Source organism: Dasypus novemcinctus, chromosome 14 (assembly GCF_030445035.2).
Source record: "Dasypus novemcinctus isolate mDasNov1 chromosome 14, mDasNov1.1.hap2, whole genome shotgun sequence".
Taxonomy (NCBI): domain Eukaryota; kingdom Metazoa; phylum Chordata; class Mammalia; order Cingulata; family Dasypodidae; genus Dasypus; species Dasypus novemcinctus.
Genome location: NC_080686.1, coordinates 25,867,844 through 25,939,932, shown reverse-complemented (window position 1 = coordinate 25,939,932; position 72,089 = coordinate 25,867,844). Strand labels below are relative to the sequence as shown.

Here is a 72,089-nt window from a genome sequence, read left to right as displayed (position 1 = left end):
AATTAATGAGAATGGTTTTATTCTTACCTGTGAAAATCTTTTTTTTTTTTTAATGCATGGTATAGATAGGAAAACGTTCAGTCTTGCAAGTGTTCTGTAAGTGTTGAGAAGTCTGGAGGGACCATCTGAGAGAAAGTGAGAATGTGTAGAGCTGTGTGAAAAATAAAAATAAAATTGGTAAGGGTATGATGGGTAAGGGAAAAAAAAAAGACACCACAGTTTTCTGCTTCTTCCTTTCTACCCCCAGTCTTTCACTAATTTCCAAGTGAAACATTCTTCTGAAAGTTTAAACAAAATCCATATTTTCCTCCACGTCAAATACACAAAGGCAGAATTATTCTAGAAATCTATTTGTCATGGTGGAAATTATCAATATTTGAAGTTATGGGAAAAACATTTACTCATGGCCATGTTTTCAAATAAACAATTTGCTTTAAAAATAAGTTATTTTGTATATAAAAATTTTTATTCTTTCTCTTCTCTTGCTCTTAGTAGCAAAGAGAAAGAAAGGGGGGAGAGAAAAGCTGGTTCTACTTAGTTATTAACTACTGAGGGAGTTAACTACAGAGTTGAAATAAATTCTATTACTTAAGGAATGAGGAGGACTAGAAGAGTAGCTAACATCTGAAAGTCTCTGGATTTAGACTGTGAATATCCTTCAATGCCATTGGATCCTGTCAGCAAATGGTTTCACTATAATATCTCAAATGCAGTGGAAGTACTCTTGAAATCCTCTTCAGAAGTCCTTCACTTGTACACTTGAGGCTGTAGATATCTAACAAACTAGAAATTCAAGAGCCACTCAGATAACTTTTTCCCTTGATAGTAACCAATTACTGCTGTTTTTTTTTAACTTACCTCCTTTCCAAAACAATGTCACCCAGAGAGTTATGAAAATTCCAACATCAGGAATTTCATATTTGTGTGCATGTGTGCACAGCTTTTTTATTAGATATACAACATGCTAGTAATAACCAAGAAATTATAAAAAAGCTCACATGTAGGATACAAATTTTAAAGGAGTATTTACATATAATTTATAGGAGCATATCAAAAACAGTTCCATCTCACACCATAATAGAAAAAAGTTATCACCAAATATTTAGTAAGAATACTATGTAAATGGCATTGGGCCAGGCATTGTATCACTCATAGAACATGGAAGACCCAGTCCCCATCCTTAAGAAAATTACAGTTTTGTTAAGGGCATGGAACAATCGATGGCTAATTGCCAAAGATTGGTAACCAATAATTGCAGCGGCCCCTCAGACACAGTGATCTCTGTAATCTGAAGAAAATTCTACTCAGCGTGTGTCAGCACTAGTTGAAAACCACAATTTTTGAGTAGTTTATATACTGGGAAGGGTGCAAAAATAAAATTAGTTTCCCACTTGGGTGTGGTGTCGGTCTCTGTCATCTAGATTCAGTATCAGCATTAGTAAACTGGAAATAACAATACTTTCCCACTCATTAGTTGTGAGAATTAAATCAAACAACATAAAGGGAATCTCAAATACATCGAATATGACTTTCTAAGTTAGAGGCTATTGTAATTATCATTATTACTGGATCCCAAGTATTGATTGTGGGAATACTATCCCTCGGGAATCTGGTTATCCTAGAACCAAGTCCCAATTCCCTAACCATGTAGAACAGAATTCTCTGCCGGATTGCTGAGGATTCTTCCTCCTGCTTCTCACCACCATCCACCAGGGCATGGAAAACAACCCACTGCTCACACCATTCCCCCTCCTGGATTCTACACTAACATCCACTGACTTCAAAGAAGAGGCTCTGCCAAGGGATGGCTTGGGGGAGAGACTCATTGCATCAGCCCAGTGTATCCACCAATGTTCCTCCAAATAACAATACAACCAAAATAAAATGAATCGACTGGTTTAATAAATAGAGCTATGACACTAATACTCTCACCTAAGCTTTTTTTATTCTTTCCTCCATTCTCTTAATATATTGCACACTGCTAGCTACCAGGGGCAGGTTTGCAAGCGGTCTCAGCTCTTTTTTGTGTTGCCAGCCACCCCTCCACCCCCTTGCTAGAACCGTGAGTTTTTAGACATGGAGACCCATCTGAACAAACCTAAGGGACACCGCTCAGGCCTCACTCTGGGCCCCAGGGTCTAAGCCAGGGAATCAAGTCACAATCCTACTGCCCTGTCTTGCTCCCTGAGGGCCTAGTTGCCTCTTTCTTTGATTTGGGAGTTAGTTTCACTAACAGCAAAAATTTGAAGGTGCCAGTTAGCCTGAGTGTTACAGTTCAACTTCTGAAGGGCCCGAGTTGGTGAGGCCGCAAGATCAAAGAACACATCTGGCATTCAGTCGGGAAGAAGTTTCATTGGGACTTAATGGCAGGAGAGAACCTCTGAAGGCGGCAGTTCAGAGAATGAAGATAGTGCTCTGCAAAGAGATGAGGAAATGAGGGATGGTGTATCAGGGGGTTCAGAACAAGGACATCCCATAGGGTATGAGAACAGTTTCTGCTTAGGGTCACGTGAAGCTACACATGGGGTGTGGGGTGTTTTCATTAGGCTCATAGGAAGTATGTTTACCAAGGACGTTTACTGCTTTAGGAAGATTATCGTTTACTGTATCATCCATGCATTCTCTCCCCTCCGGGGAGGTTGTTAACCTTTAACTTACATCTAAGTCATGCAGGTGGGTGCGTGTTGAAGACTGGGGGAGGGGGGTCCACATGCTGAGCTTCTCTAGGAAATGTTGCTCTAAGTTTTTCACACTCACAACAGCATGTTCCAGTGGAGACTGACTTTTCCAAATGACATTCCATAGTAACTTTCTGTGCAGTTTTGTCCAACAGTCTCTCAACTGCATACATGTATGAAATCTTTTCTCTTAGAGTGTGATTAGCAACTGCTAGTTTAACAGATATTGATTTGAGTGTTGTCATTTTGGCATTTTGCTAAAGAGACTCTGGCAGACATGAGGCCATGTACAATCCCTATTATCAGACCCAGCAAGGTTTCTTTAATTGCTAATGCTTCTCCGCCCTTAAGGCCAGCCATGCTACATCATTTCAGTGGCATGTTTTAAAAACAACCCTGAATTACATTCTCCTAATTGAGGCACCAAAGTCCACTGAATGTCTCCAGTTTCTGGAAGAGGGTCTCAATTATTGCCTGATAACCAGCTCTTCATGAGAAGTCTGGTCTTCAGGAAATTGTTTCATCACTTGAAGCACCTAATAGTAAGAGCTTGCCATATACTAGGTGCAGTAGTTATACTTTACATGCGTTGTATCATTTTAACCTCATAATAACCTTGTTGGTATTTACTGGTATCATTTCCATTTCCAGGTGAGGAAACTGCGGCATGGAGAAGTTAAATAATTTTCTAAAGCAACAGAGCCTGAATTCATAGCCACCCACTGGAATGATACAACACAGGAGAATTACCAGAAGTTGAACCCAAGTACCCTGGCCCTGAATCAGCCAAAACATATCCACCCTGCCCTTTCTAAGACAGAATTTTTTAAATAAAATTGAGTGTCAGCTGAGGTTAAGTTAAACACCAGCATCCAGTATTGGTTTCTCTATAAGAAAATTTGGGGGATTTCAACAAGTGACATTTCAAAACATTGAGTATGCATGGGTCTCTATCAGAAGTATCCACAGTCCAACAGACCAGCCTATAAAAGTCCATAGAACTAAACTTATAACTTTCCCAAAAGTTTTAGTGGGACACCCATGTGGTAGACTGAATTATGCCCCCTAACAAAGGTCATGTTCTAAATATTTATCCACATCCCTGTGGGTATGAACCCATTATAGATAAGACCTTATGAATGTGTCATTTTTAGTTAAGGTGTGGCCCAACTGAAACAGAGTGGGCCTTAATCTGCATTATTGGAAGCTGTCATAAGTAGAAGAAACATGGATATAATCAGTCAGAGAAAGCCACTGGGAGGGTCCGGGTGCCAGAGATTGGTGGAACCTGAAAGAGCAGAACAAGGAGAGAGAGATCGCCATGTGATTGGAAGCAGAGATGCAAGCCAGTAAAACCCAAGGATTGCAGCAAGCTAGTGCCCAAATGCTTTGACTTAAGGGCGAAAGTATGTCTTGCCAGTGCCTTGATTTTGGACTTCTAGCCTCCACATTGTGAGCTAATAAATTCCTGTTGGTTAAGCCTATCAATTGTATGGTAAGATGTCCCAGAGCATCTTGTTGTGGGCATGGCAGATTACCTTGTATCATACATCCAGCAAGTGGCAGTCATTGTGAGGATGCATTCCTGTTTCTGTCTAGTGTGATGTTTAATTCACATCTCAGTTCAAAAATTCCAGGCAATGAAATGTACTCCAGATGACAGTCAAGATCTCCTACTCCTAAAACATCAAGAAAAGTTGACATAAGTCCTATTTCTATAGATATTTGAAGGCTAAGAGTGTATTCTTCTCTTATTCTTGTCTCTGTGTTCCTTAGGATTATTTTTAAAGCATCACTCTGCCTCTTTGTTCTCAAACACACATGGGTTGCCTTAGCTCTTCCCTAATTAAATCAGGTATAAAGTACAGCTATTCAACAATTTCCACTAAAAACACATACATAAAATAATGAAAAAACTACTGAAGTAATTTTACTGAAGATTTGGGAGTAGGGAATATTGCAAGAAGAAATATTTCATGCAAATTATTTATCTTTCTTGCTCCATTCATATTTTTCTAATTCTTCCTTTTGTACTAGATTTGGGTGTGTTGACAATGAAAATACAATAAATTAAACGTCATTCATTTTCTGTTATTTCTCAAAGGGACATAGAGATATATTTTAGTGTTAAATTTTCGAGACATGGAATTTCTGTGTATATAGCTAGTGTTTTGGTTTATAAATTTGCATGCATACACATCTATGGCTAATTAATACATGACAAGGGTTTCAAGTCTTTTCAAGCCTCTTCAATAAACGGGGCTTGGAAAACTGAGTATCACATTGAACAAGAATGAAAGTGGACCCCAACTACATACCATATAAAAAATTTAACTCAAAATGGATCAATGACCTAAACATAAGCACTGAAACTACAAAACTTCTAAAAGAAAAGATAGGAAAATATCTTCAGGACTTTGTATTAGACCTGTTTTGGGTCTTCAGGATCAAGATATTAGGATTCTTAGACTTTACACCAAAAGTACAAGCAACAAAAGAAAATAATAGATAAATGGAACCTCATCAAAACTTAAAACTTTTGTGCATCAAAGGACATTATCAAGAAAGTGAAATGATAGCCAATACAATGGTGGAAATTATTTAGAAACTATATATCTGATAAGGTATCCAGAATATATAAAGAACTCCTACAACTTAACAAAAAAGTCAATCCAAGTTTTTAAATGAGCAAAAGACTTGAATAGAGCATTCTCCGAAGTAAATGTACAAATAGCCAATAGCAACATGAAAAGCTGCTCAACATCATTAGCTATTATGGAAATGCAAACCAAAACCACAACAAGAGCCATTGGTTATACACTTCAGATGGATGGTAAGGTGTATGAGTAAAACTGTTTAAAAAAACAAAATGAGATACCATTTCACACTCACCAGAATGGCTCTTATTTAAAAAGATGGGAGGTCAGGGAAGATGGTGTCAGAGAAGGCAGGCAGGGCTCAACTCCCTCATAAAAACAATGGAGAAAGGGACAAGAGCTGTCCAAGGGACCTGCTTTGGGAGTCAGCAGACCAGGACAGTGCTGCACAATCCCCAGGAGGATGAGGGACAAAGAGACAAAGAGCCATGTGTTATTAAACCCCCTCAGCAGCTGGGAAGGGCACCCATCCATCACCTTCAAGACATTAAACTCTTGGCTCACTGCAGCTGACTTAGAGGGGAACAGACATCTTCCTTTCTGTCAATTGTTACAGGGAAACAAGGAGGGTGCATCAGAGGGTAAAGGGTGGTTTCTCTTCATTAAATTTGACCAGTAGAGACCACTTTGAATCTCAACTCTGGCCAGACTAGAAACACAAGCAAGTGGAGGTTGAAAGAAATACCTCCATGGCCATCCAAGAAACTGCTAGGAGAAAAGCTGCTTTCAGGTCTCTGTAGTTCCAACTCCTGGAAGAAAACCTGTGCCCCATTAGTGAGTCCCTGGCCCAATTTTGATAACTTCAGCTGGCCAATTTTAAAGACTCAGATAAGTTGAACCAAAAATCAAAGAAGAGCCATAAAAAAAAACCAAAAAACCACTAAGCAAGAGAGAGAAACTGGCCATCAGAGTATATTTTACCAACACATTCAGATGCAAAAACATCAGCAAAAATTATAAGCCATACCAGGAAACAAGAAGAAATGTCCAGGCAAAGGAATAAACCAAATATCCTGAAGAGATACAAGATTTAAGACAATTAATCAATGATAATCACAATCCAATTTCCTAAACCAATTCAAAGAATTGAAGAAAAATGGGACTAAGAAGATAAAGGATATTAAGAAGACACTGGGTGAACATAAAGAACACCTTGAAAGCCTTCAAAGGAAAGTAACAGGGCTTATGGTAATGAAAGTAACAAAGCTTATGGTAATGGGTGAGATTTAAAATACTTTAAAGGCACATAACAGCAGATTTAAATCGCTTGAAGACAGAATTAGTTATTTTGAGGACAGAACATCTGAACTAGAAAAGACAGGAGAACAGAAAAAGAAAAGAATGAAAAAATGGAATAGGATCTGAGGGAATTGAATGACAACACAAAACACACAAACATACATGATATCAGTGTCCCAGAAGAAGAAGAAAATGGAAAAGCAGCAGAATATTTGAGGAAATAAAGACCAAAAATTTCCCAACTCTTATGAAAGACATAAGTATTAATATCCAGGAAGGACAACACACCCCAAACAGAATAAATCCAAACAGATCTACTCTGAGACATCTGCTATTCAGAATGATAAAGAAATAGATAATTACAAGTGTTGGTGAGGATGTAGAGAAATAGGAATACTAATTCATTGGTCATAGTGTAAAATGGTACATCCGCTGTGTAAGACAGCTTGGCAGTTCCTCAGAAAATTAAGTATAGAATTATCACATGACCTGGCAACCCCACTTCTAGGTATATACATAAAAGAATTGAAAGCAGTAACTGAAACAGTTATTGCACAACAATGTTCATAGTGGCATTATTCACAATTACCAAAAGGTGGAAACAACCCAGGCATCCATCAGCCAAAGAATGGATAAACAAAATGTGGTACATACATACAATGAAATATTATGCAGCTGTAAAAAGGAATAACATGTGATAACATGGGTGAATGCTGAAGACACCATTTTGAGCAAACAAGCTACACACAAAAGGACCAATACTGCTTGATCTCACTGACTTGAAATAACTAGAATAAGCACATTCTTAGAAACTAGAATACAGGTTACCAGGGGCAAAGGTGGGGGGTTAGGGATGGGGAGTTAATGTTTAATTGCTACAGAGTGATGGAAAAGTTTTGGTTATGGATGGTGGGAATGGTGAAACAATTCATGAATATAACTAACACTGCTTAACTGCACATTTGAATGTGGTAGATTGTATATAGTCCACCAGAATATAAAAAATTTTAAGCCTATAAAACTGTACAACACAAAGAGTGAACACCAATGCAAACTATGGACTATAGTTAACAGTGTAATTATAATAATATTGTTTCATCAATTGTGGCAAAGATATCACACTAACACAAAATTTTAATAAATATGGGAATATTGTAATTTCTGCCTGATTTTTCTGTAAACCTACAACTGCTCTAATAAAAAAATTAAAAAATAAACCAGTGGATAACACCTTACAGCCACTAGAATGGCCATTATTTTAAAAAGCACATGCACACAAGAAACAAACAAATAGAAAATAGCAAGTGCTGGTGAGAATGTGGAGAAACAGGAACGCTAGCACATTGTTGGTGGGAATGAAAAATGGTGACCCAAAGCTTCAAGCATTCAATAACAGGCATTCACCATAAATCATACTGTTAGAATAAACTATCTGGCATGGCCAAAGATGTCAGGTATACAAAGACACTGTTACCAGGCAGGATACTCCAAGGACTCAGAGGTCATCTCTCAAGAGTCAGGCCAAAAGCCAGTTATAAAGACATTGTGAACGTGCAGCACATGAGCGGCGCAGGCCTGCTGAGTTAATCCTTCCTGAGTAATCCATCCCTCTGTCCTTCAGCCCAGGTGGACATATACCAAAGTTACTGCATTTAGTACAGGATTTAGATAGCAGATAAACCAACATAATCTGCATGAATATGCCTACCATTTGGAGGAGTCCATGTGGGGTAGTGATACATTTAAAGAAACACTAATCCAGCCTATAAAGCCATTACATATACTTTCTGTTTTTGTACAGCTTGATAAGTCATTTCCTCTTTTGATCAACCTGTGTTGCACCTTATCTTAAACTTTGGCTAGCCAAATCTAGTTCTTCCTCTGGCCAGTCATTTCCCGTCATTATTACAGTTTGAGGAAGCTTCAACAAAATTTCCCAAAACATTTAATCATATATATCAGAATTATCGTATGACTTATTTACATATGGTAATTGAATCAACAATAAGAGTGCTACACCTTATCATTAAATGGGCATTGCACAGTTTCAATTCATTACAGAATGGAGCAGTAAGAAGTATAGAAGTATTTGCTATGCCCTCCAACACAGTTTATGAACATACACAACCTATTATTATGAAGAGATGTTGTGGTGAATGAATTGTGTACCCCAATTTGGACATGTTCTTGGTCTTGACCTGCATTTGTGCGGGTGAAAACCCATTGTGAATTGCGTCTCCTGAAGATGATATTTTAGTTAAGGAGTAGCCAAAATGAATGAGGTTGGGCCTTAATCCAGTTGCTGAAGTCATGTTTAAACAGGCGGGATTCAGACAAAGAAGGAGAAAGCAACAGAGAGGAGCTAGAAGCCAGAAGTTAGAAGGAACCCAGAAGTAAAAGAGGACATTCACCCTGTGCTGTGCTGTACTGTGAAGCAGGAGATACAAGCCTAACGGGACCCCAACGACTGCCACAGCAAACCCAGAGTGCTACTGACCCCAGCAGGCAGCTAGCCGTCTAGCCTCTGAAACCTTGAGAAAATAAATTCCCACTGTTTCAGCGAACCCAAAGTGAGATATTTGTCATAGCAGCTCAGGCAAAACAGTAAGACAGATGCCATTAAAATTGCCCATGACTCAATTATTTCTGGGTTCTTTGCCAGTTGAGGACAAAGCCATTCACCTTGCCTCTAGTCACAGGTTTGAGCTTAGTCTGATGTTCATGGTATACTCTTGCACAGCAGAGTATGGGAAGGACCAAAATTGTTATTCAGAATTGTTTCTATCCCAGCTCACTGTACTATAAGATATATCTCATTCTGGTCTCCTCTTAGGGTAAAGGTGGTCGTAGTTCATCGATGTAAATTACAAGCATCCCCAGAGGACTTCCATAGGTTTAGCAGTCCAAAAGGGCCCCATAGCTGTGTCTCTTTAGCCTCAGTAGCTAAGATGGAGGGCGACTTCCTCTTGGCCACTTTGGCATCTAACTCTATTAAAACAGTCAAGAGTCCCCATTGGGGCGGCGGACTTGGCCCAGTGGTTAGGGCGTCCATCTACCACATGAGAGGTCCACGGTTCAAACCCCGGGCCTCCTTGACCCGTGTGGAGCTGGCCCAATGCGCAGTGCTGATGCATGCAAGGAGTGCCGTGCCACGCAGGGATGTCCCTGCATAGGGGAGCCCCACACGCAAGGAGTGCGCCCTGTGATGAGACCCGCCCAGCGTGAAAGAAAGTGCAGCCTGCCCAGGAATGGTGCTGCACACACAGAGAGCTGACGCAGCAAGATGACGCAGCAAAAAGAAACACAGATTCCCATGCCACTGACAACAGAGGCAGACAAAGAAGACGCAGCAAACAGACACAGAGAACAGACAACCGGGGTGGGGGGGAGGAGAGAGAAATAAATAAATAAATCTTTAAAAAAAAAAAAAAAAGAGTCCCCATTGGGTCAGGGTACAAGCATACCAGAAGACATAGTAAGTATTTCAGGTTCAGGACTGTTTTATATTCTTCACTCATTGAGGGCAGTTTCAATTATTTTCTGGTCTAAAATACCAGAGGTCACCACTGGATGGTATTCCTAGGCTTTTCCCATAAGCTCCTGTCTGCCTAAGTGCAAACTGAAACACTATCAAGTCTCCATAGTCTGCTAGTAATCTCTATGAGACATCTGTCCTTTTCAGGGTCCACATAGGACTATCGTACAGAGAATTTGATGGTTTCAGCACTCCTTCTTCTAACATGTCATTAATTAAAGTACTGATCTATTTTGCCCACCAAAATGGATGGTATATATCTATATACCATATCCTATACCATTTCAAATTAATAATCTATGTGGTCTGAAGTAATTTCAGAGGTTCCCATTTTCGTGCCCAATTAATACTGAACAAATTTACATGCTTTCTGTTTTACAATACCAGGTAAAGGAAGTGCTCCCCACTCAGACCTAATATCGATCCCAAAATATATTCAGGTAAAGAAGATGTAACGACTTCACATAAAGATCATTCAAATATTCCAAATTTTATCCAAACTTTCACCTTATGCTTATCAAATATTGCATCTCCATATCCTCCCAATCTGACAGTAGTCCCCATTAGAACTTCACCTAACAGATTTTAGGATCACAGCACAATAAGCAATCATGTCAGGGTTTCAGATAAGTTTCTTCTTCACCTCTGGGCATTTTATCCACACCTGGGCATATGGCCTTGGGTCCCTAGTGGGGTCCAGCCAGATGACCCTAGCCCCATCTTTAGTCCTCATCCTGATTAATATGCTGATCTGAGGTCAAGTTTCTCATTGTCATTTTTGTCTTTGTCTTGAAATTTTAAAATTTCTCCAAATGAAGGTAAAGAGAGTGGATTTGTTTAGGACTTTTCAATATTGGGGAATGAGCAGGGCTGCTATTGGTCCACCCAACCTCTGAAAGTACTACATTCAGACCTTTGTTTCAGTCCTGTTAGTGTCTGCTTTATTCATCCCTTTCTTAATAGCCATTTAAAGATTTCCACCTTGCTGGGATGAGTCTCTTGACTCTTATATTAATCTTTCCTCGTTCTCTTCCCATTCACTCTAATTTTCTTAGGACCTGTAAGATTCAAAGAGGAAATTGAGACAACAAATCCACTTGTTTCATTTTGCAACAGTAAGGTTACAAGGGGTGCCCATGTAAACAAGGCTCCCTTAATTGGATCATTTAACATGACCTGGGAAAGGGACACCCTGTCCCTGTGAATGAATGTCCCAGGCATCATAAAGCCAATCCACTGAGCATGCTTGCATACACAGCATCTCAACTGGTACATCTTGGGCGTTTCGCTTGACGTTTGAATGAAGGGAAGGACAATCACCCTCTTCAGGTAAACAAACTTTACAAGGCTCTTATGCAGTCCTACAGGCTAGCTGTCCCCTTGGGAACAACCTGCTGTATGTCTGCTTACTACACAACATCTGTGATTGTTTAACAGTGATCTGTAAGCTCTTTATCAACCCAATCCATTCCGCAGCATTCAAACCCAAGGAAGCTGTTCTTAAATTGGTCACTTTCACAACCCACTTTAGTAAAAGTTCTTCAGGAAGCAGACAATATCAATCCACAAAAAGAGACAACTAGTGCTATACTCTGCAAATTGATTTTCATAATATCCTATGCAAATTATACAAATAGTGACTTCTGAATCAAGGACAAATTGTGCATGGATTACTTTAGAATCTATCATAGTTTCTCAAATTGTCTGAAAATTGATGCACCATGTGTGGAATATATGCCAATAATTAATAATGTAGAATATCCATCTTTCCATAACATACATAGTAGTTGCAGGCATAAAAACATAATCTTTTCAGACAGATACTCCAAGGGCTCAGTGGTCATCTCTCAAGGGCTGGACTGAGGGCCAGTCATTAAATCCTTGGGAAAGGGCAGGATTTGAGCAACTCAGGTCTGCTGCATTAGCTTTTCCTATCTTGGCTGAATAATGGTCTCCAAAGATATCCAGGTTCTAATTCCCTGTGGATATCACCTTGTGCAGCAGAAGAGTCTTTGTAGATGTGATTAAGAATCGTCAGATGGGGGAATTATGCCGGATTATCCAAGTGGGCACTAAATATAATCACAAAGGTCCTCATAAATGGGAGCCAGGGGAACACTGTACTGCAGAAACAGCGGAGAACGTGAAGACTGCAGCAAGCTGCTAACGAGCTGGCTGTGAACAAGAAGGAAGAGGCCACAAGCCAAGGAACAGAGCTGGAAAAGGTAAGGAAAAGGCTTTTCTCCTAGAACACCCAGAGGGAGTAGAGTCCACTTGACACTTTTATTTCAGCCAGTGAAACTGATTTTGGATTTCTGACCTCCAGAACTGTAAGAGAATAAACGTGTATTGTTTTCAGCCAAGTTTGTGATAATTTGCTACAGCAGCCATAGTAAACTAATATACTTGGGAACAAAACTTTATAATGAGATCGCTTTGGCATTTCAATTACTAAATCTACTTGAAAGTCATTCTATCATTTCATTCAGCTCTAAAATAGAGAAACACTATAGCAAGATGTCAGTATATACATGAACACACATGCACACATTTAAAATGCAAATTCTCTTAACTACAAAACATTTCAAGAGTTTGAAAGCCTGAAGAAATCGCAGGCAAGCTACTCTATAAACCAGATGGCTAACTAATGGATTCAGCAGTTGTCTTATAAGGATATTAAATTCAAATATCAAAAGCTGTAATATCCTGAGTACTATGACCTGAATATAAAAAAATAAATAATAACATGGAAATAAAATCAGCAAACTAGCATCACATAAGGGGTAAGATAATCAAATGGCATGAGAAATAATGAACTTTACTGGGTCCCTGGTCTGAATTTCCGTATTCTATAATAAACCTTAAATTACTGAAAACATTTTTTTCTACTTTAAGATGCTGATATGATCACAGGTCTTTGATGATTTGCCCAGCTTCAATTGACATACATGTGTACTACTCTAGGAATCTAAACTAGATACTTCACAGTCCTAATGCAAATATACTCATTTTAATCATTAAATCAGAACAGATTTTTCCTCTAAGCATATAGGTAAAGTTTTAGAGTTTTCCTCTCATTAATCATATTTATCTATTAATATTAGCATACTCATGTTTATAATTCATAATTTATTTTCTCTTCCTAGTCCAAGCCAGTAGAAGAGTCAAATAATTGGAATGGTTTTCCTGAGCTGTTTCTGTGGTAAAGATAAAATCGTTAAATAGGGCCAGTGGTTGGGGCATCCGTCTACCACATGGGAGGTTCGCGGTTCAAGCCCCGGGCCTCCTTGACCCGTGTGGAGCTGGCCCATGCGCAGTGCTGATGCGCACAAGGAGTGCCGTGCTACACAGGGGTGTCCCCCCCGTAGGGGAGCCCCACGCGCAAGGAGTGCACCCATAAGGAGAGCTGCCCAGCAGGAGGGAGCAGCCTGCCGAGGAATGGCGCCGCCCACACTTCCCGTGCGGCTGATGACAACAGAAGCAGCAAAAAGACACAGAAAACAGGCCCCCGGGGGAGGGGGGGGGAGGGGAGGGGAATTAGATAAATAAAAATAAATCTTTAAAAAAAAAATCGTTAAATAATGACTAATAAGGGTTAGGAGGAATGCACTCCAACCCAGGCCATTTTTAATGTTTCTAGTGCTATACTGCTTGAATTGATTTTCATAATATCCTATGCACATTACACAGTCAAATAGTGAGCTCTGAATCATCAAGCACAAATTGTGCATGATATTACTTTAGAATCTATCATAGTATATCAAATTGTTTGAAGATTAATGAACCAGGTGTGGAATATACGCCAATAATTAATAATGCAGAATATCCATCTTTCCAAAACAGTCTGATTTGCGACCATTCATAGTAGATGCTCAATAAATATTAGTTACATTTACATGATAATATACATTAGTAAACATCCATACTCTACCAGGAACTTTATAACCATTTCTCAGTCTTCATTACTCACCTTTCATTGAAACTTTAATTAATAAATTAGGAGTTGGACTCAGATGTGACCTTTCTACACATGCCTCTTCTGTCACTTTTATTGAACCTGTGGTTGGCACTAGGGTTGGTGTGTACTCAGGAGACTTGAATCTCTGGACTGGCCATGTGCCAGCTGGGTCCTGAGCTTCAGTAGAGTTGCAACTCCTACTCTCCAGTTCATTGGACTTACCCGGGTCAGCTAACAGGGAGGTGAAGATGGTCAACCATGATACCAGGAAACTGAGAGTGCCTACAACTACAAGCAGGAGAATCATATCCATCAGCCATGTGGGATCTAAGCCCTCTCTCAGTTTAGAGGTGGAGTGGACATCACAATCCCAGAGTCCATAGGTTGGAGGAATAAAATATGGATTAGAATGGACTTACTGGTATTCTACTATGGAACTATTGTGACTCTAGCAATGGAAGAAATTGTATCATAGATGTGGAGACAGTGGCCACGGTAGTTGCTGAGGGCAGGGAGAGGGAAGAAGAGATGTGATGTGGGGGCATTGTCGGGACTTGGAGTTGTCCTAAATATTATTGCAGGGACAGATGCTGGACATTATATATCCTGCCATAATCCACTGAATGGACTGGGGTAGAGTGTAAACTACAATATAAACTATAATCCATATAGTACAGCAGTGCTCCAAAATGTATTCACCAAATGCAATGAATGTGCCACAATGATGAAAGAGGTTGATGATGTGAGAGGAGTGGGGTGGTTGGGGTGTGGAGTATATGGGAATCTCTTACATTTTTTAATGTATCATTTTTTGTGATCTATGTATTTTTTTAAAAAAGACAATTAAAATTTTTTTAAATAATAATAATAAATTAGGAAACAAAGTCAACAGGAGATTAGATAGCATGGCCAATTATCCTTGTAAGTTATTAGCAGGATCTAAATGTGGTAACAAAGTTTGATAAAAATACACATATTCCCAATTTATCATGAAATACTTGAAAACATGTTTCTCATTGAATATTCTCAAGATAAACAATATCCAAGTTTTCTTTTTCCCTAAATAAAAGATCGGAGAATCTTTAACCATCTGGACAAATTTACTTCCTATTTGTAAAAGGCATGCCTCAACTACTACATCAGATATATAAGTCCAAATTAAAGCCAAAAGCTAATATTTGGTTCCGTTAACTGGGGACCAAAGAAGATACCTACCTAAGTAATTTTGTTTCTGCAAAAGTTTTTCAATTAACTACCAGAAATGTTAGCCAAAATATCACATGTCTTCAATTATTTAAGTAACTGTAGCTCTGGACACCTGGCCAGAGGTTGTGGCATCCTGCGAGGTTTCCCACAGCTGATGATTGGCCCTGGGTATCATGGGAAAAGCAGCTTTCTCAGAGCTCAGCTGGCAGCTCTCACAACTCAGACACATTTCTACTGTATTTCCATGGAAACCACTGGTGAAACAGCTTAGAACCAAAAACCAGGTGAGAAGCTTCTCAGCTAACTGCTCCACAAGTTCAATCTTTGATGGACAAAATGCAGTTACTTAAAAACCTACACCCTACGTGGTGACCAAGACCCAGAAGAAGATTTTATAAAATTAAATTAGCAAGCAGGTGCCCAATTCTTTCCTTTCCCTACCAGGTAATAGCTGTCTATTTGGCTGTTATTGCTGTTGACCCCAGAGGCAAGGCTTTACAAGAGCTACGAAGAAAAGACCCCCGTTTTTGTGTAAATATAATATCTTGCCTTTACATACTAAGTTCTTCAAAGGAGACTAAGTGATAGTATGTGATCTTATTTCAGTTCTATGCATGGTATTACCCCTCACATTGTAAAACTATGCAGCATGTTTTTGTTATTTTTTCTTTTTCTTTTCTTTTCTTTTGAAAGAAGCTTTAGATTACGTAAATGTTACATCAAAAGTATAGGGGATCCCCATATACCCTACCCAGTCCCCTTCCCACACTTTCCCCCATTAACAACATCTTTCATTAGTGTGATACATTTGTGACAATTAACTAACACATATTAATTGTAGCATGACTATTAACCATGGGTTATAGTTTATACTTTGTACCCCACAATTTTATAAGTTTTGACAAAATGTATAATGGCTGTATCCATCATTGCAATGTCTTGCAGAACAATTCCAGTGTCTCAAAAAATGCCCCCATATTACAAATATTCTTCCTTCTCCCTCCCCTCAGAACCTTTATATCAATATTACAAGTTCTTCCATTGCTAGAATAATAGTGTCTACCTTAGGCCATAGTTGCATTCCCCTTCCCCCTTGTTTTTGTTCGTTCCTCAATCTTGAGGATTTGAGGGTGTTGATGCCCAATCTGTTTCTGATTGAGAGGGGACTTAGATCCCATGGGGCAGATGGATGGAACTGTCCTGCTTGCGGTTGCAGATACTTTCTGTTTTCTGGGATGGGTGAGTGAAATTCTGTTCTGAACACAGTGAGGAGCCAAGTGTAACCGGGAAAGAGAATCGGGATTGGGAACAGTGGAAGAGGGGAGGACAGAATACATACTGTGCATTTAGCATTGTGCAGAATGGTTTGTGGATAAGAAAGAACCAGAGGTCTATTATATCCTCTCAAGGAACTTTTATCTATTCTTGAGAAATAAAATATCTCTATATAAGAAATACATATATAATGCCTTTCATTATAATAATGCATATATATAAGAAATGCATAGTTTTTATCTATTCTTGAGAAATAAAATATCTATATATAAGATATGCGTTTAAGTAATCACTATTGAAAAATAAATGCAAGCAATGTTAATTAATGTGATACTAGAAAAAGTGTTCACTCCAGGAGGGCCTACAGACAGGAAAAATAGGTGTGGAGTATAATGCCACTGAGTTCAAACTTGATGAACGAATAGAGTGTAGATGAATAGAGAAAAAGAAAGGCATTTTTAGAGATGACACTGGAGGTAGAGAAAACCATGAGTGAAATTCTGTTCTGAACACAGTGAGGAGAGAGGTGTGACTGGGAAACAGAACTGGGATTGGGAAAGGTGGAAGCGAGGGGGACAGAATCATGGGAGACCCCACCGTGGGCTGTTCTGGAAACATCAGCTAGATAGCTTCAGAAGGGACTTGAACAGGCCATAGTATGCCCGTTCAAGTGTTTACAAAAGTGTTTAGGGAATAGTGCTCTGGTTCCAATGTGCAGAGTGGCCCAAGAGATGGGCTAGAGGCAGTGGGGGTAGCTCAGTGGTTGAGCACGTGCTTTGCATGTATGAGGTCCTGGGTTCAATCCCCAGTACCCCCTAAAAAGAAAAAAAAAACAACCAAGAAATGATTGCAATGAGAATTATAAGTGTGTGGCTTAAAAATGAATATTTTCTGATATAACTAATACCAGCAAGTTAAGGTCCACAGGCCAAACCAGCTACCTATATATTTTCATATGACCCATGAGGTAGTTTTGATAGCTATAAGTTCTTTAAAAGCATTGAAAGAAGAATGTTATTTTACGACATATGAAAATGATATGAAATGCAAATTTTCAGTGTCCATAAGTAAAGCTTTATGAAAAAAAAAAAAAAAAAAGAGATGGGCCAGAAAGGCCAATTCACTGGACATTTACAGACACTGAGAAACAAGAGGAGAAAGGACTAGACTAAGATAGCACAAGAAAAGTCTTACCAAGAAAGATTAAGGGTGTGGGGAGTGGGACATATGGGAATCCCATATATACTTTTAATGTAACATTGTGCATGATCTATGTCTGTTTTAAAAACAAATTAAAAATATATATTTTTTTAAAAAAAGATTAAATACAGAGAAGATGTCCCCTGCCCACAGAATCTGACATTTATGCAACAACATATATATAACTTTCAGATGCTACAGGATAAATACTAAAACCAGTAATTTAAAGTGGCCAGCTTCTAGCAAATCCGTCCATTCTTGTCCTGTTTACATTTTTACTGAGAGGGGAAATTATATAACCACCTAAATAAGATCCTGTGCTCGCCCTTCAAAACAATAATTTTTGGCAAAGATATTAAGTAGAGCCACAAGCCTACTAAGAAATGCAAGATTATACATATTATCTCTTACAAACAGGCAGCGATGTTTGTAACACACTGAGGAAATCTTTTCAAAAGAAACAGATGTTCCTAGTTGACAATAGAAATGTAAACAGAACCTTACAGAATTTTCCCATCATTTGGTGTACTTATTTATTTATATATTGCCTTTGTTTAAAAAAAATGAATTAGACAAGCTTTCAGAGATACAATAAAGCACGATAAAAATAAAAGTAAGAATAGGTGATGGAATCAGGGTAGAAGAAATAATAAAGGTAGAAAAATAAGACAGAGCCATGTGTAATATTGGTACATATTTAAATGTGGTGAATCCTTATCTACTGGTTAGGAGTGAATCCAAACTTTGGTCCTGAACTTTCTGCCTACTATCTCAAAAAGGAATGCAAAATCACGCAGATGATACACAATGTCCACTAAACAATCCATTTATTCAAAAGGGAAGAAAGCATGGTGCAATCTGAGACCAAAAAAAAATTTCTCTTGAGGACTCCCCACAAAAGGTATGTTATTAATAACTTTTATTGCACAGAACGGTCTCAGTTGCAAGCGATAGAAAACCCAACTCCAACTGGCTTAAGCATAAAAGGGAACTTATTTACTTGTGTAGTTAAACTTTTCAGGGGCCCATCTAAGATGTCAGATTCAGGAGGTCATCACTGCCACAAGGGCTTCCACCCATATCTCAGCTGTGCATCCTTTCGTGTGGCTTTATTTCAAAAAGACTCTCCCCTCCTAGAAACCAAGATGGCCTCCAGCTGTGCCAGATTTCTATTCTACCAGATTAGCAACCCTAAGAGAAGAGCGCCCCTTTCCAGCAAGAGTCGTGAGACGAATTCTGAACATCCCAACTTTGTTCTCATGCCCACTTCTGAGCCAGTCGTTGTGGTGGTCAAGGTGAAGTACACTCATCTCAGTGTGGGAGATACACAGTTCCTTAAAGCTATCCTGAGCAGGCAAAATCATGTCCCCTACACATCTCAACAACACACTTATAGAGAAACAGGTAATATTTATTTAATAAATGGCCCTTAATTGGGCTGGTTAATGGTCCCACGAGAAATTCTGCACTTCTGCAAGGGCCATTACACCAACCAGGTACACCTTAGTTAGGCAGTATATGTCAAGTTTCTGGAAAGAACTAGCATTCACTCAGATAGTTTAAATAAACAGACTTTAAGAAAGGAACTACTTAAAATACATGGGCAGTGTAAGAGTACATAGAAGTGATGTCAAGACAACCAGAATCTAGCAACATTAAGAAGCAGTTAAAACCTCTGGGCTTGAAGGTCCAGGAGAGGAAACTCCAGTGAGAGCTGGAGCTGTGAAGGGGGAGCCAGTAGAGGGAGCTGGGATTGTAGAAGAAAGCACCACTTCCCCAGAGGCAGCCCCAAACCCATGAGGATGTGGGAAAGAAATATCCTATTGTCTCTTCTCCTACTCTGTCATTTCCTGTAGACGCCAGAAGAAAGTCAATGAAGGTGAGTAGGCAATGGAGTCTGTGATGGTCAGCTTCCTGTGACAGAGAATGAGAAGGGAAAGATGGAAATGGGTCTGGAGGATCAAAGAAAGAATAACCAGCAAATGTATTGAACGCAAATTGGGTACCTGCCCACAATTTCACCACTGACCATGCTCATTTGCGTACAACTCTCCCTAGTCACTGGCCAAGGTTGATTCATCCAAGGGCAGAGACACTGAACTTAAACTAGTCAATCAAATTCTTCTCCCTGAATTTCAATCTCAAACAGATGCAGAATCTACTGCTTATAGGAACAGAATCATCATCCACCAGCCTCCTACAGCAATATTCCTGCTATTTCTGTTGCTGAAGTCCTGTGAGCTTTTCTGATTCCTGCCCTTACTGGATTTTGGATTTTCAGCTTCTTCAATTGTATGAGCTACCCCAGTATTATTTAAACAAAACCTTCCTCTAATTATGAGCCAGATGGTTTGCTGTTACTTGAAATTTAAAAGAAATTAGCTGAAACATTTAGGATGGTGCTTTTTTCAGTATATATATTAAAGAAAAATAGATGGCTACCTAAGTTCCAGGCAGTTTCTGTAAATATTGATTCTCTCAAAAGAGGATTTGACACAGGTGGTTCTGTGTTAAATTTGAGTGTGAACATTATGTTACTAGTTAAATCAAGACCTTAGTTCTTAACATTGGGTGCAGTGACATCATCGGGTCAAAGTTGAGTTGCTTAATGAAGATGAGCTCCTAAATATAAGAGCATTCCATTATAGGGAGACAGGGCAAGGAAGAATCATAGCCAAAGCTAAAACTTATCTCAAAGAAAGCAATTTGGGGTCAGTTCGAACAAAGGTGAAAGAGAAGCCAAGGCCACAATAATTTCAATCTGAAATATTACAAAGTTATATTTAACTTTCTTATACACCTGCAAAGAGTTCTAGACACTAACCTCAGTTCTTCATTTTTTTGCTTGTTTGTTTTGTCCTCAGGGAGCCAACCAGGCTGATGATTAACTCTTACCCACCTGCATCCTTTCTGCATGACTTTCACAAGTCCCCTCAACAGTAAGTACTGATTGAGGGTGGGGAGGCATCAGAGGGACAGGGAGCAGGCCTGGCTTCCTGAAGATTACAATCCAATGCATCCCTCCCCCCCCCACAATGGTTCCCTCATCTGCTTGTTGTTTTTGCTCATTGTTTTTTCTTTAGGAGGCACGAGGAACCAAACCAGGGACAACCCATGTGGAAGGTGGGCACTCAATTACTTGAGCCACATCTGCTTCCCAATCCAATGCTTATTAAAGCTGTCATGAGTGAGTATGAGGGTACATTTTAATGGGTGGCCTATCTTGTGGCCTTTTGGAAAGAGGGGAATAGATACAAATGTTTAAGAAAGCAGAAGTCTCCCAGGAATGATCTGAAATCAGTTTTATCCCATTACTGAATCCGGAAATATTCCAATTCAAGAGAAATGACTGGAACTAGGTATCAGATGGGCATACCTTCCCATCTCCCATATTATATCCACCCACCACTTGGCATCTTTCTCTTCCCATGACCCTCAGATGCAATGATGCATGATCAGCTGAAAGAGACCCTTGGAGAACCTCTAGAGAAGAATTCCTAATGCAGAATATTTTACAGTTGACCATGGCATTGTTCAGCTCTTTTAAAGCAAGAGCTCTTTGAGCAACTTGCTTAATGCCATCTGGGTTTACCCCAGGGAAGGAGCCTCTGTAATACTCGCAGCATCATACCTCAACCTAGCCCTCTCAGTTCACTGGAGTCAAGCACAGACCAGCAAATCCTCCAAGCAGCAAATCCTGCCAAGGGGGAAAATGCCTCACGCAACTCATCAAGGCAGGCTATGTATAGTGAAATCTTGAATGGAGACCAGATGGCTTTTGAGCAGTGACTCAGCTCTCACACAGCTCCCAGATGCCAGCTGTGGGCGGCACTCCCCAGTGGGGACAGGGTGATCTCGAGATGAGGACTCTAGCCATATTTGTGTGAGCCACCCAAATTCAGTCCTTCAGTTGGGCCTTGCCATCTTCTTTCATTTTTGACAGCTCTCTATCCCTTCCCCTTCCCCCAGCCAGGGTAATCCTTTCAAGTTCCAGAAGCTGAGGGTTTAGCTTTTACCCATTACCTTTTACAAGCTACTCAGCACTATCAAATTTCATCCATGGTAGAATTGATGTGTAATTCTGCACCCTCCAATTCTGTAGCCTAGCCTCATTAGGCTATTGAGCACTTGAAATGTAGCTAATGCAAAGGAAAAATGGACTTTTTCATTTTATTTCATTTTAACTGATTTATTTGTGACTAGCCACATGTGCTGTGGGCTAGTGGCTACCATATTGCACAGTGCGGGTCTAGTTCTTCATGCTCAAAAGCTAACCATTGGCCCCCTTTCCTTTTTCCTTCTGCTTCCTTCTGCTTTCTTTCTAATAATCCTAAAGCAACGAACTTGGAATGGTCTAGCTGAAGAACGGAGGAAGTAAGAACATTAAGCAGTATTCCAAAAATATCTTGCCATGTTTATCCTTCTGCATCCCAGAAAATAAACAAGACTTCTAATCTAGGGTGTGTTTGTTATTTGCCCCAAGCTGACTTAATGAGCCACAGCACTGGGACAACATTTTCACTTCTTATATGTCACTGCCTAGTCCTCCAAGAGGGATCTCTCATGTAATACTCTCAAATTCGAGGAGTGGGGGAACAGATGTAGCTCAGTGGTTGAGCACCTGCTTCCTAAATAGTGAGGTCCTGGGTTCAATCCCTGTACCTTCTTAAAAAAAAGAAAAGCACCAAGGACTGGTACTTGAGTAGAAATGAAGGACTTAGAGTCAAAGGAGGCAGAGAGAGATAAACAGCATCCCCATGACTGCATGCCGTTTTTGTTGTGTGTATTTCAGGTAAAGAGGTGTTTGAACCCCATATAAATTGTGGGGTCTAGGTGACTTGATCTTACCATCCATATGATGAAACTGTGTCCATGCAAACAATAGGACCTGTCCCCAGGATGACCAGCTGTATGGTCTTACCCATACAGTGCCTGGATGTGGCTTGGAAGTTGATGATTCCATGCCTTCGAGAATGGTGCTGAAGGAACAGTAACACTAGTCTGAACCTGAAGAGGCATATCAGACCTGAACAAACGATGACTCAGCAGTAACCTTCACAGACCAATGGACAAGGACCAGGGGGCTTGACAGATACCCCATTGGGTATGAATTTGGAGAGATGGACACTGAGGACCAGGCAATCTCCCTCTCCTCCCAGTTCCTGGGCATCATTTAAGTCCCTCAGAAATATGATGGAACTCAAAGGAGAAGTCCAAATTGTTGAAATTAAGAAGCATATAGCAATAAAATTTAGTTTGAGTTGTAGAAAAAAATGAAATTACTTTTATTCCTCACCTAAGTTTATAAACTATTGCATTATTATTCTGAGGATATTGTTATTGTTTATATATATGTATAGATGTGCATATATATATATATATATCCCAAAATATCCACTGAGAGTGGACTCAAAAGTTTAGGTAAGATTTACAATAATCCAATTCCTCTTTCTGAATACCTACTAGGTTATAATAGTATATCAAATTCCAACTGTGGTAATGGGTTTCTAAGGTTCTCCAAAGAAGAAAGGTAAATTAAACTAAAACTGGAAGCTTCTAATGCACAAAGATTTAGAATTTTACTTGCAGGAAGAGGAGTAAATGCTTCTTTAAAAAGAAAAATATCAAGTTTGAATTAGTGTTGATAAATTTAAAAGGAAATACATTCTATGTTTACTCTTGATATCTAATTATGTTTGTGTTGCTGCCTTTGTTTATGCATCCAGCAAGTTACTTCTAACATCCCTCATTTTCTTCTTTCCTACCTGCTTTTTCTTTCTTTTTTTTGACCTTTAGCATTAATGTAGTACCAACTTTGCTTTTGCTACAGAAACAGTACAATGTTGTTTTTCACTATAGTCCACAAATTATATTAGTTCTATTTTTCCCATGTATCATTATATTCTCCTGGTAGAACAACATTCCTGTATTTATATTATTAACCACAAGTCTCATCTACTGCCAAGTCATTGTTATACATTTCCGAGATGACCTTCCAGCTGTCCCTATCTGCTTTTAATATCATGACAACTAAACAGCTCAGAGGAAAAGTCAAGAAACTAGTGAAGTTAGTCTTCAAGGCTTCTCGAAAGAACCTCCACCAGCCAGGTGAGGGGCCTCTGCCCGCTCAGTCCACCCTCACACAGCTCACGTGCCCTCCCCATCCGAGGACCGCCTATATTGATTCTCTTCTGAGCCCAAACCGAGAGCAGGGAATACCTGGAGGTAAAAGCACCAGGGAGGCAAACGCAGATGCCCCAGGGGCTAGCCAGAAAGTACCCTATGGATGAATGGAGAGTGCAGTGTGCTGAGGCGAACTGCAGGGCCTCTGGCCAGCCAAAGCGGCAGTTGCTGCTGTGTCATAAGATATGGAACCCTGGGGGATGGAGGTCCCAGCTTCTGCAGGGGCATGAAACCAGAAATTTGGGGGAGAATGTCCAGCGTATGCAAAGAACCAATGTGTGAGCATCAGAGAAATACTCAGTAATGAGCCTCAGGGCATGACAAGCCTAGGCCACGTCTGGTTGGGTGCTACCCTCAGAAGATCATCATGACCAAAGATCTCATCATCGCCTAAGTGGTAGGATATCAAGGCACACGGATCCACACAAAGACAAAGCCAACTATGAGCACCTGACAGAATCCCATCCTCTGGGAAGGGAAATGGTAACTATCCTCCAAAAGTCTTTTTCAAAGCACCTTTGAGCAACCAGGACTGTCTTTTCTCTCTTGGGGGACCTGCAGAGTGCCCGTAAAGAACAACTGACATTCACTATCTCACCAAGCTGCATGAGTGGGGCAGATGGGGTGGAAGTGGAGGGCAGGAATCCACATTTTCTACAGGCTCCCCTAGAGACTGGTTTGGGAACCCTTGGACTAGGTGCTTGCTCACTCAAGTCCCTTATGGCTCCAAAACGTCTTGATCCTGAGAGTGCTTTCACATAAAATGGTGCCTACAGATGGGAAAAGGATGAAGGACGTGAAAACTTGAGTGCAGTGCATGATGCTTGGCAGGAGGATTGAAACAGGCTGCTAGGGCATAGCTTGAACTTTGGAATTCTAAGTTGCCAATTTATTAGTGCTGTCATAAGCAGTGTGATGGCATGAGCCATAGAGAATATTTGCCATTTTGACTGCTCAGCATGTATTCTTGGTGACATCATGATTTCCTTTTGGAGACTTGCCTTTCCCTCCAATGGTTGTAACCTCAGAATACAGACAACATTGCTTCAACAAGAGCTTGTTTAAATAATATAGGCATTTGTTTCTCTCACAATGAACACTTGAAATGGTGGACCAATATTGTGTGACAGTTTACAGGGTCCAGCACAGGCTCCTTCCCTAAGGAAATTTTTGCTTTGTCATCCTTAGTGATTTAGTTTGCTAAAAAGCTGATAGGAGCCATATACAGAAAATGGGTTGGTTTTTATAACAGGAATTTATTAGGTTAAAAGCTTACTATTCTGAGGCTGCAAAAATGTCCAAATCAAGGCATCAGCAGAGATGCTGTCTTACCAAACGTCAGCTGCCGGCGATCCTGGACTCCTGCCACATGACAAGGCCCAATGACAACTCTGCTGGTCTGGATCTCTGCCTTCTCCCCCAGGCTTACTTTCTCCCCAAGCTCAGCTATGGGTGAGCAGACATATGACTCTTCTCTCCCCTCTCTTCCAGGACTGGTTTCTTTCAGTTTCTAGGGAGCCTCATTCTGTGCCTCTGTGCTCTGTGATTCCAGCCTCTGGCCTCAGGACCTCTTTCTCAGCCTCTCAGGGTTTCTGTCTCTGATGGTTTTTCCTATATGTCTCTGAGTCTGCAGCTTTTTTCTCTCTCCCATTTATTAAGCACTCCAGCAAGAGGACCAAGACCCACCCTGGGTCAGGCTTCACTGAAGTAACCCAGCCAAAGGTTCCCAACTGAATCTAACCCAATCAAAGGCTCCCACACCCACAAATATTGATTCAAGAACATGACCTTTCCTGGGATCCACAGACAGCTTCAACCTATCATACCTAGGGTGTGACCCTTGTCCATGCGGTCAAAGATGACTCTCCACAATCTCTGCATTCAGCCATCAGGAGTGGGACTGAGGAAAGGGAGCATAAGCTCTTCTCCTGTGAGGGGTACAATCCAGAAATTGCACAAATCATTTTTGCTCTTGTGATCCTATTGGCCAAGAGAGACTAGATACATACTTTTTTGAGAAAGATGCTAAGAAAATATTGTTTTGAGTCTAGCTAATACTTTTATTACTGAAGAAAAAAACAGAAGCAGACAATGGAGAGGCAATAAAGTCTCTGCCACAAAGGGTGAATCCCTGGTACCTGCCCTCCACTATGAAAACCAAAGGGCCCCATCCTTCCTTTCCTGCTGCAAACACAGCTGGGTGTTGGGCATACAACTGAGTGTGGTCAATTAGATACCCTCCCCCAGGGCTTTGTTTCTTAAGTAAGGCATGATTGGAGAGTAACATCCGAGGTCAAAAATTGTAGTGGCCATGTGCTGAACCAATTTCCTGCTAGGAAAATGTTGCCATACTTCCTATTCCTGGCTGCTGGCTCTCTGAGTTCCTGCCCATTCCCCAGGCTAGTCTGAAAGTCTCCAATTGATTCTAAAGGCCCAGTCCATTCCATCCACCCCATCCTGGATATTCTTCCAATGAATTTCCTTTTGCTTTAGTTGGCCAGATTCTGTTTCCATTGCGGTCAGTGAAGATCCCTGTGATGGTCCATTTTATGAGTCAACTTATCACATCTGATTGTGCCTAGATGTCGCTGTGGGTATATTTTGAAGATGGGATTTTCATCTACAATCAGTTGACTTAAAGTAAAAGAGATTACCCTGTATAATATGGGTTGACCTCATTAAGAACAAAGAACCAAGGGTTCCAGAAAGAAGAAGAAATTTTGTCTCGAGAGTCTACCCTCTGTTTCCTCTGAGTCTCTAGCCTGTGGGCTTCCCCTAAGAAACTAGGACTCAAAACTTTAGTATCACTATTAGTAGAATGACCCTGCCCATCAGAGTTCAGACTTGCCAGCTCACCCCATCTTGTGAGCCAATTCCTTAAAACAAATACACACATACATACATCTATCCTGTTGGGTTCTTTGGAGAACCCTAATACGCACCCTAATTCAGCCTCAGTCTAGGGAAATGAAAAGAATCTCAAAATCTATGTGCTGGATAAACCTGGCACAGCTTTCACCACTGTTCCACAAATGGAGCCTAGGGTTCATATGATATGGCTTCCTGTTTTCAGAAACCTATGGCCCACTCCCAGAATTTATCATTCCCATCATACTCCCCACCTGTATTTGTTTTCTATTGCTGTGTAACAAATAACCCCAAATTTCAATGGCTTAAAACAAAAAGTATTTATTACCGCACAAGTTCTGTGAGTCAGAAATCTGAGTGTGGCTTAGCTGGGGGCCTCTGGCTCAAGATCTCACAGGAAATGACAGTCAAGCCATAAGCCAGGACTGTTGTCTTAGCTGAAGGTGCAGTTGAGTCTAGGAGGTAGATCTGCTTCCAAGTTCACTCAGGTGGTTTTCAGCAAGAACCCATATGGTATTTCAAAGACTCTTTTTTTCTTTAAAAAATGCATATTTAAATTAGGTGTGTTTAAGGTACACTAACCATTTAGACTAAGAGGGGGGTATTTTATTATAATACAGGAGTACCTAAACCTTACTGGTTATTTCACTTTGGCCCTCACACTACAATTTTTTTCTTTAGGAAGAGGGGATGTAGGTTGGGGGGTGAGGGGGGCGTGGAGAATGATTGCAGGATATTTAGCTTCATGTAAAAGTTATTTATTGTTTATTATGAGAATAAAGAAAACTTATGTGGGCCTCTCCACAGTGATGTCTCAAAGGTAGCTGATTTCCCCCAGAATGAGAGAACGAAGTCAGAGCAAGAGAGAGCACCCGTGATGGAAGTCACCATCTTTGATAACCTAATCGCGGAAGTGACATTCCCTTCTTCCTATCATATCCTATTCGTTACAAGTGAGTCACTAAATCCAGCCCTTACCTGGGTGGAAAGGATTATACAAGGGCTGGAATATCAGGAGACAAACCCTGGGCCTGCCTTAGAGACTGGACCTCACCATCATAGCCACCCACTACAAACATAAAATAAAATAAAATAAAATAATAAAATAAAATAAAATAGTAAAATAATCACAACCGGGGAAGGAGGTTAGGAGTAAAAGCTTACCTAAAAGGATGAGTCCATTTTTGTCATGAAATGGCATAAAAATATTTAAGTGACTATTTTGCTTTCAAAATATCAGGCAGCAATTGTCAGGCAGAACCCACCATTGCCAATTATTTTTTTTAACTGTACTATAATTTTCCCTGCACTGCTACAACTGCTATTTTAAATGACATTCCCAAGGATATTTTAAATAATGATAAAAAATGATGGTTATATCAATTTCTTGTATTTCATCATCATTATTATTAACAATAATAACAACCCGATGAGCAAAAAGAGGTAATATGTCTCTTTCGCCATTTATCTTATTTTAATCCTCTATTATGATTTCCTTAGCTGCCATTGTAGCTTTCAAAAAGCTAGTTCAATTACCGAAGCACTACCCATTAAATTAGAAATGATGGGCTTGCCAAAGAAATCAGCTATTATTTAGAAACGAAAACGCAGAGGCAAAGAGACCGCTAACCCTCAATGAATTTCCAGAAAGTCTTTACACCTTTTCAAAGCCATTGTGAACAGCAGAACCAAGTTGACGCTTTTGAAATCTAACAAACTGTTAAAGGCACGAACGTGGCAACACCTGTAAACAGCTAGGCTTTCCAATGATCTAATAAAAGGGCTCATGAGCAAACAAATGAATGGTTGGGCATCCGTATGCCAATTGTTCAAGCCCTGGAGTCCTTGTTCCTCTCCATACTTTTCTTCTGAGCACGAAGTTGCAGCCTCCACCCAAAAGAGGTGGGTGGCACACTGGAACCTACCTCTTAGGGCTGTCAAAAGCAGGCAGGGGCCACACAAGGGCAAGAAAATTTTTGCCAAAGTTTCATTTCAATATACAAGAGGAAAGAGAATGTTTCTTGGCACCATCCATTAACAATTCCATTATCTCACTGAATCCAAGCTTAAATGTAATCTTCCTCAGAGAAAAAACTTCCCTGACCACCTTCTCAGAAGAACATTCAACCTTCTATCGTTCTCCACCATTCACCCTATTCATTTCCTTCATAGTGCTTGCTTCCATTTTAAATTTTAATGTCTTTGTTTCCTTGACTGTGTGCACCCTAAATTAGAGGCTCCATGAGGAAAAGGTCTTTACTCCCCAAATGAGGCAACATATTAGCTCAGAGGTTAGCACAAAGGCCTTGGAGCTCAGGCTGCCTGCATTCATGTCCTGGATTTGTCAGTCACCAGCTGAGTGACCTATGCAACTTCCTTAACCTCTCTGTGCCTTAATCTTGCCATCCATTAAAAATAATACCAAGCAGAACTGGTGTAACTCAGTGGTTGAGCATGTCCTTTGCATGTGTGAGGTCCAGGGTCAACGCCTGTCTCCTAAAAATAAAAATAAAAACTAATATGAGCATCCTACTCCCTTTGTTGAGAGGATGAAGGGAGCTAATATATCTATTCTCTTAGAAGACTGGTGATCGCAAAATTTGTATACGTATCAGCTATTATTATTGAATGCCTAGCTTGGGGATCAATAATTGCTGGTTTAATGAATAAATTCAACTCTCACAATAGTGCTATGAAGTAGGTATTGTTTCTACATCTACAGAGGAGTAGCCCAAACCTCATAGGCCAGCCAGGATCACACACTTGGAGGTAGTCCTGAAAGTCCCAGAGCATGTCTGTGCAGTGCCAAGCAATCTAGAGCTCCTGGTCCAAATTATCTAGCTTTATGTTACCTTTGGTGTCAGTTTTATTCTATCTTTAGTGATGTCTTCCAGTCTTGGGATATTAAAGAAAAAAATCTCTTATCCATGCTTGAGCCCCAGTATAAATGAAGGAGAGAGAAACCCCTGCTGGAAGGCCACATGGGGCAGTGCAACCCAAAGCACAGGGAGGAGCTTCTGGGACCTGGGTTGGAGTTACAGGATCCAGTTCCCGTGTCAAGGCTCTTCTGTCTCCACGGCCAGCAGTTTCCTCACAGTATTTTTGCTAACTCTCACAAGAATGCTGCTAATAAGTATTATGATCCTCAGGTTATAGGAGAGATCGTATGGAGAGGCAGAGTAACTTCACCCCAATCACGACTGCAGAGCCAGGATGGGGCGTGAACTCAAGGCCCATTCATGTCCAAATGGTGCAGCCCCACGAAGGAGCACTAAAATCACATTCCCATGGCTCTGAATCTGGCCCACCCACTCACCAGGTGAGTTTTTTCCCCAATCTGGAAAAGATTAATAATAACAACCTCATTGGGATGCTGTGTAATTTAAACAAAGTCTATACACAATGCTTGGCATCCTCCCTGGTGCATAATAAATGCTCAACCTCAATAAGTGCTAATTGGTGGTAGCAGTGGTGCTGGTATGGTCATTTCCACCATGTGCACAATGATTTTTATTTATTTAATTTTTTACTTTTTATTTTTCCAAATACCCCCATCTCCTTTTGGGCTTTTGTCTACTTTACTTCTCTGGGGATTTGCTAATTCTAGACATCTCTTATAGGTGAGTTCATACAATATTTGTCCTTCTGTGCCTTGCTTATTTCATGAGCATGATGTTTTCAAGGTTCTTGCGTATAGCAGCATGACTTGTAACTTCATTCTTTCTTATGGCTGAATAATATTCCAATGTGTCTATGTACCACATTTTGTGTACCCATTAATTTGCTGATGGACACTTGGGTTGTTTCCACCTTTTGGCAACTGTGCATAATGCTGCTATTAGTGTACACGTATCTATTTGAGACTCTGTTTTCACTTCCTATGTGTATACACCTAGATTGCTGGATCATAAAGTAATTCTATATTTAAGATGTCAGTTCCACCTAAAGAAGTTTACAGATTCAACCCAATCCCAATCAAAATTCCAAAGTCTTCTTTGCAGAAATGGAAAAATCTATCATCAAATGTATATGGATGTTACAGCAAGGGGGCCCCAAGTAGTCAAAGCGATCTTGAAAAAGAACCAAGTTAGAGGACTCGCAATTTCTGATCTTAAAAAATCATTACAAAGTCACAGTAATCAAACAGCACGGTACTGGCACAAGGGTAGACATATAGACAAATGAATGCTCGAAATCAACCCTATGGCCACCTGACTTTTGTCAAAGGTGCTAACTCCACTCAAGTGGGAAAGTAGTGCTGGGAAAACTGGATGTCCGTATGCAAAAGGATGAAGATGGACCCTTACCTCACATCATATGCAAAAATCAACTCAAAATGGACCAAAGGCCTAAATATAAGAACTAGAACTATAAAACTCCTAGAAGAAAACATAGGGAGGCATCTTCAAGGACTCTCTATTGGGCAAAGATTTCCTTGGTTTTACACCCAAAATATAAGTAACAAAAGAAAAATTAGATAACTGGAACCTCATCTAAATTAAAATTTTTTGTGCATCATAGGACTTTTATCATGAACACAGAAAGTCAACTTATAGAATGGGAGCCAGTATTTGGAAACCAAATATCCAATAAGGTTTCACTATCCAGAATATAAAAAAAAACCTCTTGCAACTCAACAACAAAAAGGCAAACAATCCAATTTTAAAAATGGGCAAAGGACTTGAATAGAGAGTTCTCAAAAGAAAATATACAAATGGCCAATAAGCAACATGAAAAGATGTTTAATAACTTTAATATTGAGGATATGCAAAACAAAACCACAATGAAATACCATTTCACACCCACCAGAATGGTTACTATTTTTTGAAAATGTAAAATGACAAGTATTAGATAGGATGTGGAGAAAAGGGAACACTTGTTCATTGTTGGTAGGAATGTAAATTGGTGCAGCCACTGTGGAAAACAGTGTGTCATTTGCTCAGAAAGTTAAGTATAGAATTACCATATGGCCTGACAATCCCACTTCTTAAAATATACCCAAAAGAATTGAAAGCAGGGACTGGACAGATACTTGCACACCAATGTTCATGGTGACATTATTCATAATTGCCAAATGGTGGAAGCAACTCAAGTGTCCATCAGCCTATGAATGAAAAAAGAAAATGTGATACAGACATACAATGGGATTTTATGCAGTTGTAAAAGGGAAATAAATTTTGATACATGTGACAACATGAATGAATGTCGAAGATATCAAGTTGAATGAAATGAGCCAAACACAAAAGAACAAACAGTATGATCTCACTGATTTAAAAAATTCGAATATGCAAATTCAATTGTGTCAGGAACTAGTTATCAGAGACCAGGATGGGGGTTGGGAACAGGGAGTTAATGCTTAAATGATACATACTTTCTGTTTGGAGTGATGGAAAGCTTTGGTAATGGATGGTGGTGATGGGAGCACAGCATCATGAATGTAATTAACACCACTAGAGTATATATTTTAAATGTGGTTAAAAGGCAAAGTTAGGTTATATGTATGTTACTAGAATAAAAATTTTAAAAAAACAAAACCTTAGGACTGTCCAATATGAACAGTGAATTATAATGTAAACCATGGACTATACTGTAGTTAACAGTATAATTATAATAATATTCTTTCATCACATGTAACAACTATACCACTGTAATGCAAGGTGTTAATAATGGAAGGTGATTTCTGGGAACTCTGCATTTTCTGCATAATTTTTCTATAAACCTACAACTTCTCTAATATGTACATATACATATATATATATATCCTTTGTGCCAGTTATCAATGTACTGTCTCACAGCTCCAAAATCACCCTTCATTGCCTGCTCTGCAAAAAAGAAAAATGGATCTGGGTGCTTTCAATAGTTTTCCTTGGCCAGGTGGCATAATGCTAAACATTGTCAACAGGGGGTGCTGGAGAGACATTTCAAGAGGAAGGGATGTTCTTTTCCTGGTTCACGTGCTTCTCGGAAACCTCCTACAGTGCAGGTAGTTTCTCCCAGCTCCTGCAGTGCCTAGAGCTTCTTCAGGGCCTGGCTCTTGCAGCACTCACAGCTTTTCCAGCGCCCAGCCCCTGTGGTGCATGGCAATCAGCAGCACCCAACAGCCTGGCACCCCTCTCCAGAAGATTTTATGCAGAGTGCCTCTGGTGAGACATCTCCCCAGCAGCAGCTTTCTCTGGCATCCTAGAGGGTGCACTGGCAGCAAGTTACAGAAGGCAGAAGTTGGCAAGTTTTGCAAATGGGCACCACAGCGACTTCTCAGCCTTCCAGCAAGTCGCAGCTGCAGCCTCTCCAGCAACGTCTCCATCTCAGCCAGGGAGATGGGAGAAGGGAAGCTCTCCCTTGGAGGTATCTATCTCAGTCCTAGGGATGAGTGTCTGATCTTATACCCGCTAGTCCTGAATGCTTTAGAGTTCTCTTTACCTATTACTAGCCAATCCCCTGTAACTCCAATATCCTGTAATAGCCAGCCATTTTTTAAAACCTTCTCTATTCAACTTTCTGCATGGTTTCCCTCTCCTGGTTCGACCCTGATACAACCTTAAAACCAGATACTTCCAGGACTTTCCTCAGCTCAGCTAAAATAAATATGACTTTTTAAGGTTTATGTATTAGGAAAAAAAATGAAAGATGTTATAGTTTCTCTTCTCAACAGATCACATGGTCGAAGATAAATTAATAGTGTTTTTAGTATATTCCCTTGTTATTCAGGATGAGTGAGCCCAATCCATTTAGCCTTTCCTTGCCAGCTCTTATTTGAATCACTCAGCACTTTTCATTGGTCTTTTGGGATCTCCTAAATGTGACGAGGGACTGAGTGATCGAAGATAGACTTCCAGAATGCTGCCGTGCACTTCTGTTCTAACAGTTACGGTGTTCACAAATTACTAAACGTGGAAAAAATGCTGATGCAAAGGTAAAGTCATTTATTAGGTAAAAAGCCACTCTTTCTTTCTTCTTCCCTTTATTAAAAGTGTGGGAAGGGGGTCAGGGGGAGAGAAGAGGCCCCAAAATGTTAAGCAACTTAATTAAAAGTAGAAAAGAAGCTGGTACTGCCTAAATAATGAAATGGCATCATGGAAGTGATAATGAGGGGTCTATAGAGTTTAAAATCTAAATTCAGACTTTTAAAAAGTTGTGTAGGTTGCCCTTGAAAGGATATGGTGAACCTAAAATACTTACATATTAAAACATTTGAATTAATCCTGCTTTTGCTACCGTCTTCTGAAACAAGTCCAGAGAATTCTTCAATACTTCAAGGTCATTTTCTGTGACAAGGGCAATAGAGTTGTGCAGCCAATGTAAGTTGTTAGCAGCTGTAATAACACAAGGCCATCTGCAGCCCTGCATTTACTATGCAAATGAGAGAAAGCAAACATCTAGTCCACACTTCCTGCTTCTAGCTCTCTATTTGTTTACCTCTCCCATTCTCTCACATCCAATTCATTCATTCCTTCATCAGTTACTGAGTGGCTGGAGATACAGACAGCTTGACTGACAGAAGCAACTTGCTCTGAACACTTACCCCTTTCTTATTCCTCTAACCTACCAATCCCCTTTTGGATTTACTTGCCTCCCTAAAATGCCAGGACCTGCCAGTGGTTTACTTCCTCCATTCCCAGTACAGGCTGCTAAACACTGTGATTGTCAGAATTGTTTTTGAATGTGCTCTAGCACCAAGCCCATTCCTAAGCCAGCAGCTCTCAGCAAATGACCTCACCAGCTTTGGTGGAAACTGACACCAGAGAGCATTAAATTCTTCAATTTACTTCCTTTTCCTGTCAGCAGTTGCTTTATTCTGATTTGTTCCCCTCATTCCCTCTACCTCCTCCTTCATATCTAATCAATGACACCTGTAGGAGAGAACGTTCCTATTCTCTTTCAGGTCTATGTTCTGTATCCATCTATGTGCTGTCCCCCGAGTGCAAACCCTAATCAAGTCTCATCAGAACTGTGACGATCCATTCCCTGATATCACCTTGTATTGGTCAGTGTTTTTAGTTGCAAGCGACAGAATCTTCACACATCGGGTAGCTCACGGAATCTCCAGAGGGACTAGAGATCCAGCTCTGAAGCTTGGTGTATCTAGGAACAATGCTCAACCACTTCACTGGAGCTGCACTGGCAAGAGCTCCAGTGCCCCCACGCCCCGACGCTTGTGATACTGGAGGCAGAGCTCTTCCACCCTACTTCCAAAGAGCCAGAAACCACTGCCTCCCTCCTTGCCACAAGATCAGTTTCCCCATGATCAGCTACCTTCTCAGCTTGCTTGGTTCTAAACCTAAGCCTCTCAGAAGTGCATCTGAATGGTGAAGTGTTGGCCACACACCCATACTCAAGGGAAGCGAGTTTTCTGATTTGAGGTCTGGGAATGTAAAATTCACAATGTACAAAATTATCAAAATTCAGGAGTGCGTTCAACAAGGATGAGGAACCATGGAAGCAAATGATGACTAAATATACCCCCTTTAATCCATCTTCTAATATGAAATATATTTAATTCTTCTATTTAAAAATTAAATTCGTGGATTCCCCTGTCACCTACAGATTAAGTACAAGTTGCCAAAACAGTCTATAAAAGCTTTGCATGTTTTGTCTCCCCTCTATTCATTCCCCACTATTATTTTATACTCCTAGAAAATTAAACTACCACAAGATTTTTTTAAAAAAACAAGCATAGGCTGCTGGCTCATGACTCTGCCATTGCATGTGTTTTTCCTCTGTCCTAGAGTTCCTTTCCCCTTTCTGCCTTCCCATCCCTACTCAGAGTTTATATTACATGCCAATCCTTGAACTAGGCACCAGAAAAAACAAAAATTAGTAAAGGAGGGGAACGGATGTGGCTCAAGTGGTTGAGTGCCTACTTCCCACATGGGATGTCTCAGGTTCTGTTCCCAGTATCTCCTAAAAAAACAAACAAAAAACAGCAAACCAAGTCAGGGGAGCTGATGTGGCTCAGTGGTTGAATACCGGCTTCCTATATACAAGGTCCCGGTTCATTTTCCGGTCCCCCATACCTCAAAAAAACAGCAACAAAAAAATTAATAAAGGAGTCCTGTCCCAAGAGATTTAGCAAGGTGAGAGAGATGTGTATGCAAACAGGATGAAAACAAAAGGCTACTACTGGCACAAAGAAGTAATGCTGGGTGCTCTGGGAGATCTCTGCCCAGAGACCAGCATGGACCAAAAGGTGGGGGTTTATCACTGATCTGAGGTGGTAGTGGTGAAGACAGTCAGGTAAAGTGTAAACTAGATAGTACTTTGAAATATTAATGCTTGGGGAATTTTGCTCCCTGATAGTTCCCTCCTACTCTCTCTTCTAGTAAGCAGAGGTAACTTATATAGTCTTTATGGCTTTATACTCTAGAACCTACAAATAAGATCAATAAGAGCAAGACTGAGAGTGGAATAGCATAGTGGTCTGCAGATCTGAGAACAGCAGGAAAAGTCCAGATTTTGCTCATACTACTACTAGCAAGGATGAGGACCCCAGAAGAAGGATTGGTTAAGTCTATAGTCAGGAAGCACTGAGAACTGAACCAAATCTCTATGCCACAATTGAGGCATGGAAGTATCAGAGAGCTGCTGGATCTAATGGGGCTGTACGGGCAGAATCAATGTATCAGTAACTTGAGGAAATGAGGTCATACTCCAAAATGGTGAAATAACTCCAGAGAGGGAAGAGAACTCCAAGAAGGACTGTAATTAAGTTTTCCTCCAGCCTGGAGGAATAGAACATAAAGACAGAAATTGAATTAAAATGTAGAAAAAAATTTAAGTGACACACCTCTTGTTCATCATAATTTTTGGACAATTATGAAAACTTCACAGAGAATCTGATCCTTGAACTGAGAATTAAAAGATAAGTAGCATTTGCCTTAAAGCAGGAAGGGGAGTGGCAATGTGAGCAGAGCAGTGAAGCCTGAGCCTAATGTATTCAAAGGAGTGCAAGCAGCACATTTTGGTCAAGATGGTACCTGGCAAGAGAAAAGGCTGGAGTGGCAGGCATGAGCCCAATCATAGAAGATAGAAAAGAAAAGAGAATGACACAGAGTGCCCAGCGGTCCCACAGATCTGTCTCTTGCTTCAACAGTGTTTGAACGGAACAGACCCGGGGACTCTTCCCCACACCTCTTCAGCGTCAACTGCCTTCCAACTGCTTCTCCAACTGCAACCTCCAGACCAACTTCTGGGCCATCCCCTGCTTCCAGGACCAGCTAACACCATTTTTTGTGGTTAGTGTCTCATTATCCACCAACCACGAGCTCCCAGATCTGTCAGAATTATTCCACCCAATTGGAGGCCTCCATTAACCACCTGGTCAACCTGCATCTGCAGGCCTTCTACACCTTCCTCTGCCTGGGTTACTATTTTTACCACAACCATGTGACCCTGAAAGGCATGAATCACTTCTTCTGCGAGTTGGCGAAGGAAAAGTGTGAGGGTGCCCAGCATATCTTGAAGATGTGAAACCAGTGTGGCGGCCACACCCTCTTCCAGGACGTGCAGAAGTCATCCAAAGATGAGTGGGGTAAAACCCTGGATGCTATGGAAGCTGCCCTGGTGTTGGACAAAAGCCTGAGCCAGGCTGTTTTGGATCTATATGTCCTGGGATCTTCCAACATAGACCCCCATCTCTGTGACTTCCTGGAGAATTATTTCCTAGACGAGGAGGTGAAACTGATCAAGAAGATGGGTGACCACCTAACCAACCTCCACAGGCTGGCTGGCCCACGGGCCAGGCTGGGAGAGGAGCTCTTCAAAAGGCTCATCCTCAAGCATAACTAGGAGCCTCTGGAGCCCAGAGGGCATTGCAGGCGAGAACTTCCTCAGGTCCCCCAGCATCCAGGCTTCTGCCTGAGCCCCTCCAGCCAGGACACATCTTTATAACTGCCATCTTGTAGCCCTCTAACAACCCTGAACCAAGTATAAACAATAAAGCTTTTGCAGCACAAAGAGAAAAAAGGAAAAGAAAAACTTGAACTCTAAGTGCTGAGCAGGTTGGAGTATATGGAGAGGAAATGTTCAGTTTGGCTTTAGACATGCTGATTTTGAGATATCTCTGGGACATCCAAGTGGCAATTTCCAGGACTCAGGAGAGCTGTCTGGATGGTAATTATAGATGTAGACGTCACCATCCTATAAATGTTCGTCGAAGCAATGGCAGTGGATGGATGCAATCATTCTGGGAGTATGTCAAGTGGGAAGGAAAGAGGGAAAGAACCTTGAGAGAAGAACCTACATTTAAGTGATGAACAGAGAAAGAGATCCTTTCAAAGGAGACTGAGAAGGAACTTCTAGAGCAGGAGGAGAAAATAAGAGAAGACATCATCCTGAAGACAAGGGAAAAGAACTTTTAAAAAGTGACCAAATATCTCAAGAGCAAAGAAGAGATCAAATGATACCTGTATATTGAGTTTGGCACCCTGACGGCACTGATTTTCACGACAAGATCGATTTGAGTGGATGCTGAGGCAGAACCACACCGCTGAGCTTGAGTAAGCACGCAGTGAGGAAGTGGAGTCCCTAAGTCTTGATACCACCAAAGAAATCTAGCAGTGGAGGGAGGAAAGGAATGGAGCTATGGCTGGAAAGAGTTGGGGGGGGGGGAGTGGGTCAAGGGAAAGTGATTTTTAAGATAGGAGAGAATGGATGCTGTTAAAAGGACTCAATAAATGTCTGAAGATGAAGAGAAATGTTTAATTTAATTTTTTTAAATTACATAGTGCATTTATGATCTACCAACCCTCTTCTATTCACTTTACCAATAATAACATTTCATCTGCTTAACACATGGTGACATAAGTACTATTAATACCCCAATCTTCAGATGGGGAAACTGAGACATGCGCGAGTTAAGAGACGTGCCCCACTGCACAACTGGTAAGTGACAAGCTGGATCCAGGTCCAGGCAATGTCACAGGAGTTCCTGCTCTTCCCACCGCACTGGGCTTCCTCTTGAACAGGGCAGGAGAATCAGGCTCAGTCCTGCAAAGGCAGGTGGGGATGGAATCCAGGGTCAGGGAGAGGGGGGCACATTAGACCGCAAGGAGCTCACCTCCTCCCAGGTAATAAGAGGTAAGGAAGGGGTGGAGAAGCACGGGAAAGAATCATGAGGGCTGGTTCATCTGATGACTTCTACTTTTTTCTATAAACTAGGAAATAAAGTCATTGCCCAGATGAAGGTGGAGAGAGAAGGTGCATAAATGTGAGAAGAGTAGGAAACATTGAACCACTGTGAATGAGACAGAGGCAGAGACAGCTGGCTAGAGAAACAGGCAAGACTGGCCGTGTTGAGAAACCAGCTGAGGTTTTGCAACCATGAATTTATAGCACTTGCAATCGAGGTCAGTTATGTAATTTGCTGGGCCAAGTGCAAAACGAAAATGCAGGAGGCCTTATTCAAAAAGTAGAAAAGGGTGTGGCTGAAGATAGACAATGTTTTCTTTTTTCCATAGTCCCTCTCTCCACCTGTCAAGGTGTTCTCTATTGGCAACTTAACAACACACCCCTGTAGGCATGGGGATACTCGCTGAATAAGTGGGGGACCTCACAGGAACAGGGACCCACCAAGCCTGGGTTTCCCTTCCATACCCAGGAGAAACCCCAGGCTCCAGAAACAAATGAGCACTTAATAACACGTTTCTAAACAAGACCATGTTCACAGGTACATCAGAACCCAAATACAAGACGGTTTCATGTCTAACTTGGAAGAATGGAGATTGTGGAACTAGAGAAAGGAGGCCGTGTATGATGATAAGACCTGAACAGCTGCAGCGTCTCCAAGACCCTTATGCTGAGGCAGCATTTTCTAGCTCAACCCAAGCTGCTTCCTTCACACACCCAAGAAACTGCTTCTGTCTTTTTAAGCAGCTACCTCACTTCGAGGTCATTTTCTTACTTGCAAAACAAACACCCTGCTTCCAAAAACTAAGGTGGCAAATATGACTGTGATTCTCTTCAAGAATCTCAGGTGCTAACTGATCTATTCTAATGTATCAAGTTATCTACCTGGGGAGTCCTTAGCCAGTCCCACATGAATACTTCACATGTACTTTACTCCATTTTGACTTTATTCTCAGGCAAGTTTGACAAAACTAATCCACCCCTAGTTTCAACTGTGAAGAAAATTCCTTTAATGAGGCATGCTTCTGGAACATTCTCAAAATAGGCTGCAGTTTAAAATATACCCATAACAAAGGGTAGTTGTCGAGGAAGAATCTTCTGGTCTAAAATTTTCAGAGATTCTGCCCAATTTTAGAGGTTCTTTGAAACATTACAAAAGAATCTAAAAGTTAAAAGACCACTCTAACTTACATCATCTCATGCCTTCTTTGTAGAGTCTTACAATAGATGGAGAAGGATTTGGGTTATAGTATTTCTCTTTGAAACTGGCAGTGAAAAATTAGTAGGGTATGCAATTTTTTAAAAAATAGTTTTAAAAATTATAGGACCTCCCAAAATTGATTGAATGTGTAGAAAAAATTGTATCTTTTTAGTGCCTCTGAACTCAAGGAAACTAAACCAAATGAATTTCTATACTGAACCAAGGAGAGCAGTCTATTTAAACTGTATGAAATAGTGCTGATTTTCATAGCTTTTAACTAAAAATGCATTGCCCTCACTCTCAAGCCTAAATCACATTCAATTCTATTACTCTATAGAATGATCGTGACTTGAAGACTTATAATCTAACTTTTGCTGATGACCTAAATGCTCTAAAAAGCTGAGCTGCCTTTCCCCTAAGAAAAATGACAGTGGGGTTAATCCAGTTTATCTGAAGGACTGCCAAGTCCCCACCTCATCCAAATTGGCTTAATACAGAACATTGATATAAGCATTACTCTTAGACTTTCTGAACTGGTTTCATAGATCACCCATTAAAATATCCCATTTGCTTCATGAATTTCACACTTGCAAATGAATAATTCTTTTTCAGAATGTACAAGTTGTAAAAATAACCTCAGAAGACCAGAAGCACATTATTGGACATGTAGACATAGCAAACATATTCACCATCTATTGCTTAGGTTGGAAGATATCACTTGTATTTTTGTCAAATTTTGTCAAAGGATATGCTATTAATGCATTCTAAGTGTTGAATTATGTACCCCAAAGAGATGCACTGGTGTCTTAACATCCAGTCCCATGCATGTGATCTTATTTGAAAAAAAGATCTTTAAAATTAGTCATTAAATTGAGTCATTAAAATTAGAATACACTGGATTAGAGTGGGCCCTAATCCAATATTATGATTACTCTTATAAGAAGAGGAAAGTTGGACACATAGACAAACAAACATAGAGGGAAGAAGGCCACATGAAGATGGAGGAGGCAGAGAGCATAGGGATGCATCTGCTTCTCACCAAGGAAGACCAAGAATTGTCAGCAAACACCAGAGGGTAGGAAGAGGCAAAGACGGGTTCTCCCCTGCAAGTTTCAGATGGATCATGGTCTTCCTGACACTTTGATTTTGAGCATCTAGGCTCCAGGACTGTAAGACAACATATTTCTAATGTTTTAACTCTCCAGTTTGTGGTACTTTGTTATGGTAGCCTTAGGAAAATAAGACATAAAGTATTAAACTTTACTGCACTGTGACCCAAGTCAAATAAATCAGTATTACAGAAATACTATTTGGCCCAAACTGCTACCTCACATAGTCCACCATGTAAAAGGTCTAAACTAATGTAGATTCTCACTGATATTTTCCAAGAAGAATTATAAAAGAAAAATCATTATACACCCTTCTTAGAAGAAAAGTGTTTGTTTTAATTTACATTGTAATAATTTCTCCCTTTTTAATAGGTAAAATGCAAATACTGGAGAATCTAAACGCTCAAAATAGAAACTCAGTAGATCTATAACAATCAGCCTTCGGCACAGATAATCACTTTCCTCCTTGAAACAACATCTTCATTTGGTTTCAGGACATCACACTCACTTGGTTTTCCTCCTACTCACTGGTAGCTTCTTCTCAGTGCCCTTTACTGTTTCTGCTTCATTTCCCAACTTACTCAAAGTGAGGGTCCCCAGGACTCTTTCAAGGGCTACTTTTCTTCTCCATTCACTTCCTTGCTTATCCCATCCAAGTTTGTGGCTTTAAATACCATCTATTTGCTTCAGGAGATATAAACTACCAACTTGACATTTCTCTTTGAATGTCTAATAAGCATCTCAACCTTAAAACAAACAAAATGAGCCTCTTTCTTTTGGAGTCATTCCCATCTCAGTTTTTGGCAATCCCGTTTTTCCAGATGCAAGGAAAAGTCCTTGGAATTGTCTGTAACTCCTCTCATTCTCTAATACCCCATATCCAATCCATCAGAAAATTCTGTTTTCTCTACCTTCTAAATAAATACAGAACTCAACCACACCTCACCATGTCCATCATTCTCGCCCTGGTCCTAGCCACCACCCCACCAATTGTGCCTTGTTACTACAACATCTTCCAAACTGGTCTTTCTGTTTCTACCTATTCTCAAATCTGAAGCCAAAATGATTCTTCTAAAACATATGTCAGATTCTATTACACCTCTGTTTAAACCTCCAGTGGTTTCCCAGCTCACTCAGAGTAAGCCACATCCTTTAAAAATTTTAAAAACTGTCCATGATGTCCTACCTGATCTGTGCATGCACACACACACAAATGCACACTTTTATTTCTCTGAGCTTATCTCTTACTGCTCTATTTCTTTTTTTTTTTTTTTGCTCTTAGCTATAGTGGCCTTTAGCTATAGTGGCCTTCTGGCTGAGCCTCAAACCTTCAAGATATCTTCCTGCTTCAGGGCCTTATCACAAGCCACAAATAGACTGTGAACTTTTACCACAAGAAGAAAATATTTAACTCCATTTTTTTAGGCCAGAAAATAAATTATACATTCAAATTCATAAAGGTAATTAGAAGCAGAATGGGACACATGTGACTTTCCATCTAATACTCAGTTCATGGCTAGACAAAGTACTATTCTTTCAGGAACAATATAAAGAATGGACAATGTCAATTTTGCCAAAGAGAATGCAACGCCTCTACCACTGTTTGCCATTTGTCCATAGCCCTCCCCCTATAGTGGTCATAAAATCATAAAACAGTTAAATTCTGGGTAGTTGCAATAGAGGAGGATATTTGGAGAGCTCAAAAGTGGGACTCACAATGAGTTGATATTTTGTTCACAGTAGAAGAAAATTTTTTAGGTAATGTTTAATCTAGAAGTTGATCTCTACTACCTCTATAAAAAGAAAAGATTTACATAAAACAACCTTTTTCCCCACAGAACAGAGAGAGTAATGATTCTTAGGGAGCAGACAATTGTAGGGATGTCAGCAAAAAAAAGGACAAGGACATTAAAGGAGAACAAATGTACTTATTTTTCTGTATCATTCATGAGCTCTCCCAAAGGATCAGGTTGTCAAGTCACTCACACAAATCAAATTTCTTACCTAGTGTCCAGCTTTACAAATAATTTTAAGAATATAAGAAATAAAGAAGCATAGGTACAGCAGGCAGCAGTCTGAAATCTCGAGGGCAGCTTTTCAGGTCCTTCCTTTTTTTTATCACTTGCACCCTCTGGCTCAGTGCAATAGATGAGTTCTCCAGGGGAAGTACAGTTTTCTCCCATACCCAGGAAGTTATGTCAGTGACATCTTCTATGAAGCTCTGCCTCATTAATCCATAGATTCTAGGTTTGTTTGCCCTAAGTGTCCTAAACTAGGGACATCCTGCTAATATATTCTGCAAATAAGGACCCTGCTAGAAAATACCAGTAGTTAGGTTGGTAATTAGCATGTTTACAAGTATATTATTCTGGGTCATCTGTCTCCTCTCCTTCCTGAGGGTGCATCCCTATGTTCCCATAAAGGGACAGAAATAGATCAAAGGCATCTGTTTAACTTCTTCTTCCCTGTGTCACTCTATGAAATGCAGGTTAGAATAACAGTCACGATTATTATGGAAATATTGTTAACAGTGACGTAGTACTTTGAGTTTGAACTTTACACAGATGTAGACAAAGTATCTGGAAAGCCTTTGCAATTAGTACAAATGTTTTGCTATATGGGAGTTGCTTACCTAAGCCAAATAGGACAAACTTGAAATAGCATGACAGAGAGCAAACAACATCCAAAAAGACAGCCAAAGAGTCTCAATAGGACCAACACAGAGCTAAAATCCTCAGCCTGATCGCTATACATTATTTGACTACAAAATTATGCCTGGATTAACTGGTTATTAAATTGCACCTATGGTGGGGGTTCTTTTTTCCTCATTGTCATTAAAGTGGCTCAAATTTAATAACTCCCTTCTGGAATTGTCAACTTGAACCAGGTCATTCCCCATAGCACTTGCAGTGTTTAAGATTATTGTACCCAAAGTTAGTCTTAAAAATCATTTTGTGATCCTGCTGGAGTGTGGCGCACATTATACGTTCTCATTATTTTTGATAAAGTTCTCCTAGGTACCATAAGAAGCAAATCAAGCACCAAGGCCTCTGTCCTCAAGGAAATTATAGTTTAAAGAGGTCAACAAACTGAGAACTCAGCAAAACCACTGTTCTAACTCTGACCCCACTGAACTGGCAGATGTCATTAAAATGAATGATTGGACTCCAGAAGGAAGTGTGCTCTGCGAATACTGGAGACCTAGACCCTGGCTCTGCCATCAACTCTCTGTTGGACCCTAGCATACCACTCGCTTCTTCTAACTCTTAGTTTTATCATCTATGAAAGAAACAAAATTTGGATTAGATGATGCATCAACTCCTTTGAAGTGTAAGTTCATGGAGGAAATGCGTAAAACAATACGTAAGAAGAAAATTAGCATTCACGATGTTGGGATGTGCCAGCAGGTGCCAAGAACTGAGTGCTGCCCGATGTGTACAGTGTTTGAAAAAGAAACTCTTCTCTTTCATTTTGAAAGTCACCTGAATCACAACAAGGAGGGGGGCTTGAATTGTCCTGGCATTGGTGCTGGTATAAAAAGAATATGATCCTGGCCTGTATTTGGTCCTCAGTTACTTGAATGCCATGATCCCTAACCCTGTGTAGATAAAATGTCTTAGTAAGCTTTATTCCTTTAGTTAGGTCATACGAAAAGGGCTTGTTTTCAAGAAAAAAAAAAATCCAAACTCTTAAAAGGGTCATTTCGAAATCCCAGGGATTTCATGTTTTCTGGTCAAGATACTCCTATGAGAAGCTGAACTATTTCATAAATGTTTGGAGGTTCACTCTTAGTGTACCCTACATGATATGGTCAACTGATGAGCAGGAATTTACAAGCTCTAATCATGAAGGCTTCTTTCCAATCCTGACCAGAATGAAAGAGAATTCTACTGATGGGCTAGGATGCTAAATCTTGAAACTGGCAAGGCCTATGCTGATTGGAGAAATTATGTAATTTTTTTCTTAGTCTTCTATAACTCTAAAAATAAAGAGGAGGGAAAAAAATCTAGTTTGAGGTGTTTTTTTTTTTTTTGAAACATCTCATAATGGCAGAAACATTTGAATTTCTTAACTGGTGCACAAGAGAGAGGAAGAAAACGAGATGGGGAGAGATTTAAATTCAATTCTTTTCTTCTATTGTGTGAGACTACAGCATCAAAAACTGGCAATTGAGGGAAGAGATACATCATTATACTTATTTATAGCATTAACTACTTTACATTCATCCACACAAGTGAAACTGTAAAAAAAAAATTATAAAGGGAGTGTGTGGTTCTTTCATTAGCTTGTCTGTAATACTGGATTGGTCCATAAATTAATGTGTATAAGAGGACGGGGAGAAAAAAAGAATTCAAAGCTCTGCCATTGTAATTACAGCTCTTTAAATATCAAAAGACACAAAGAAAGATTCCTTTTGAAAAGCCTACCGACTCTCTTGGCAAGACACTATTAATTACTTGCATAAATCTGCAGTTTGTACACCCAGAGCTATGGGTGACATTATTACATCATCCAAGCTTTTATCAGTCCCCATTGGCCTCAGTGTGTGTTTCCTTAAATTCTTGTTTACCAAGCAATCCCTATGTAAACTTCAGTTTCCTGCTCAGAGAGAAGGAGAGGAGAGCTCTGGAATAACAGGTAGCTTTGAGTCCCTCATCACTGTCTACAACTCACACAATTCAATTAGAAAAACTGTACCATGTGAAGTATTAAATTAGGCTGGAGATTGCCATGAGCAGTAATAATATAACAATCTTATTTAAAAACAAGACATATAGCTTCCATAAACAAATTGTTTATAAACAAACCATTTGGGCAAGTGGAAAATTGAAAGTGGGCTTCTGATCTAAATTAATAGTTAAAGCCCTAGAGGAAGGACATCTAGTGTAGATCTAGCTGTATCTTGAAAAGCATTTGTCCCCAGATTTCTGGCTTTTATATATAAATTTAATGAATGTTTCTCTTTTGGACACCCACTGCATAGGAAAGGTAATAGAATTAAAATCTGGCCCATGGTTTTATATTTTCTTGCAATAAATACAGACTCTAGGGAACATCCTCCAAGCTGCTGTAGAGGAGAGAGGGGGAGTGTGTTACTTGATAAAATGAAAACCCAAATTCCAAGCAACAAATGAATCCCCTGCTGTGCCCAAGTGCCAATTGTCTGGTTTAACCACACACACAAACACCTTGCAAAATATAAAAACAGGAAATGGATTTAGGATCAAGCTGAATTGGTCCACATCATCTATTTGGGGAACAGTTGGTGAGAGAAAGCAAGCAAATCAGGCAGCAGGTCAAAACCTAAACTACCCAAAGAACCTCTCCCCAAGGAGAAAGGAATCCTTGCTCTTCCTCACGGCCGAGCCGATGCAAAGGCGATGGGCAGGGGATTAGGCTCAAGTAAGTCAGAGCATTTGTGATGACTGCGAATAGCAAAGATTCAAGGATTGAGGCGAGAGGTGACCCCAGTCTCACAGCCATTAAACCTGACACAACACCATTTAATAATATAAGTTGTTGTATTCCTCCTAAGTAGCCAACTCACCAATTAATCATAACTTGACTAAGAGCCAAATTTTATTGATCTCATGAAGCTTGATCATGTAACAAAATGGAATAGTCCCTTTATATCTTCTCAACCTATTATGCTTTTAATCACATAAATGAGCACAAGGATAATTTGAAGTTTGGAGCTATGGGGGAGATCCAAGAGTATGAAGATATACATATCAGTAGATAACTCCATGAGACTACAGATTGACCCAACAATGTAGACCGTAGGGTAAAAATTGGTTGTCATCTTTGGTAGAAAGCTATATAATTGTTAAGCACGTATTGAGAATATCTCAGTGCCTCCTCGGGAAAGAATGAAAAACCTTCAAGCTGAAAGATATTCTGTAGATACTCTGTAGTTCTGACACAACTCTTTTTATTTTACAGTTGAGGAAATAAAGAAATAGGAAGGTACATCATTTATTCACCTTTTCACAAATAATTAATAGTAGAGTTAGGATCCAAACCCAGACTTGTCTCTTACTTGAGGATTCTTTTTGCTATTTATGCTGAGAACAGAAAGGGTGAATTGATGAATGTATATTTTCCTTAAATCTTGCAATGGCTTTTTGCCATGGTAGCCATAGTGTAGCCAAATAAACACAAAAAGAAAAGAATTCTAACACCAAACATAAAAATAAACATATTGTATGGGAGATGTTTTAAAGTATACTTTTCTGGAAGGAGGAGAAAGAGTCACAAATTGGATTATGTCACTCTCTTAGAACATTTCAATGACTTCCTTTTATTACTCTTACAATGAAATACAAACCATGGCCTTCAAGGCTCTTCCCCAGCCTCTCCCTCCAGCTTCTGCCATGCCCTTCTCCACTCAACCAGTGCATTCCTTTGTCATTGGACTCCTTTCTGCTGGTGGGAATAGTTTATTCCTGTCTCCTTCCCTAGACCGTAAGCCCCATACTTGTCTTTTCTACCATTTTTATTCCTGGTGCCTAGCAGAGGGTCCAGTCTATACTGAATATATACTGTAATTCATGCTCAATAAATATGTGTTGAACCCATGAATGATGTCATGTATGGAAAAACCCTTGGAAAATTTCCAGAATGTAAATAATTATTTAAATGTTAGGTGTTTATTTATTTATTACTGAATTTGGAATCTGATTTTTATACACAACTTCTAGGGGACAGGTTTATTGCCTAAAGCAATGATACCTACACCAACATACAAGTGCCACACACAATGTATGTACTGTATAATGACCTGTAGATAAGCCAGAGTCATTAAACACAAACTACTTTAACCATTTCTCAGCCAGCTCCTTGTATTGTCCAAACAGCATTTGCAACTCCAACTCTTATTAGAGAAAAACAAGGCTAGCTGTTGTCCAATGGAACAAATTGTTCAACTCCTCTATTCTCCCATCCCTGCTTGGAGGGCAGAATACACTCACGTCAGACACAGTCTTCCTCTGGGACTGATGTATGGTGGGTAAATATGGTTTCATTGGCCCTTCTCTGACCATAATTAGATTGATTGAGTTCAATTTCTGCCAAGGGTCTTCTCCAGGGAAAATAAAAAGGTTTTTAGGGCATTGTCTAAACAGAAAACATGGAACAAGCTACTTTTGAATTCTGACTGGAGCTCAGTCCCCACTTCCAGTGGAGGAGCCCACTTGTTTCTTGCCATCAGAGCAGAGCAAACCCTCCATTAGCTCATCTCCCCAAATGCTGCTCTATGGAGAGCTTGGGATTATTTCTCTTTTGTACGTGTGTTTAGGGGAGTGTGATGTCTCTTGCTTAAGATGCCATGCAAAAGAAAATACTTTAATGGCCATGCCATGCTGCCTAGTGTAATATTATTTCTCATCCATTTACTCAAACTGAAAACACAAAATGAAAAGCATTTTGTTCTCTCACTTATTCAGGTCCTGGGATGGAAATAAAGTCTCTCTGCTCATAAAGTTTACATTCTAATAAGGGAGAGGGAACAGGCCATAAATAGATAAGTAAACCTACCTTATCTATTTTGATAAGAGGACAAAAAACAGGGCAGGGGAAAGGAGATGCTGGGGCTCAAATGAGGGAGGGCAGGGTTAATATTTTATATGGGTGGTCAAGGAAAGTCTCTGTAACAGTGTGCTATTGAGTAATGACTCAATGAGGGAGTAATCTGTAACTGTCTATGGAAATGACATTCTATAGACAGGGTCAGCAAGTACACTTATGCTTATATGGGAGTATGTCAAGTGTGTTCAAGGAACAGCAAGGAGGCCAAGATGATTGGAGCAGAGAGAATGAGGAGATGAATAGGAAGAGAAGAGATGAGAGCAAATATTTTAGACAATTATAAGGATGTTAGCTCTTACTCTGAGTGAAATGAAGCACTATAGAAGAATTCTGAGCAAAAGAAGGACATGATTGAAGCTGCATACCTATAGAATCAACCTGGCTTGGCTGCCATTTTGATAAACTGAAGTGAAGAGTAGCAATGGCAGAAACAGAGAAATAACTAATGCAAGCAAGAGATGAGAGTGCCCTGCATGGTACAAGCGAAGGTAGCAAGAAATTGTTGAGTTCTGAATATAAAGTCTTTTGAAGGCAGAACCTGTAGGAGTTAGGGACAGATTGATGTGGAACTTGAGAGATAGAAGGCATAGATCACTGCAGGCTTTTTTTGTATGTTGAGACTATAAAAACATAGTTAGCATTACTAAAATGGTTAAAAACTGAAAAAGGAACAAATTTGAGGTGGGGGAGTGGACAAAAGTAATGCTGGAGAGAGGGTAGGTGGTCCAGGAAGATGGAGAAACAGCCCAGGAACCAGTGTGGTCATCCCAGAGGTGAGAAAGCTTGGGCTTAAAGTATTTCTCAGGACTCAGATACTAAGGAACTCACTTTGAAAAAGTTACCTAGTTTGGACACTGTGGGAAATCAATGTGAAATAGGGAACTGGTTCGTGAAGGGAAGGGATAATACTCTTGGGCAGGCAGCTGGTATGCAGAGATGGCAGTCCAAGAGCGGTCAGGCCTGGGACTGTAGATTTGGGTCTCTCTGACTCCTGGGTGATGTCTGAAGACGTGCAAGTAGATGAGGATTACATTCTCCAGGAAATGATGTCATGCGAGGGGCTCCCAGAGCCCAGAGTGTAGCTGTTCAGAGGGAAAGGGGTTTGGAAAGGCAGCAAATAAAGAGGAGTCACAGGATAATAGGGTTTCAGTTTGGATAAAGCTGACCCAAGAGAAAAGTGTTTCTCCTTCTCCTAGAGGTTCAATTCTTTCCCATCGTCAGCCTTTTTCTCAAAGCTCAGACCAGCAGGCAGATCTCAGAGCTCCGTCAATACCTTTAGAGGTTTCTATTTTAAGAGACCAGTTTTTACAGGATTCTTAACTTATTAAGAAAAGAAGCTTCGTCCCCAAAATACAGGATACACTTTTTTGAGAAGTTAACAAATTTTGAACAAAAGCATGGTTTAAAATAAAATCACTCTTGAATGGGACTGTGGTCTGTTCACATTTTTTTGTCGGAAAAGACAAAGAAATTTCATTTGAATTCAACGTTTCACATGTCAAATACTACTTTAGAAATAATAAGTATACCAATAGTTAATACCCTTGGCTTTCATTATTAGCAAGATTTGCATGCAGAGTAGGGTACAGCAAAGATAGACTTAGATATAAAGTCAAAAATCAGGCAGATGTGGCTCAGTGGTTGAGCATCTTCTTTCCACGTACAAGGTCCCTGCTTCAATCTCCAATACTTTCTCAAAATAAATAAATAAATAAAACATAAAAAGAAAACTAGTGAAGAAGAGGCAGCAGTGAGGTAGAAAAAACTTTGCTAATATTTTATGAAAAATTTAGGAACAGCAAAATTTTGTAATACTAAAGAGACAACCAATAAAGATCTTGTTTCTTCCATCTGACTAATCTGGGAGCAACAGAGAATGTCATTCATTTTAACCATCTTAAAAAAAATGAACTTATAATATTGCCATCTGTTGGCATATGACAATATAGCATTCCAATGATGTAGATAATGAAGCAAAAATACAGAAAATTAAAGGGACAGATGTGAAAAACTCACACACTCATTTGGCTTAGCATTTCACATCTGTTCTCTCCAAAGGTTTTCCAGTAACACAAATCTAATTCCTGGATTCAATATCTTGAAATGTTATGCTGTGAAGCAAGCAACATGCTTAGGACTTACTAAAGATTCTATTCCTTCCAACACATCATGTGTTTTCTCATCAATATTGGGAGTCTTCTATCCAAAAAATCAGTTTCTATTATCTAGGGAGAATCCACCTTGGTATGCATAGGTGTATACTCTACTGTATTTATTTATCCACGTTTCTAAAATGTTGTCTCACTGGCATCTGAAATAAGCTGTGCAAGAAACACAAAAAGATTGTCGTCCATATGTTCTACACACCATTCTAAGATCATTCCCATTTTTGATTGGCAGAGAGAAGAAAAACAGCAAAAATATTAACCAATTCCTGTATAGCATGTAAACCTGTTCATTTAAACATGGAACTTCCATTTTATACTTAACCAATTTTGGACCATGTGAATATACTGTTGTCTCAGTTTCTCAGTCGCTATGGCAAATAACATACGATGGGTTGGCTTAACAACAGGAATTTCTTGGCTCATGGTCTCAGAGGCTAGAAGGCTGGCTTCCTCCCAGGTCAGTAGCATTCTGGTTGACCAGCAATCCATGGGTTCCTTGGCTTTCATGCAACGTTCCCTCCTTTCTCTTCTGGGTACCTGTGGACTTACTGCTTCTGACTCCTCCTTCTGGCTTTCTCTTTACAAGGTTTGCAGTAATAGGACTAAGACCCATCCTGATTCAGTTGGCCACACCTTCACTAAAAATAACGTCTTCAAAGGTCCTATTGACAATGGGTTCACACCTGTGGAAATGGGTTTAAGCTTAAGAACGTGTTTTTTTTTTTTTTCAGGAGTACATTCCTCAATCTGTCACAATTGCTTATTCAAAAATTTTAGTTTATATAGAAATAAAATAAAAATGCAACTGTTTTGAACCCCTCACCAGAGTCAAACCCTCTCCATGCACCTTCCATGTCAGGCAATGCTATATGGATCAAAGTCCCCAAGATCAGTGTTTCCCAAAATGAGGCCCACAGACCACTGGGGTCCTCAGCTGTGTTCTTTGTAGCACGAGGATCCCTAGCAGAATATTTGGATTTTGTGTTTTCATTAAACTAATAGGCTCTTTAACAGTAACGGGGGAGTGCGTGTAGCTCAGTGGTTGAGTTTCTGCTTTCATGTACGAGGTCCTGCGTTCAATCCATGCTACCACATAATTTTTTTTAAAAAAAAGAGCAATTAAAACATATTTCCAATCATCCCAATAAGAAACTTATGACTCAATAGGGCCAAGAAACACTTTTTTCTCTAAAAGGGTCTATCCATTCCTTCAGTTTGTGACCAATGGTAAAATGCCCAGCATGGCATTTGTTTTTATGACCATGTTAGTGCCAAGTTGCTCCTTATCTAATAGTTAGCAAACCAATGTGAAATCAACTGAAGTGAACTTAGTATAGAAATCCTGCTTTTTAGCCAAATGAAGGCCAAAGGACATCATGATCTGCAAGAGAAAAGGCTTTACTGGAGTTCATATGGACAAAATGTAGTGGGAGATTTGAGCTGTTATGGGGCTTGTTGAGAAAACGTATGCTGAGCACAGAAGTCTTGACCTTTAGTGGTGAGTACCATATTTGCATGGTAAAAAGCAAAGCCACAACATCTCAAGAGCTCAACATATGCTAGATATTTTTATTATTTTTTATTCCTCACAATAAAGCTTCAAGGTAGAAATTATGGTATCCATTTTACAGGTAAGAAAGTTGAGACTTGGGAATTTCTAGTAACTACTGTCTAGCCAGAAGCCGACAGAGGTAAAAAACAGGGCAGGGCAGTCTGGTTTTGAGCCAGCACTCTTTCTACTACCCCAGCTGTTTCTCAGAAGCCCAAGGATTCTCTTTCTCTGTAGCTAAAGATAAACCTGCCTGGCCACCGGTCAGCACCACCAGCTAGAGCTTCTTCTCCTTTGTTACTAGAATCTGGGGGAATCAGGCCAGCATCTATTGGCTATGTGATGAAAGTTTACCAAGGCAAGCAAAATTCTAGTGATAATCCTAGTTATAGTAGCTTCCCTGGACAAGGCAGAGGTGAGTGTTTTCTAGTGAGGTCAAAACAATCCTACCCCACGTCCTCCTCAGCCTTCTTGAGGCTGGAACAGTATCAAGGCCAGATCTTCCTTCATTTGGATGGTCTACAAAAGGGGTGAGATAAGCAGTCATGGACATTCAATATATGTTTCCTTTCTTCTGCCAGAGACGTTTCCCTGTTATCTAGTACAATTAAGAGGATTTATAGTTTCCATAACCAGAGTAAAACTAAATCGTTATGGGTTGTTGTTTGTTTTTATCTAGAGAAGCCACTTCTATAGCTTGACGGACCGGACCTTCAAAGATCAACTGGGGAAACAAGTGGAGAAGAGTTGGGGATGTAGACAATATATAGGTGACTCGCATTTCAGACATTCCACTGTGTTCACCACACGACAGGGAAATAAAATTCTCTAGACTATCAAATGTGACAAGTCTGCAGTAACAGTCAATCCTTTTTTATTTCTTGTCATTAAATGTGCTGTGCATCAGTATAATGTGTAATAATTGTCCATGAAATGGATGCCTGTCGACTGACTAACTTGCAGTGAAGAGGAAAGAATAGAGATGTGCAGTGTGGAGTTATTCGTGGTGGTGATGAGGAGAAAGCAGTGTGTCTGAAACATCTTCTTTTAAAGAGCTAAATGTCTTGACCATAATCGGTGAGTAGGGATTCTATGGCTTTTTTTTTTTAAATAAACCTTTGCAATATGATCATTTATCTTAATCCAATTTCTCAAGGGTTCCTGTGAGTGGCACGAGTCATGACAGGGTTAGAGGAACCTACACCACAGACACTCACCACTGTCTCCACTGACATTAGAGACATCAAGGCACCCCAAGGTGATAAAACTTGTGCAGTAACACCTTATTCCAAAGGTGTCCTGCTCTCCCCTCCCCAGTGCTGTGTTCAGCTTCCTAGAAGTGAAGTTGCCGCTTTCTAATGCATTCAATCTGTACTTTTCTGAGTCGATTTCATGCCAGGTGCTGGAAAAGGAGTGTGAAGGATACAAGTCCCAAGGAGCTCATGGTCAGTTGAACATTTGATACTCGCAGTCGAGTGTAAATCAGTGTGGCAATAGGATTAAGTATGGGGTTCTGTGGGAACACATGAAAGAGTACCTTAATCCAGTCCTAGAAAGTCGAGAGAAGACTTCCCAGAAAAAGTGTTATCTAATCTGAGACCTGATGATTGAGTAGGAGATATCCAGGTGGAGAAGGAGGAGAAAGGAAGAGTGTCCCCGGCAGATGGAGCATCATGCCCTCAGGCGTGGAGGAGAGAGAGAGAGAGAGAGAGAGAGAGAGAGAGAGAGAGGGCTTGGTGCATTTGACAATCAAGAGCTGATTCAGGGTGCCTGGAGTGAGGAAGCAGGGGGCAATGGGGAGAGGTGATGCCCCAGAAGTGAGAAGACAGAAAAAGACAAGTTGGCCTTGTGAGCCTAACAAGGAGCTTGGTCTTTAGTCTAAGGGCAACAGTAAGTGCTTTGCTTCTATCACCTTGTGTGAGGTATGATAAGGTCAGACGCTGATCAAGAGAGAAAGACCAGAGTACTTGAAAGATTTATTACAGGCGCCACTCCCTGAGGAGAGAGCCACACGCCTCACAGGACCACGCGGGGAAAACAAGATGGAGAGAGCAAGTGGAACGGAGCGAGTGTCTTCACTGAGGTTTTTGCAAGAAGCAGGCAAGGCTGGGCCGGGGCCAGCCGGCATGGGGTTGGCTGGCTGTACCTGAAAGCGGCATCCCTGCAACTAGGGTGAGAATTATCTAGGCGTCACCGAGGTACAGGTGGAGCTTGGCCACTGGGGAAGCCATAAATTTACAGGAGCGGGAAAACGTGGCCAATGCAGTGAGCCACCAGAAGGATATGAGCCTGGAAGACACATAAGCAGACTAGCTATTTAGAAATATCATCCTGCGAGTGAGAAGAGCATAAAGGGAAGTGAAAAGGAGTGCGGACGGCAGTTAGGAGACTAGTGCAAAACCTGTGTGAAGTGAGAGGATGGGCTGAACTGAGTTAAAACGCCGCGCACAATGATGGCCGGCAGGAAAAGCTCAATACATGGTATATGCTGCTCCTTGTGCTACTGATGTTGTGATAGAGAAGGATGGGTTGAGATGTATTTTCCATGAAAAGAATCTACAGCATCTATGGATGTTTAGCTGCAGGAGAGGAAAAAGTCAAGGACAGTATGAGTTTTCCAACTAGTGCAAGTCTTCACCTGTAGTGGATACTGTGGTGTACATACTACCCAGAGACCCCTCATGCTCAAAGCTGAGCGCTCTGGCACCAGACAGCTCTCAGCCAAGTCCCTTTCCAGGAAATGTCGTCAGTCAAGGAGCGTTACCTTCCCAGGTGACACCCACCCTGGGCCAGCCCTGCTCCAGAGCGCCCCCTAGAGCTGGCCAGGGCCTTTGCCAAGACTCCATCACAGTTCAAGGCTCCCTCCGCCCAGTCCTGCTGTTTTACCTGGCCCCCAGATGTTGCTCCTGAGGGCATTCCCCAGGAAACCTCCTGAATCCAAATCCCATCCCAAAGCCCATTTCTTAGGAGGTCCTAAGATTCTGTCATGCATTGAGTTGTGACCGCAAAATAGATGGGCTTCGACAGAGTCCTAAGCCCCGCTACCTGGGGATGCGACCTTATTTGGAAGTAGGGTCTTTGCAGATGTAATCAAGTTAGATGAAGTCATATTGGATTAGGATGAGCCCCAAACTCAATGACTGGTGTCTCTTAAAGAAGAGGGAGTTTTAGAGGCTTTCGCATGGAAGACAGCTATGTGACAGTGGAGGCAGACAGGACTGAGGCATCTGGGAGCCAAAGAAAGTCAAGGGCTGCTGCCTCCAGTGGAAGCTAGGAAGAGGCGAGGCAGCTCTGCTCCCTAAAGCTTTCAGACAGAGCGTAGCCCTGCCAACACCTTGATCCCAGACTTCCAGCCTGCAGAATAATAAATAAACAGAATACATTTCTGTTGCACCCAGTTTGTGGCACTTTGTTACGGCATCCCTGGGAAACTCATACCAACATTTGCTACCAACATTTGAGAGGTTTGTCCTAGTGAAAACATCTAAGTGGTGTTTTTCAAGGGTTCTCTGCAGACCTAAACACTGAAAAACCCAGTTGCACTTTAGGAAACGTAACATGAAATTTGTGAAGTGAAGGAGAGTCTTCCCCTAGTGTGGATTTGGTTAGAGCCACAGATCTGTGGACTCGAGGCTGGCACAGGTGGGGACAGTAGAGACATTCTACCAGGCGCAAAAACAAGAGAGGCACAAAGAATCTGCCTGGGAGAGCGGGAAGAGCAGGCAAGTCCTGGCCCTTAGGGGCCACTGGTGGTGCACCCACTGGTGGTGAATCTAAGGCAGTTCAGACTTTACTCCAGAGCCGTGATCTAGCTATTCTGAATGAGAAAAATAAGGGTAATAAAACATTTACATTAAACAAATGTAACCTGCACAAAACCAAGGCAGTTTGCTTCCCTTTTGATTATTTTTTTTTTAAATCAGTTCATTATCCTAACTCTACCCAAATGTCCGTCTCTCAGACTCAGCCCACTCCCTTTATTCTCCTGCCCGACACCCTCTATGTGTCTTTTCTTCCCGCCAGTGGCTCACTAATCTCTCAAATATACCTCCCAGTACCTTCCTGAGCATCTCCAGTTTGTGGGTTGGGGGGAGGAGCTTTGCCTGAGGCCCCCAGGCAGACGCAAGGCTCCTTCTCTGTGGAATTGGGACAGCACTTTTGCTTTCATTCTTGGAGGACAAAATTTACTTCCTTGAAAGACTGTCCTTTCTTTCGCAATTACATGTTCCCTACATTTTGAGTGTTAAGGTATCATGTCTTTTATGAAATGATGGTGATAATAAAAGGCAGGTTCTTTTGGTTTGTTTTAACCTACTTGGCTAAAAATTTTGCAGGCTTGGGTCAGCCTTCAAAATGTTCTGTAAATTTTACTAGTCTGATAAGTGCAAGTCTGGGAATCATCGTATTAAGAGGACATACAGAGAAGAGACACAAATCAGGAAGCAGGAGGCATTTAAGTTGAGCAGTCAACAAAACACTGACTGTTATCCCACTTGGAAAAAGAATTTGAGGAGAGGGTAAAAAGAAAAGAAAGCCACAGTGGGGGTTAGTAACGAGCCGGGCAATATGTGAAAAGTCTTTACAGACACAATGGTTTAATCCCTGCACTTGCCTTCTAAGATAGGCTTTCTCGCCTGGGTAGTGGAGGCAGCCCCCACAGCGGCTGGAGTCTACAGAGACATCCCTACTTAGTGGCTTGTATTTCTAGACTCTGCGATTAATGGCTGAGTCCTAAGGCACAATGTATAGTACCACCAAATCAAGTGAGGGTAAGGTCTGCCCTATCATTTAAGGATAGATAGGGACAATCTCTTGAGATAGAAGTAAGTTGCAGAGCCTTGAGAAAGGATCCAAGCAAATAGAGGATTATTGTCATTCACCTCGTTAAATCACCAATCACTACCTGTCTGCATATATCATACAAAGGGTTGTGAAGTTTAATTCCCTGTTTACCAGGTATTTCTCCTGTAATCTCAACCTCAGAACTTTGCCTCCAGTTATTGATCGTTTTTTAATTCTTTCTTGCTTTTTGATTGAGCTAACTCTACCACTGCATCCTGACAGCATAATTAACATTAGCCTGGGGAGAGGAATTGCTCTGCATTAAAAAAAAATAGATATTGTAGACAGATACTTTTAGATCTTCTAGCATGGCTAAGGAAGAATTAGTACACAGAGTGTGAAGTCAAGAGAAATCAAGGAACAAAAGAAAAGTAACATTAACGAATTCTCAGATGTGTTGGAAACATGTTCAGTCCTAGATTTGACATTAGACGTGAAGTTAAGTGATTTTTAATTATTTTAAGATTGGAATTTTTAAAATTGAATATAACCCAAGAATGCTGTCATTCTACAAAACTTCACTCATGTAATACATGAAGGACATGTTAACGTCTCCCCAAGAGATCCCCCAAGGAATCAGTCTTGTGAGAGTTCTGGATAAAGATGATCTTCCATGAAATTATGCACCTATTTTCCTGTATATCTTTGTAACTGAGATACTCATATATGTCAGAAGGGCCACAAGGTTGCTAGGTCATAAGGCTTGGGGGCTAGAAAAGGAGATTATCTAGTCTACTGTCTTTGTTTAAAAGGCAAGGAGATATGCATGTTAAGGTTCAAGCAGTAGCCCGTAACAGTCATAGGATGGAAACCCAAGCCTCTTGGATCTGGATTCAGAACCCATTCTCTCTCATCACTGCATATTTCTGGGATTCAAAGTTCCCCTTGAAACAATCTATCATCATTCAGGTTGCCCTCATCTCTCCTCTCCATAGTTTGGTGAAATAAAATTCTATCCTGATAAATCATCAATCCTTAATAGGCTACAACGATGCCCTCCTCCACCCAGATACTATCTAGGAAAATAAGTAGGAGTTAGGGAAGTATTTCCCGAACTAATATTCTAATATCTTTCTGAGTTTAATGTAAATTAGTCTAACAGCTTTTAATCATAAAATGAAACAGCATATAGGAAAATCTTGGTTAACTATTCAGAACTCTTTTAATATGATATATTGTCATTATCATCATTATCATCACTTCTACCATTACCATACTTGAATTTGTTGTTGAAAAATATATGAAAATAAACAGTAATTCAGACTTGGAGATAAAAATCTAAGTCATTGCTCTGTTACAAAAATGTAGCATTATTACTGTCAAGTCCATAGTCAAATTTACTGCTAACAGAGTACAACCAAATATGGCTTCTGTCTGTCTTACCTCAGGAAACAAGCATGTATACTTAGAATATACATTTACATGGTATAATTAATGTGCTAGATCCCTTAAAAAACAATTTACCCTGTTAATTATTGTAAATATTCCTGTATCTTAAACCTTCTTAAAGCCTGGATCTTCCAATAATTGAGTGTTTAAACTTCATTTTGGCATAGGTAAATTCCTCCCAGAATTTTATTCTTCCCACATAATGGAAAGGTATATTTCAGTAGGGCACAAGCTGAATTAATGAAATTTAAGTATGTAGTCTCTGGGAAAAGATTCTATTTGAAAGACTTTCAAAGTCCTGCATTGCTGCCACCTGGTGGTCAATTGTGGTTCTTCAACATTATTTTAAAAAGAAACTTAATATACTACCTTTGTAGATATATAACAATTTGAACTCCACCAATATGTGTATGCTGTTGCAAATTTAAATGTAAGCACAATCAGAGAATTAGACAATTACTTATAAAAGTGTACATTTATACTCTTTATTTGTACATGTTCTATAGTGTATTATTATTGTATGGAGCAAGGACCCTGCCTAGTAAACACAATCCCAAAACAATCAGGAATAGTCTTTGCTCTGCCCACTTGATGTTATTTTCTTAGGTAAATACAGAGTTTAACAGTGCATGTGTTTTAGAGTCCCACTGCTACAGGTCCAAGTCACATAAAATATTATCACTTATTAGTAGCCTTTGGCAAATAACCTAAGTGCTCCATGCCTTGTTTTGTCATCTGTAAAATGGGCATAATTACATTTAATGTTCAGGTTTGTTGTGAGGACTAACCGTGGATATATGAAAAATGTCTGACTCATAGTAAGAATAGAATAAATGGTAGCAAGTAGTATTCTTTCTGTCTTAAATTGCAACATAGACTAGAGTCAAGAAGAGGGTATAGTTTTTCTCTGGACTCTAACCCTGAATTTTCAGTCACCCTCTTCCTAAAATGCAAACAATCACGCACTTCCCACCCTTCCTGTGTAAACATTTAAGGGGGGGTGGTGTGTTTCCTTGTAACTACTCCGACTGTAGGTTTTTCCTCTTGAAGGCAAAAAATATTTCTTGGTACTCTCAAAATAACCAAGAATATAAAGAACCCACGTTCAAATATGAGGAGAAGGGGAAATATTCATGAATTCAGCCTAAACGTTTAAACTATTTCCTCAAAGGGTCCTAAGCCCAAAGGTATTGCTCCCATGAACGAAGGGATGGTTACCCAATCAAGACAGGCGTCCTTATTCTGATAATTCTCTACTTGTCTGGCATTCTGGAACAGAAGAGGGTGTCATCTGGACGGCCAGTTGGCACCCTCTGCAACGTCCTCAAGGAGATCATTTGCCCCCCTCCCCCCCGGAAGCTAACACCTGACTCATCAGATATTGTTTCATACACCCTGGTTTCCCAAGGAACTAGACTCAGACGTTCAGCCTTGAATTGTTATTCCTGCACGAAGGACCTTTCATAGCATGAAAACCACACGGGGGTTTCATCTTATTCATGTGCACAGTCCAGAGACTGCATAACTCCCACCGAGCACCGCCTGACCAGACTCAACCCTCCAAACCTGCCAGTCAATAACACTCATTAAATGCCACATGTATAGGTGTGCCGATTACTGTAGTAGGTGATAAATACTGGTTAAAAATAAAGAAACGTGTGCATGGAAGTATTAAATGTTCAAGAGCATGATGTGTACAACCTACTCTCAAATGTTTAGAAAGTAGATAGGTATACAGAGGATAGCTAAACTAGATAGGTGTAGAGTGATGTGGCAAATATGACAAATGTTAAAAGTTGGTGGCTCTGGGATTCTGGGTGGGGGTTATGTTGGAGTTCTCTGTATGGGTTTTGTATTATTTTTGCAACTACTCTGCAAGTTTGAAGTTATTTCAAAATTTAAAAGTAAGTTAATTAATTAAGTATGCATGCATAATCCCTATCTTCTAGGAAAATAATGTCTAGCTGGGAGAACCTAACTATAAGAAGGGAAATATTAAGAAATCACATGAATATAATGCCAGATGTATGTGGTTCTTTGAAACAATGTAGAAGGAAGAGATTGGAGTACACTGGCATGATTTTAACCTTTGAGTGTCTTTCACTCACTGTAAACATGATTATCGGATACTCAGTATACTTCTGTCTTCCATGTAGCTCATTCCTAGTCTATATTTAGCACACAAAAATTTTTCAATAATTAAATCACTTAAAGAATTACTTGTTGATCTCCAATTATTATATACATGAAGTCTCTGAAACAAATCACTGTAGTTTTCTTGTTCTAGGGGTACATAAAGAGAAATTGGCTTATAATTTTTAGTTAATAAGCTTGAAAACAAACTAGAGAAGGATTAATGTACAATTCAGGTTTATCATAATCAACCCCTAGATACCAGAGTCTAGACAGGCAATAATAAAGATTAACAATCTTATCAGAATGATGAAGCAGCAAATTATTGGGAAAGATATCTTTGATTTATTATAGTCATCAAAGGAATTACTCCAGAGCAATAGAAAATGATATAAGTCAAATTCCAGAAAAGACAAAGAGTCAATTGTTAATTACTAAGATAACCTGTATCTCTGTGTCTTAAAAATCATGCGAAAACACAACAAAGGATTTAATTTTGTCTAAGAAAGAATGATATGTAGCCAAGTTATCAGTACACATTTTATAAGAGCCTGAACCACATCAGACCGTATTATCTCTTTTGACAGAACTGAATGTGTACGTGGAAGATAATCTATTTTAACTTTAACTCGACATCATTTTATGATGAAAATCTATCGAAAGTCTGTAGATAGGCATATAAAGGAGATGAAGGTGACATAGTAACTAACTGACTGGCTTATATAAAGGGCTGGATAAATAACAGTGTTTTCGCCAATTACCTTTCTAAGTTCCAAATGACAACACAGGGATTTGGATGCATCCCATCTTCCCAAATTGAAATATCTGTCTCAGAGCACCTATATTCTGAAAGCATGTGACACCTCAAAGAAAAGATGTGGTGGAGAAATAGAGGAGCACGGGGTGCGGGGTGGGGGAGTGTAAACCTGTGAAGGTGGAGCATGGAATTCAGAAAAGTTGGATTGAGAAGAAGGACCAGCATCTTGGTCGTCACCTTGCCATATCTTTGCCATGCCTTGAACCACCTGATTATTCTGATTTTGCTCCTTCATTCTATCGTGTCCCTCACTTTCATAGACAGAGACCATATTTTCCCATCTGGTTATTGTCAACATTAGATTGTGAGTTCCACTAGGGCAGTGTTGTATGTTTTGTCAACTGCTATATCCCTAATGCCTAAAAGAATGTTCAATAAGTATTCGTTGAGTGAAGGTAAATATGAAGAATATGCTTACTGAAATCATCTACTCCCAGAAACAGGATAAATATTTCTAAGTCAGTAGCTTTTGTCTGCAGTAATAATAAGCACTTAAAAAGGCAAGTGGAGAAATATCCATTCAAAAAGCTACAAAAACTATAAAGTAGTAATAAGCTAAGCATAACACATATATGAAGAAGAGTATAAATCTTATTGAAAGACAAAAAACAAAATTGAATCGAATCCAAGATATACCATTTTGTTGGATGGGAAGATAATAAAAAATGTCACTTCTCCCGAAAGTATTCTGTAAATCAAGGTAATCTGAATTAGTATCTCAAGATAATTTTTTACATCAGTAAAATTATCTTAAATTTCAAATAAAAGAATAAATATCCAAGGATAGTGGGAAAAAATGACAATACGAGATGCACTCTAAAGCTGCAACAATAAAAGTAATATGGTATTGACATAGAATAGATAATAAATCTAATAAAATAGATCATCTGGAAATAGACCTCAGTGTGTGTAAGGCAAGGGATATATTAATTCCATGAGTAATAAATTATTCAATAAAGAGTACTGGCATAGCTGGTATACTATAAGGAAAAATTAATTTGGACCTATAATTACACCATACACAAAAAATTCCAGTTGCATGCAAGATTTAACATAAAAATAAAGTGAAATAAAACAAATAAAAATATTAGAAGAAAATCTAAGAGACTATATATACAGTTGAGGTATACAGAAAAATTTCTTAGTCAAGTTAAAAAAACTGAAAGCTAGAAGGGAGAAAGAGAGGGAGGGAGGGAAGACATTTGGCAATATAAGTTTTTTAATTAGGGAAGAGTATCATAAACAAAGTAAATAGACAAACAGTATTTTTAGGAGGGGATCCATTTGCAGTTTAGAAGACCAACAAAGGATAAACATCTATAATGTGCAAAAAACCCTTAGAAAATAATGTGGAATTGATGAACAAAGAATACAAATAGAGAGTTCAAAGAAGAACAAATCCAAGTGACCACCAAACACATGAAAAGATGTTCAAATTAATTAGTAGTCAAGGGAATGCAAAAAAAGAGTAACACCAACAAGAATGTGGCAGAAAGGAGATTATCATACACTGCAAGGCAAATGTCAATTTTACAATCTTTTTGGGAAACAATCTGGAAATATCTATTAAAATGTAATACACCTTTTGATTCATCAATCCTACCCTGGGAATCTATCACATGAAGTCAAAGGCATCAGTATGAAAAATATGTGCGAGTAGAACATGTTGATAATGGTCACGAACTCCAAGCAAAGTGGATACCCATCAATCTGGGAATGGTTGAAAGCATTAAGATTAATTTATATTGTGAAATATTATGCATCACCTAAAAAGGATTAGTTAGAATTACACTACATTATTGGAGGGATTTTCTTGAAGTTTTCTTGAGTGAGAAAAAGAAAATTCAGAAAAGTAGAAATAATATAATCCTATTTTTTAAAACAACTGAAAAAATACCTTATATTTGTATATATGGGGAGTATATGACTTGTATATAATTATAGAGCATGAAGAAAAACACAGAGGATTCATAAGGGGTAAAGTCTACATGGTTTGGAAAGGAGAAAAAGGAGAGGGGTAGGAGAAGGCAAACAAAGAAGAGAAAGAAATTATAGCCTTAAAAAAGCATTATGTAGCTAGAACAAAAATTTAAAAGAACAATAACAAAATAGGACTGTATAACACAAACAGTGAACCCTGATGTAAATCAGGAACTATACTCAACAGTACAATTATAATAATATTCTCTCATCAATTGTGACAAAGGTATCACACTAACATACAATGTTAAAAATGGGGACAGGCCCATGGGAACTCTATTTTCTGCATGATCTTTCTGTAAACCTACAACTTCTCTAATAAAAATATTTTTTTAAAAAAGCACGTGATATGCTGTCATTTAAGCATTATGTAAAATGATACATAAAATTGTAAAATAAGGGGAGCAGAGGTGGCTCAAGTGTGAGCATCAGCATCCCACATGGGAGGTGCCCCAGGTTCAGTTCCCAGTGCCTCCCGAACAAACAAAAATAAACAACAAGCAAAAAAAAAAGGGAAAGGAAAAAACCAACCCAGGGAAGCCAATGTAGTTCAGTGGTTGAACAGCCAATTTCCCACATACGAGGTCCGGGATTCATTCCCCAGCCCCTGGTACCTCAAAAAAAAAAAAAAAAAATTGTAAAAACAAAACGAGAAAAAGGAGGGAAAGAGGAATTGAGGGAAGGAGGAATGAGGAGAGAGAGAAGGAGGAGGAGGAGAAGTAGGCAGAGCAGGAGAAGGAGAAAAAGAAAAAATGATGATCAGCCTTTTCAGACAGATCAGTTTAACTACCACATCGGCTGGTGACTTGTTAAAGCTCAACGTCGCTCAACGTCGGCAGTTTCAACAACAGCAGCTATTTAAATAAGTTCAATCCAAAAGGTGAAGTGTTGTTTTTTGTTTGTTTTGTTTTGTTGTTTTTTGAGGTACTAGGACCAGGGGTTAAACCTGGTATTTCATATGTGGGAAGACAGCCCTAAACCAGTGAGCTACACCAGCTCCCACAAGTTGGTTTTTTGTTTGCTTGTTTGTTTTGTTTTGTTTTCGTTTTTAGGAGGCACCAGGGATCGAAGCAGAGACCTCGTACGTGGGAAGCAGGCGCTCAACCACTTGAGCTACATCCAGGCCCCTGTGAGGGTACTTTTAGTTTTTGCAATTTTTCATTTCTTTTTCCTTCCCTCCCCAACTCTTCCCCTTTTTAGAATGAAAAAAGTCTATTGCAGATGCTGTCTGCCATTCACATGGCTCAGAATTACCTAGCTGCTTGAAAATTCTTCAAGATGATATGCCTACTGCCTGGTTTTCTAAACAATTTGTAGCATGTGTATAAAGTCCACGATAATCTATTAGGTGAGAGGCTTTTCCTAAAAGTAAACTGTTCAGTTCCAATAAAAGCTTGCTTTGGCAAAACAAAAACGAACACTTTAACATCTTCTAAGTTACAAAAGGCTAGAGGCTATGTTTCCAATTCAGAAAAAAAAAATTTTTCTAAAACAACTTAATAAATCTCAATAATTGTTAGAACTCCATGAAGTCAAGCAGAAAACAAACAAAGACATCAATTTCTCAAAAGATCAAGGTCAATAGATTTGATGTCAGCAACCATTCAACAATTATAATGAGATCAAACTTGTCACCAAATACCTTGGGAAAGTAATAGCAGTGGGCATACTTTGAGGCTCTAGACTAGCATAAGGTGTCACCAGGGAATTAAGAATAATGATGATGTCACTGGTATAAAGAGCAGTGGTTGAGGAATTCTAATACCACAGAAAGCGGTTTTAATACAGACAGCTAGACTGCAGTGGAAAATTAATATAAAACCTGAATTCAGTTTAGTATCATTCGATTAATCTGTACCCAGTAAAAAAAATTATATCCAGCTTTCATCTAGTCATTCATTCAACCTGTCTTCCTCAGCCTTTCTCTGCTTTAGGAAGAAAGGAGGACCGAACCCAAAGTATTTCGATTAATGATCATCACAGCTTTGTGTTGTTGTTGGACCCTATTCTACATGAAGCACCCTTTATATCTGATCTCATTTAAGCATAATAACAAATTTATTAAATAGGTATTTATCTTGCCATAATAAGAGAGGAGACTGAGGCTTGGAGAGGTACAATGAATATGACCAAGCTCAAAGAGCTATTAACAGGCAGAAAAGAGATTCAAGCACGGCCATGGCTAGTTTTGAAACTTGTGCTTTTCCTGTCCCACTTTACTGCACCTCTTGTTAAATCAATCTTTCCCCAGGATGGCTTAACACAGAGAACCCATCATATTCACAGCCATCTAGCTTGGAGTCACAGACTCAGTACTATTCACTCTAGGCCATAGCTGTTGCTAATTAAATGTCTGTGGAGTAGGTGGGAAGACAAAGCTGCCTCTTCATCAGTCTCTTCTTCCCTAGACATTCATCGAGTAGAAGGACATCCAGCTCATCAGCCTTAATTAGTGGATCCTGCCATCACCACCATCAATATCCCAAAGACCCAGGATTCACAGGCAAGTGACCCAAACCCATAGCCTCTTTCCTTGGGATACATACACATTTTGTCCTCTTAAACCCAGAAAATCTCATGAGGACCAGAATATACAGGGTTAATGGGTAGGTGGTAGACTGAATTATGTACCCCAATTTAGACATGTTCTTAATCTGAGTCCACATTCTCCTGGGTATGAACCTATTGTAAACAGGACCTCTTGAAGATGTTATTTTAGTTAAGATATGGCCCAACTGAATAAGGGTGGGCCTTAATCCAGATTACTGGAGGCCCTTAGCAGCAGAAGAAATCCAGACATAGTCAGAAAACTTCAGGGAGGAACCAGAAGCTGGAAGACAAGGGGAACCCAGAAGAGAAGGGGAGGATGTCACCATGTGCCATGGGGCAGAGATGCAAATCGGGGAACCCCAAAGATTGGGGCAAGCAAACACCAGAATGCTACCAAACCCAGGAGGAAACCAGGCTTCCAGCCTCCAAAATTGTGAGCCAACAAATTCCCTCTGTTTAAGCCAACCCATTGTGTGACATTTGTCATAGCAGCCTGACACAGTTTCCAGAATCTTATCCCTGAGAACATCGTGAGTTAACGCACTCAAAGACTCTATGAGGTCCAAGTCTCTAGTCTAGCACTTAACATTTTACAGTTGAGGAAACTGGGTTCAAAAAGGTGACGTTAGTCAACTGAAAGGAAGCTAGAGGATAATCTAGGGACTGTATAACTTAGTGATTTCAGTGGTGGATGAAGATTGTGGTTAATAGTATAAATATAAGAATGTCCTTTTACAAAACATTAAGAATATGGCGATACATGGAAAAATCACAACTAATGTAATTTATGGATGATAGTCAACAGCAATATTGTAACATTTTTGCATCAATGGCAAAGAAGATATATCAATTCTAAGGAACTATGTGGGAGTAGAAAGACATATGAGATTTTTCCTTTTAGAGTAATGAAAATGTTCTAAAATTGACTAAAGTGATGACAGCGCAACTTGGTGATGAAAATGAGAGCCGCTGAGTGTTTACTTTGAATGGACTGTACAAAGCATGAGATTATATGAGATGGGGAATCCAGTGGTAGAAGATGGACTGTGATTAATGGAACAAATGTGAGAATATTCTCTCATGAACTATAACAAATATAGAATACTAATATAGGGTATTAATAATCAGGAGGGTTGGTGAAAACTATACCAAGTGTAAGATATGATCTATAATTAGTAGTAATATTTCGATGATGCGCTTTCATAGTTTGTGACAAATGTTTCACAACAATGCAAGGTGTTGTGGTAGGGTGTTGTATGGGAGCTCTCTACGATGATACGCATGTTTTTTTTGCAAGTTCACAACTTTTACTGTACACCTTACTATTTATGCATGATCATGTATTAATGATATACTTCATTAAAATTTTATTTTTACAAAGGTGACATTACACAAGGATTTGCTTACCCAGCCCCTTCTTACCTTTGTCATCTCATGTTGCTCTGCTATGTTCCATGTCCCAATTATAACACACAGCTCAGAGGAGAACATTTAGATAGAGTGGACAAATTGTTTAACATTCCATTTCCTGGTTTCTAAAATAGGGAAAATTCAACTTCCAGTCCTTCAACACACTTTTATAAGGAGATTCTATAGAAAAGGCACTCTCTAGTCAAGTTCATAGAGTTGTTAGGAGGCTTAATTAATTAGGATTGATTAACAAAGAGTAAGTTCCATGTAAATGTTTAACATAGTGAATGCTAAATAGAAACTTCTCTGTAAATATATTAGCTATTATGGTATTATTATTTGCATTATCATACCGCTATACCTTTGTACATGCTATTCTCTCTTCCTGAAATGCTCTTCCCCAGCTTACCCACCCTCCAGTGTTCAAAATAGCATATCCTCAGAGTGACAGTTTGTGATTATTTTTTACACTCTCCTCCCAAAAAAAAAAAACCAAAAGATTATGTTTTAAACTAATCCATTTCTGTGGGTGTGAGACCAATTTGACTGGATTACATCAGTGAGGCGGGATTCATGTTCATTCTCCACCATCTTGCTGGATCTGACGTAAAGTGAGACACAAAAGGACAGATAGACGCAGGAAAAGGAAGCCACCATATTTGATCCTGCCATGTGAGAGAGGACTAAAAGATTGCTTAAGCATGTCGCCCCCAAGGTGCTGCACCCAAGGAGCAGCTTAAAAGGAGACAGTGAGCCTAGAGGAAACAGCCGAGACCTCAGCAGAGATCAGTGGCCATCTTGCTTTGCCACGTGCCAGGACAACAGAACCAGCAGTAGCTGACTTTGGTGAGAAAGCACCTCTTGTCGTGACCTAGATTTGGACTTTCCATGGCCTTGGAACAGTAAGCTTTTACCCCAAATAAATCCCTCTTATAAAAGCCAACACATTTCTAGTAATTTGTATCGGCAGCCCTTCGGCAAACTAAAACACTCAGTAAATCCCTCCTTTTCTAAGAGCAATTACTGTCTTGCTTTCCCTCCTCTCCACTCTACTGGTAATTACGTCAATTATAGAAATATTCATGTTGTGTTATAATACTTTGTCTTCCTTTCTCAACCATGAGCTCTTTGTAGGCTAATGGGGATAGTCTCCTATCCATAATAGTGGTTCTTATATTTAACACAATGGCAAAGATAAAATAGATTCTCCAAATATGTACACTGAAGAAACAAAAAGCCTGTTTGAACTTTTATAGAGTTCTCTGTTTCCCTGATATCCTGCCTGAGGTTCTTTTCTCTCTATCAGAAGACAGAAACTACACAGTAATTTACCAGGGAAAGTTTAATATAAGGAATTATTAAGCTCTGAATTAAGGGTAACTTTAAGATGTAAGAAAGTTCTATATGGTCCAAGAACAAAGGGAGTGAAAGTATCTAGGGAAGGAAAAACACAGAAGGAGGTCCCTTCCACAAATTTGGGTTCAGATTTCATTGGAGAAGGTGTAATGCATTCCACACTGGATTACAGAGAGGTTGGGTGGAGCACAGTCATAGGACAAGCAGGAAGCAACGCTGTGAGGTACATACAGGTTGTAGCTAATGGGCAAACATGTGGGTGTGAACAGGGCATGAGGGTACCAGTATAGATGGGAGGTCTGAAGTGCCTGAATTCTGCATTGGGAAAACTGCATGAAACAAACTTGGGACAGGAAAAGCAGGTAAGCAGAGTAAGTCAGGGCACCCGTGTGGGTAAGAGGTCTAGAGTGCATGGTATTTATGTGAGAGGAAGGTGATCACCAGGCCAGGTAAGGGCTGAAAGGTCACCAAGAAAACATATGGGTTTATGGCTGGGACAGGACACCACTGAAATCCTAACACTAGCACCATCAACACAAAGTGCACCTGCCTGAACCAACAAGTAAAGCCCCAATTTTCCTCCCATGTCCATCCTGCACCTTCTTTGAGAAAGGTTAATATGGTACTCACTGTAAAGCAGAAATGTTTAAAGGCAATCTGGTAACTATCACAAAGCAGGCATTGAGAGATGAATTTGGAAGTGCAGAGGTACACAGAATGAATTTTTTAAAAATTATTCAACTGGGAAGCGAACTTGGCCCAGCAGTTAGGGCGTCCATCTACCACATGGGAGGTCTGCGGTTCAAACCCTGGGCCTCCTTGACCCATGTGGATCTGGCCCATGCGCAGTGCTGATGCGTGCAAGGAGTGTCCTGCCATGCAGGGGTGTCCCCGCGTAGGTGAGGAGAGCCACCCAGTGCAAAACAAAGTACAGCCTGCCCAGGAATGGTTCCGTCCGCACGGAGAGCTGACTCAACATGATGATACAACAAAAAGAAACACAGATTCCCGTGCCGCTGACAACAACAGAAGCAGACAAAGAAGAAGATGCAGCAAATAGACACAGAGAACAGAAAACAGACAACCGAGGTGGGGGGAAGGGGAGAAAAATAAATAAATAAATCTTTTTTAAAAAAATTATTCAACTATATGCCATTTATAAAGAGGCTCATCTTAAAACTAAAAGTACAAATACACTCAAAGGGAAAGGATGAAAAAAGACCTTCCATGCAAATAGTAATCAAAAGAGAGCTTGGGTAGCTATACTAATATCAGACAAAATAGTTTTTATATCAAAATCTGTTACAAGTTCCAAAAAAATTGTGGGAATTCAGAAGTGTATAGGAAAATTAAATGTGCATGACATTGAAGTGAAGTTGGTGTCAAACCAAATATGGTTGTTATATATTTAAGATGTTAAATTTTAATCCCATGGTAACCACAAGGAAAATAGATAAAATATATATCCAAATAGAAATGAGAAGACACCCAATATGATACAACATTTTAAAAAGGCAAGTAAATATAAAAGTAGGCATTAATAGAAGTGAGGGACAAAAAAGTTGTAAGACTTATGGAGGAAATAGCAAAATGGCAGAAGAAAGTCTTGGATTATAAATGTAAATGGATTAAATGTTCCAGTCAAAAGACAGAGATTGGCAAAATGGGTAAAAAAGCATGACCCAGCTATAAGCTGTCTGCAAGAGATTCACCTTAAAGTCTAAGACACAAGTAGGTTGATGGTCAAAGGATGGAAAAATACATATATATCATGCAAATAGTAACTAACAGGGAGCTGGGTAACTATACTAATATCAGATAAAATAGACTTTAAGTCAAAAACATTATATACTCACACATGGAGAACTGACACAAGATGACGCAACAAAAAAAGAAACACAGATTCCCAAGTCACTGACAACAACAGAAGCGGACAAAGAAGACACAGCAATTAGACACAGAGAACAGACAACTGGGGTGGGGGGGCAGGAAGGGGAGAGAAATAAATAAATAAATAAATGTTTAAAAAACATTATATACTGATAAAGGAGACAATTCAACAGGAAGTTGTAGTATTATATATATATATATATATATATATATATATATATACACACACACACACACACACATACATACACACACCTAAAAGGAAAGCCCCCAAATATATGAAGCAAATACTGACAAATTTAAAGGGAGAAATTAGTGGTTCTACATTACTAGTAGGAGAATTTAATACACCACCCTCAATAATGGATAGAACACATAGTCAGAAGATCAATAAGGAAGAATAGGACTTGAATGATACACTAAATCAACTAGACCTAACACATATATATAGAACATTGCACCCAACAAAAACAGACTTCACATCCTTCTCAAGTGCGTATGAATCATTCTCCAGGATAGACCATACGTTGGGTCACAAAGCAAGTCTCAATAAATCAAAAAATATTGAAATCTTACAAGGCATATTCTCTGACCACAACCGACTGAAGCTAGAAATCAATAACAGAGGGAAAAATTGAAACTTCACAAATATGTGGAAATTAAACAAAATACTCCTAAGCGACCACTGGGTTAAAAAGGAAATCAGAAGCAAAATTAGGAAATATCTTGAGGCAAAAGAAAACGAAAATAAAACATACCAAAACTTATGGAATGTAGCTAAGAAATACTGAGAAGGACATTAATAGACCTAAATGCTTACATTAAAAAGGAAGAGAGAAGCAGATGTGGCTCTACCACTTGGGAACCAGCCTACCACATGGGAGTTCCCAGTTCAGGTCCTGGTGCCTCCTAAATAGGCCGAGCAGATGCCGCTTCCCCCAACAACAGAACTAGATGCTCTACAACAGAGCTAAATGCCACCTCCAACAGCAACAAGCTAGACTCTGCCTCCACCACAACAAAGCTAGACTCTGCCCCCACTGCAACAAGCAGAGGCCATAAGCCAGCAGAGGCCATAAGCCAGCAGATGCCACAGCCCAGGGGAGCGATGTGGCTCAGTCTGTTGGGCATTCCCCTCTCATGTAGGAGGTCCTGGTTCTGTTCCCGGTGCCTCCTGGAGGAGGCG

General features: G+C 39.9%; 1 pseudogene; it reads left to right on the top strand.

Annotated features, from left to right (window-relative positions):
- Positions 1–23,735: 23,735 nt before the first annotated feature.
- Positions 23,736–37,584, top strand: LOC101415151 (ferritin light chain pseudogene; annotated as a pseudogene).
- The last annotated feature ends 34,505 nt before the right edge of the window (positions 37,585–72,089 follow it).